The 72,089-nt window shown below is 41.0% G+C and overlaps 1 protein-coding gene across 2 annotated transcripts; it reads right to left on the bottom strand.

Moving 5' to 3' along the window:
• Window positions 1-27,329: 27,329 nt before the first annotated feature.
• Window positions 27,330-63,419, bottom strand: LOC132495311 (plasma membrane ascorbate-dependent reductase CYBRD1). 2 transcript variants are annotated; one of them, XM_060107121.1, is made up of 4 exons: window positions 63,124-63,419; window positions 47,605-47,813; window positions 31,711-31,865; window positions 27,330-30,994 (listed from the first exon to the last, which is right to left on the bottom strand). In XM_060107121.1, exons 1-4 carry the CDS (start codon window positions 63,314-63,316, stop codon window positions 30,694-30,696), a joined length of 858 nt encoding a protein of 285 aa, XP_059963104.1. In that variant the 5' UTR covers window positions 63,317-63,419; the 3' UTR covers window positions 27,330-30,693. The 2 variants fall into 2 exon arrangements, with proteins under 2 accessions (XP_059963104.1, XP_059963105.1); XM_060107122.1 differs by lacking the exon at window positions 47,605-47,813 and having other exon boundaries at window positions 30,786-30,994.
• Between the last annotated feature and the right edge of the window lie 8,670 nt (window positions 63,420-72,089).

The following is a 72,089-nucleotide window of genomic DNA, read 5'->3' as shown; positions in this document are numbered from 1 at the left end:
AGCAGTTTTGTTATAATGTAGTTGAATCTGTGCTTCCGGTTTTATGTTAAGAAATCCTTTGTTACCTCAAAGTGAGAAAGATACTGTTCTACATATTCTTCTGAAGTTTTAAAATCCTGTCTTTAAGGCCTTAAGAATTGATTTCTGTGTACAGTTGTGAGATAGGAGTTCACTTACCTTTTCCCCTCGCATGGTTAATCAATTAACACTTATTGAATAGTCTGTATCCCTCCTCCTAATCTACAATGCCATAGATAAGTTTTCCTTATATTCATCTGTTCATGGGATTATTTTGGACTCTGTTTTGGTCCTTTGATCTATCTCAGAATTTATAACATATTCTTAGTTTTTAATGACTTAATAATAACAAGTCTTAGTATCTGGTAGTAAGACCATTGCTTCTCCTGGTTCTTCTCCAGGATTGTTTTGGCTATTCTTGGCTCTTTGCTTTCCTGTATCTTAGAAGCAGCTTGTCAAGTTCCATGAATAGAATGTCATTAAATCTATAGGTCATTTTAGCAAAATATTGCTTACATCCTCTTTAATGTCCTTTACTGACATTTTATGATTTTTTTTCCATAAAGGACTTGTACATCTCTTGTTAGAGCTATTCCAAGTTGCCTTATATATTTTGCTGCCATTATAATTAGCATCTTTCTTTTAATTGTGTCTTCTATATATTTATTGCTAAAGGGTAGATTTGCAATTATATTTTGTCTGTTGATCTTACAGTGGCCTGAAAACCTCTTTTTCCAGTTCTTGTCTGGTTTTAGTGTCAAGGTTGTGCTAGTCTCAGTTAATGAGCTGGACGCTATTCCCCCCCTTTTTTTTTTCTGTTCTGCAAGATTTCATGTATGATTGGAACCATCTCGAATATTTGGCTGTTCTTGCCTTTAGAAATAACTAGGCTTAGCATTTTCTTTGTTGCAAAATTTGTTACTACTAATTAAATTTCTTTAATGGTAATAGCAGAGTTTCCTATCTGGTGGGCCATGTAAGCAAACTGATGTGTTCTGAATGGGCTTCAGGGTTTTTAAACCCTCAGCCCTGACGAGGCCAAGGCAGATAGGTGAGAAGTGGACATGGGCTGCAGGAGCCCCTGGACCAATTGCCTCTGGTCATGAGCATCCTCATCCCTCTACCCCACTGTACCTTTGATGTATATCACTGAAGTTTTCTGATTTCTCCATAAAGATCTTGCACATGTTTTGTTGGATTTATTCCAAGGTGTCTTATAATTTGTTGCCATTACAATTAGCATCTTTCTTTTAATTGTGTTTTCTAATTATTTGTTGCTAAAATATAGATGTGCAATTTTATTTTGTCGACTGATCTTATTTATGGCAACCTTACTAAACTTTCTTATTAATACTCACAATTTTTCTATATAATAGCTTTTGCGTGTATGCCACTATGGGAAAAAGGTTGGTAAGCATTGCCTCAGAGAAAGTTTAGCCTTGGTTTCTTCATCTATAAAATGGGATTGAAAAAGCATCTGCTTGGGCTTCCCTGGTGGCGCAGTGGTTGCGAGTCCGCCTGTCGATGCAGGGGACACGGGTTCATGCCCCGGTCTGGGAGGATCCCACGTGCCGCGGAGCGGCTGGGCCCGTGAGCCATGGCCACTGAGCCTGCGCGTCCGGAGCCTGTGCTCCACAACGGGAGAGGCCACAGCAGTGAGAGGCCCGCGTACCGCAAAAAAAAAAAAGAAAAGAAAAAGTGTATGCTTTATAAGATTGTTATGAGGATTAAATGAGTTAATCCAAGTTAGGCAACAGAACAGTACCTGGTAAACAGTACGTGTTTAATTATTCTTCCTTTACTTAAGACTACATGTTCCCCTCCTGCCAGGTTCATCCTGATACCTTAGGCTTTCAGCAGTAGTTTTGACCTTTTTTGCATCTTATTCCCACTTTTAGAACCTGAGAGCAGCTTTGGATCCTTACCCCAGGAAAATGCAAAAATACATAATTTTGCATATAATTTGAGGAAGGTCAAGATCCCCTTATCTTTGTGCTTAGATCTTCCCCTGCCTCCAAAAGATTTATAGAACCAGGTTGAGAATCCTGCTATAGAACAATCTTCCTGGATTCCTAGAGGAATTTAAACTGTTCTAGTGGGATACCCTGTGGATTGGGGATTAATTTACTTCACTCCTAGTTCTGGTTGTGACATTGTGACCCCATCTGATAAACGGGATTCAGTCCTGCTCCTCTGACCTGCAGCTTAGCTTTGGTAATCAGGGCCAGGTCTTACTTTCCTTCTCGAGCCTGTGTCTTGGCAGACAGCTCAGAACCCCTGACATTCCTGAGATAGGGGCCATGTCCTGTAAATGTTAAGTGTCTAGGGCAGGGTTTCTCCGCATTGGTACTATTGACATTTATGCTGGATGATTTTCTATTGTGTGTGTCTGTGTGTAGGGGCTGCTCTATGCATTGTAGAATGTTTAGCAGCATCTCTGGCTTCTGCTCATTAGATGCCATTAGCATCTCCCAATTATAACAATTAAAGATGTCTCCAGACATTGCCACATATTCCTTGGAGAGACAAAATCGCCTCCAGTTGAGAATCACTATTCTAGGGCCTGAAGTCCTGTCCTTAAACTTCTGCCTGTTGCCTGGAGTCCTGCTATCTGCTGACAGACTTCCCAAATACCAACTACAAGCCGAGTTCTCCAAATACAGCTTGCTCCTGGATTTCCCAATGCCATGTTCTGCCTTCCTGTAAAGAGGCCACTGTAATTCTTGCAGCATCTTGCTGGCGCCAACAGCTTGCCTGGACTACCAATTGTTTTGTTTCAAGATACAGTTTTCTCTGGCTTGAGTGAATGGCTCTCCACCCATCGCACCTGCTAGCTTTCCCTCAGGGATGGGGTGGGGTTGATTTCAGTCTTTGGATCCAGTTGAGATCCAGTTAGTTCTTCTAAGAGGGGCTGTGTCATGAGATATGGCAGTGAGAATGTGTTTGTTTTCCTTAGAAAAGTAATCTTCGCAGTGGTTTTATGTGAGAGAGCCTATCCTTTTACTATGTAAGTGGTGGTAGGGTTTTCTGAAGGCGATAAATTGCCCCATTCTACCGTGCAACAAGTCAGCTGGGAATGAGCAGTAGAACAACAGAATTGCAGCCTTAATAGAGGCCAGCAGCACAAAGGTGGTGAGCTTAATAACACAGCCTTACAGAGGGTGAGAAAGATTGATTGATTGACTGAAAGCTTAGAGCAGAGAACAGAATGAGAGAAAGAACATTGTGTAATGCTTTTCAAAGAGAACTTATCTAAGAACCACAGGAGAGAGAGAGAGTAGAGAAAGAAAGTACAGAACAAATCGTACCTTGCAGCACCCTAAACCTGCCCTAGTTCATTACAGTGGGGCAGGGGGCGCTGGGAGGGCCCAGAGCCTGAAAGATGCACTCCACGGGCTGACACTGACATTGACATTGGGAGAAAATCTATTCAGGCAGGTAAGAAATGGTATCCAATGGCTTTAACATGTTAGAAGTTTATTTCTCTCTCATGTGGAAGTATAGTGGCTTTCCTTTGCAAAGTAATCAAGGGCCCAGGTTTTTCCCTCTTGTTGCTCTATCATCTTTCGGATGTTGCCCTCATCTTTGTAACCAAGATGGTTCGTTCCCCCACCTGTATTCCTGCTAGGAGAAAGAGGGAAAGAAGGGAAGACACACCCCTTCCTCTTAAAGGCTTAACCCAGAAGTTGCATACATTACTTTGGCTCACATCCCATTGGCCAGAACTTAGTCATATGGCCACACCATATGGCCACACCTAGCTGTGAAGGAAGCTAGAAATTCTGGAAGGCCATGTGTCCAGAATCAGGGCTTCTCCCTGAGAAATTTCTCTACCACCATTAGCCTGGGTGCTTCTTGGCCTCAGTCTTTCCTCCAAATTCAATTTTCCAAATGCCCGAAGAATCTGTCTGGCAGATCCACCCTTGGAAGACAAAAGATGGAAAGGAAAAAGATGGAGTCCTCTTGAACAAAAAGGGGTTGCTAAGCACTTAGATTTTGTTTAACTCCTAAAAGAATGGCGACTATAAGTGTAATGCCAGCAGGCAGGTAAAGTGACCTCATCTTGTGCTAGGGCCCCACTTCTAACAGAAGAGTTGCTGGCTAGTAATTGTTGCGAAGTTCCAGAGAAGCCTGAGGCAATGACGTGGGCTCTTGGAAGGCGAGAGGCACCTGCTTGTTGAATTGGGATCTGAAATACACCCAGTGTTCTAAGGCAATCATCCCCAGTAATGCTCATCTTCCAAAGGAGTGAAATTTAATTTGTGGATGCCAGCACATTTCTGAGACTGAAAGAATTAGAAACCTAGAAGGGAAATGTGTCTTTGGCCACACTGGAAAAAACACTTCATTATACTGACAGCCTCTGGATTATGCGGAATGTGGTCTCTTGGCTGGAAAATCTCAGCAGTCTAGTCTTCAATGTCAAGAGGGCCAGAGGTCTGTGGTTACAGGACACCACAGGATTGTAAGGCAGTGAAGGCAGAAATGGAGATTAGGAAAGAACTATTTATATAAAAGATATTCTGATTGATGTATGTTATTTTATAAGATTATCTTTTTTTACATTTAAATAAACTTTTTTAGAACAGTTTTAGATTTACAGAAAAACTGAAAAGATAGAGTTCCCATACATATCTTACATTTTTATTTTATTTTATTTTCAGAGATAAAGGAATTTATTACAGCACAGCAGGAAGCAAGAACATCTGCATATTTGTCTTATATTTTTACATGAAGGCTTTTTTATTCTGCAACATTTTAATAAGGAAATTAAGGACAAGAGTTGGTCAGTAGCAGAAAGTCAAAAAAGGTAACATTTTCTTTATTCTGCCACTCCCTGAACATGAGATTTTTTTACCAAATCACTTATCATCTTTGAGCCTCAGCTTTGTCACTTATAAACAGAAATAAAACTAATGTTTCATAGAGTTGCTATGGTGACAACACAATAAAGTACATGTGAAATGTCTGTATATGGACCTATTGTAAACTCTGAAACACTGATCAAGTCGTAGTTCTAATAATTATTCTGCAGCACCCTATGATATTTTAAGTGACTGAATACAGTATGTGAGCTGACATGCAGGGGGTTAATGTAGTTAATTAGCTTGTCATAGTATGGGCAGCTGACTCAAGGACGGGTTGCTAAACTGATGTTGGAAAAAAGCTAAAATCATTAAACAATTGAATTTCCACTTGTAAGAACAAGTGGAAATTTTTCACTATGAAAATATGTATCATAAAATTTTAGATGACCTAATAATCATTTTCCCCAAATAAAACATTTAATATGATTGACGAAGGATGTGAAGAAGAAATAGTTCTTAAGTGTCTCGGATTTACTGTCCCCACCTCCTAGGATAAGGAGCAGAAAAAATGGACAGGATTTGTATCTGGAGGGGTTGTATGAACCAGAGAGGAAATGAGGGGTTTCCTAACTTGCTGAGGTACTTGAGCATGTTTGTAATATCCATAGATTTTTATCAACGGTTATCTCTGAGTGATGGGATTTAGGGGTAATTTTTTTTCTACTTTTTAACTTGTCCAAATTTCTTACAATGAACATGCATTGTTCTTTTGTAATAAAAGTTGTTTAAATGCTAAGTGTTGTCAGTGTTCAAAGTAGATGTTGAGGACTTCCCTGGTGGCCCAGTGGTTAAGAATCCACCTGCCAATACAGGGAACATGGGTTCAATCCCTGGTCTGGGAAGATCCCACATGCCACGGAGCAACTAAGCCTGTGCACTACAACTACTGAGCCTGCGCTCTAGAGCCTGTGAGCCACAACTGCTGAGCCCACGCACCACAACTACTGAAGCCCACGCACCTAGAACCCATGCTCCACAACAAGAGAAGCCACCACAATGAGAAGCCTCTACACCGCAGCAAAGAGTAGCCCCTGCTCGCCACAACCAGAGAAAGCCCGAGCGCAGCAACGAAGACCCAACACAGCCATAAATAAATTAATTAAAAGAAAAAAAAGTAGATGGTAGCTTAGTTCACCTTGTTAAAACAAAAACTGTGAAGCATTTGCTTAATTTTTTCTGGTTAAAAAAAAAAGTCATGGTTCCTGGAAAATCCCATCAACCATGAAGCATGTTCTTTACACTTCATGTTTCCAAGCCACCCATGAAGGTGGAAAGATTCCTATAATGAGTGGACAAAAGGGTATGCTGCCTTAGTCACTCTTGGGATCCATTGTATGTCATCAGTCCCAGCTATAAGACCTTGAATTTTCTCTTTCATATAATGACTAACATTGAAAGAAAAGCTGCCTAATAGTCACCTGGAAATTAGAGCACTAAAAATCATGAACAAAGAATTTTTTCTTTCAAAAGCAAGGTCCAAGAACTGGCTTGAATCAACACATTACAGTATTGAAAGTAGATACTCACTTCAACCCTACCCTTTATTTGTGAAGTCATCATGTTTTAGGTAACTGGGAAAGAGGAGACACAGGTGTCCTCAGTAGTGGGGAATGTAACCTTTGTCTTTGCTCTTCAAGTGTGGTCCACTGACCAGCCGCAGCATCACCTGGGAGCCTGTCTGACAATCAGAATCTCGGCCTCCACTCCAGATCTGCATACTGACAGGCTCTGCATTTGCCAGGTGATTCGTAGGCACATTAAACCTTGAGAACCACTGATGTGTTGAATGTCTGGCTAATTTTGAGCTGCCCTGACAGTATTGGCTAAGAGAGAGATCCAGCTGTTCTGGAGGCACTTGTAGCATGTGGAGATAGGTCACTGGCGTCAGCACTTCCAAGAAGCTCATCTTCGCTGATTCATCGGAAAGCCTGCCCAAACTGGTCAGGAGTAAAGATGAAAGGTGGGGTAATTATTCAAAGAAATTATCAGGGCACTATGCAAAAAAACATGTTATAGGAATTCGTTGCAATATTTTTTATAACAATAGAATAATTGAAAAGAATCTAATGTTAAACAACAAGAGATTAAAGAAATTATGGCTGCAAAGTAGCCATTAAAAACCATGTCACAGGGCTTCCCTGGTGGCGCAGTGGTTGAGAATCTGCCTGCCAATGCAGGGGACACGGGTTCGAGCCCTGGTCTGGGAAGATCCCACATACCGCGGAGCAACTAGCCCCGTGAGCCACAGTTACTGAGCCTGCGCGTCTGGAGCCTGTGCTCTGCAACAAGAAAGGCTGCGATAGTCAGAGGCCTGCACACCGTGATGAGGAGTGGCCCCCACTTGCCGCAACTAGAGAAAGCCCTCGCACAGAAACGAAGAGTCAACACAGCCATAAATAAATAAATAAATAAATAAATAAATAAATTTAAAAAACCACGTCACAGAAGAAAGTTTACTGGCATGGGAAAATGTCCGCATTGTATTCCTGAGTGAACAAAGCTGGCTACAAAACATGGCCTGATACCATTGTTATGTTTTAAACACACATATACGCACAAGGAAAAAGAACTGCAAGGACATGTGTTAACAGTGGTTACAGATTTAGAGTGATTTTTTGTTTTATTTTCACTGTACTTTTCACATTTTCTGCATCAAAGCAATTTTTATTTTGTACAAACAGAAAGAGTGTTATAACCAAAAAAAAGTGATCAAGACACAACCCTGGGGCCTCCCTGGTGGCGCAAGTGGTTGAGGGTCCGCCTGCCGATGCGGGGGATGCGGGTTCGTGCCCCGGTCTGGGAGGATCCCATGTGCCGCGAAGCGGCTGGGCCCGTGGGCCGTGGCCGCTGAGCCTGCGCGTCCGGAGCCTGCGCGTCCGGAGCCTGTGCTCCGCGACGGGGGAGGTCGCGGCAGTGGGGGGCCCGCATACTGCAAAAAAAAAAAAAAAAAAAAAAAGACACAACCCTGTATTTCTGGCCGTAAGTGGTAGAAATTTTTATCAAATAGAAACTCATTTCTACTATGAATCAATTATAGCCAATATTCAAAATGACACTGACTCTTGCACTAGAGCCATGGGTCTCAATCCTGGCTACATGTTATTATCACCTGGGGAGCTTCAACCAACCAGCCAACCAAACAACAGTACAAAAACAAGGTCTGGTTCCCCGCCCCCCTGCAAAAAACCCTGGGCACTGGGAATTTTAAAAAGCTTCTCAGAGTTGAGAACCACTGCTAAGTACGGATGGAAGGATATTAATAGTCAGTTCATTCCTGAAAACGATTCCTACATTGTCTGTTTTAGTTATAAAACCCAATGGTTATATATTTTGGGTTGTTTATGAAAGTACAGTTTTTAAAGTCCTCCCACCATCATTTAGTTTTATTTATTTATTTTTTTGGCCATGCGCACAGCTGGAGGGACCTTATTTCCCTGACCAGGGCTTGAACCCGGGCCCCAGCAGTGAGAGTGCTGGGTCCTATAACCACTGGACTGCCGGGAAGTTCCTCCACCATCATTTTATTTAACAATATTTAACAAACAGTTATTGAGCATCTAGACTATTTGTTCCCTGTGAGTCTCACAATAACCCAGGAGGTCAGTAGAAGAGGTATTAAGTCCATTACACAGAGGGGATAGCTCAGATCCCACAGTTCCTTTGGGAAAGGGCTCAAATCTGTGTTCCCAGAAGCAAAGCCAGTGTCCTTCCTGTCATCCCATTGCTCCTAGTGTTCCACATTTATGTTCAGTTTAGAGAAGGCACTTTTCTTTTTTTTTTATTAATTAATTAATTTTTGCCGTGTTGGGTCTTCGTTTCTGTTCAAGGGCTTTCTCTACTTGCGGTGAGCGGGGGCCACTCTTCATTGCGGTGCGCGGGCCTCTCACTATTGTGGCCTCTCTTGTTGCGGAGCACAGGCTCCAGATGAGCAGGCTCAGTAGTTGTGGCTCACGGGCCCAGTTGCTCCATGGCATGTGGGATCTTCCCAGACCAGGGCTCGAACCCATGTCCCCTGCATTGGCAGGCGGACTCTCAACCACTGCGCCACCAGGGAAGCCCGAGAAGGCACTTTTCTAGTTCATTCGTTCTTTTTCTTTATACATCTTAAGCATACTTAGAATGTTTATAACTGAGGGATGTGCAAGAGTCTTCCTTTACACTGCTTTGAAAATTAGGCAGTGTCAGCTCAGAAATTTCTGAGGACCACTCTTAAAATCACCATTTTGTTGCCAGAGCTGGCACCAGATCCTTGCTCAAAACTCACCAATCCCCACCTTTAACAGGAGTTAATATAAATCTTTAAATCACAGAGTCTGAAGATAAGAAAGGAAGCTATAGGAAGAGAAAAACAAAAACCAGATGGAAGCAGCTGGAACCAAGATGGCAACGAATCTGACCTCCAACAGACCTTGAGTCTCATTATTTGCTGATTTTACTACATTAGCATATTAAATGACACACTTACTGGCGACCATAACTGGAAGTCAAGGACCAAAAAAAGGATAAAAAGAGGGTGTCACCCCACTCCCTCAGAAAGCCCTGTCCCTTTCCTGGAAAACTAATGCATATGCCTCCCCATCATCAGCCTCACTTCTCCCTCTGTCTTCACTCTTTAAAATCAAATCCCTCTCCCCAGGTGGGTGAGACTACTAAATTCCCACTTCTCCATTCTCTGGCCTATGAATAAAGCTTGTGATGCTTTAATCTCGGCTTTGGTTTCATTTTTGGCTGCACCAACCCTAACAGAAAAAGAACCTTCCCCACCAAAGCAGAGGGCCATGGCTGGACTAGCGTCTGAGCTTCATTTGTTAACACTTTGGGGCTTAGGTGCTAAGGGGTTCAGAGCTTCCGTATCTGGCAATGTAAGACTAAGAAAGCTAGAGACTTGGTGTGACATTTCCTAGCTGAATCTGGATTTTAGCAATAGTGTCCTACAAGAAGAGGCCACTGGAACCCGCTGTAATTTACCTGCTGTCAAATGACTCTGCCCTTTGTAAAATGCAAATTGTTTGAAAGACTCTTTCTCTGAATATTTTAGCTGTTGACTTCCACTGTACCTTCACAATATAAATGTATGTCTTATTATGTGAAATTATTCACATGACTGGTACACTTTGGGAAATAGGCGTGGTTTTAAAATAGTAAAGCATTTCACCAAGTATATTGAGAAAAAGAAAAAAAAGGAAAGAAAACAAGGTGAGGCTGTTTATACTAGATGTCAAACTATTGTTTATGTTACTTGTGATTAAACCTGAATAATTTTTAATGGGAAATGGTCACAATGCTTTTCTAAATCCCAGCGCTAAAAGAAACAACCAAATCTGACAAACTACAACCGCCCTGTTGGTGGTGAGGTCGTCAATGGCGGCCTTGGCTGGCTGACAGCCGTGCAGTTGCTGCCACCTCGTGGACAGTCCAGATAGCACAGCCAGGGAGGCGGCCTCAGCCACCCAAGGGAGCAAGGGCTCCACAGCCCAGCTAGTGGGTGACACTTGGATAATGCTTCAGCTGAGCTCACTTATTACCTTGGAAGACAAAGGGCCTGTGTGGTTTATTATGGATTTGTGGTGTTTATTAATCCACAACACTATTGCTTTTGATAGACAACCTAAGATTAAGGCCAATAAAGGACTCGGAATGTGGACTCAATAATTTTGTTGGCTTGAGAACAAAGAAGAAAGTCAGTAAATAGTACCTGGATCCTCCAATAATTACTCCATCTTATAAATTACTGTTTTCTCTTATTCCAGCCCACAGTCTGTCATTCTAGAAAGTATGATATATTAATTTTTAGCTAAACAATATCCACAGGGAGTAATCAGAGTCGACACTGTACAGGTGTTTTTCCAGTGAAAAAGGTTACTATTGGAATTATTTATAAACGACATGAGAACACTGAATATTAACGAAGTGATTTTCATCTGTCTATTAAGTATCTGAAGATACATATGCACCAAATCAAGTCCTGGCTGACATTTGAAAGGTCATGTGTTATCCAAGAAAGAAGCCCCCGCCTTCAAGGTGCCATCATCGACTTTCCTTCTTGTCGTTTTTCCTTTTCCTTTTAAATTTTATTTAAAATTTAATTATTATTAAATAGTTAAGTCCTACACAACAACATAAAAATATGAAATTGATCATGCCTGACTGCAATACCCAGCTTAAGAAACACGATGTTATCAGCACAGGTGAAGCCCTCCGTGAAACTCCATTGTGTCCCCTTCCTTCCCATCACTTCACACCTTCCACTCCCCTAAATTTGGTGTTTGTCATTCCCATTTGCTTCTTTATGGCTTTGTCAATATATATGTATCTGTAAGTATTATAAAGCATCAGTTTTCATGTTTTAAAAACTTCATTTAAGTGTTTTTTTCCCTGTAACTTGAATCTGTTTTCCTTCAATGTTATGGTTTGTGAGATTCATCCATTGCATTACTTTCCTACGGCTACCATAACAAATTACCACAAATTTGGTGTCTTAAAATAACAGAAATTTATTCTCTCACAGTTCTGAGAGCTAGAAGCTATAATCAAGGTGTCCTCAGGGTTGTCCTCCCTCTGGGGTCTAAGGGAGAATCCGTTCCCTGACTCTTCCAGCGTCTAGTGGCTCCAGACGTTTCTTGGTTTGTGGCTACATAACTCCAGCCTCTGTTTCCACCTTCACATGTCCTTGTGCTCTCTGTCTGTGTCATTGGATTTAGGGTGCACCCTTGTAATTCAGGATGATTTTCTCTCAGAATCATTACTTAATCTGCAAAGACCCCAGGTATTATATGGTGGAGGCAGACTCCACCATATGCATTTTTTTTTTACAAGTGTTTCCTACCCAATTAACTCATCTGATTTTTTTGGGGGGGGCTGCATTGGGTTTTTATTGCAGTGCACGGGCTTCTCACTGCGGTGGCTTCTCTTGTTGCAGAGCCCAGCTCTAAGCCCACGGGCTTCAGTAGTTGTGGCCTGCGGGGTCTAGAGCGCAGGCTCAGTAGTTGTGGTGCACGGGCTTAGTTGCCCCGGGGCATGTGGGATCTTCCCGGACCAGGGATCGAACCTGTGTCCCCTGCATTGGCAGGCGGATTCTTAACCACTGCACCACCAGGGAAGCCCCCACCATATGCATTTTGACAGGCTCCCCTGATCATTGGATTACACGCCTCTAAGCTCAGATGGCTGGGACTGCCAGTTATTTAAATACAGGGCATCTCATGTGGCACTGGTTCTAATGCTTAGCCCACATAGATTAAAGTCGTACTGAGGTTACAGGTGGAAGAAATGGCACACTAACTGGGGAGGTAAGAAATCTGGGTTCTGGAGTCAATCCTCTATTGACCCCCAAACTCTAAGGGACGAGAAGCCATTTTGTCCCTGTTCCTCTTCCTAACCATTTACCTGATTTAACTGGCAGGGAGGTTGAGAAGAAATAACCACTGACTGACTCCCTGGGTTTGGGCTGGGAGTGCACAGTGGGATTTTTGAAAATACTTTTTAAAAAAATTATTATTACTGAAATAAATAATCTTATGGAAATTTGGAAAATGGAAGGAAAAATGACTTTTAAGCCTACTAACCTAATCCATCTATTTCTCATCTGCACATTTTTACAGTTGCAATCATTTGACTCTAGTTTTATAACCTATAATAACATATCATCATTTACTTTGTTGCTATATAATCTTCATAAATGATTTTTTTTAAGACAAGTATTTTCATCTCCATTTTACAGTTGCAGAAACTGATGCTCAGGAGACTGACTTACTAAAGGTCTCACAATTAGTAGGTGATAAAGCTGAGGACCATAAAGAAATTGTAGTTTATAATGCCTAAAATCTTGTAACTGTTGCAAGGTTGTATTTACATATGTGGATATTTCTAGTAACCATTTATACATCAACATCCCATTATCTCTTGCCACATGACAAACCACCCCAAAACTTAATGCCTTAAAACAATGATTGCATTTATTTTTCTCGTGAATTTGTAATTTGGGCAGGGCTTGGCAGGGACAGTTTGTCTTTGCTTCCCAGGGCATATCTAGGGTGGCTTGAGACTGGTGGCTGGGACCATCTGCAAACTCACTTACTCACAGGTTGCCAGGTGATGCTGGCTGGGAGCCAGGACAGCAGCTGGGCTGTGGCCAGAACACCTCCACACAGCCCTTCCCTGTGGCTGCTTGGCCGCCTACCACAGTGGTGGCTGGATTCCAAAGGCAAACATGCCAAGAGAAAAGAAACAAGGCAAAAGCTGCCTCTTCTTTTGTGATCATCTGGGAAGTCACAGGATTGCTTCTGCCACGTTCTGTTTGTTAGAAGCAAGTCACTGAGGCCAGCCACTTCCAAGGGAATGGGAATTAGGCTGCATCTTTTGTTGGCAAGAATATCAAAGAATTTGTGGACATGTTTTAAGACCTCACAATCTGCCCATTGAACATGAATTATTTCCATTTCCCCCTACATGTAAGATATACTCACTCGCCTCTCTCTAGATCCCTAAAACATTGTACCTACAGTAGCATCAGGCTTGAGGTCCATGATCTGGACACGTAAATCAGGGCCAGGGGTGGCTGAGGCTCCTTGGGTCCTGTCCCCTGTGTGCAGCTTCTCCCAATCTGAAGACCTGTGAATCAAGAGACAAGCCATCTGCCCACCACACTCAATACACGATGACATGTCTAGCTATAGACACTTTTGTTCAAAAAAGAGAAAAATGGGAAGCACACGGCAGCCCCTGGTTCACAGCTGTTCTGAAATCCACCTGAGTGTGTGTTGCCAGTTCCCTGATTAGGACACGGTCTTCCTTCCTGAAGTTGTTCACCATCGCTGGACTCGATTCCACCCTTTGAGTCATTTTTCCTTTTCCACTAAAAGTAGTCCATTTTTGCAGCCAAGTAGTTCTCTTAGACTGCTTTGTGCCCTTTGGGAATTCAAAGGCCTGAATGTCCCTCTTGGTCTAAGCTGATTATAATTCTTAAAAAAAAAAAAATTTTTTTTGTAGGCATCTTATGAATCAATTTATAACCAACTCTATTTGGCAAAAGCCACACCCACAAATCTTATTTAGCCCTTCTCTACCTCAGTGTCTCCAAAGCTGCTATCTGAGAACATCCTGATGGTTTGCAGGTCTTCTGTATGCTTGAAAGGGTCAATGAAGCAACACCTTAAAACTTCCTGAGGTCTTAACAAAGAGTTTTATAGTCACACCCCTGACTTCACCTTTGGGCCGTGTTTCGTGATAGGACTCTGGATTTCATCTTCACTTGGAAGCCATGTATTTTGCCATATGAAGAGGTGAGGAAGGAGAAACGGTTATTTCAAACCTAGCAATTCCTGCCTGCTATATATTTAACAGTTCTTTCTTTAGTTTCTCTCTCTTCTTGCATTCTACTGTAGTCAGTAAGAATAACCAGGCAGCAATGCAATGCTCTTCCTGAAAATCTCCTTAGATAGGTCATTTGCGTAATTTGGTATATTTTTAGTAAAAGGCGAAAGACTTACGCGTTCTGAAGAGGAACCAGAGTATTGGTATATTTTTTATCTTCCATGTTACCATAGGTGACACTGTTGCTAACTTTCTACCACTATATGACAGCTCCCAATAACATTTCCTCACTTTCCTGTCACCCCTAACCAATAACATCTTCAAGAACCATGAGGGTTTCTTTAACAGTCCCTTGAAGACCCTCCCAAATTCTGCCTGCTGTCCAGTCCTGAAGTCGTTGCTGTATGTTTTCAATTCTCATCGTGATACCAAAATCTGTTCCCGTTATCTGTTGCTACATAACAAACCACCCCAAACCTTCATGGCTTAAAACAGTAATAACATTTACTTGCTCATTAATCTACAATTTTGGAAGAACTTAGAGAAGACAGCTGCTCTCTGCTGTACTCAGTGTCAGCTGGGCTGGCTACAGGACCGGGGGCTAGAATAACCTGAAAACTCACTACTCATTCACATGTCTGGTGGCTAATATTTGGCTGTCCGCTGGGAGCTCATCTCTAACTGTTTTTGGAATACCTACACTTGACCTACGTGTGACCTACACGTGAACTTTCCCTGCAACAGCTTGGCTTTGTCACTAAATGGTGAAGTGATTAGGCTCCAAGAGCAAGCATTCCAAGAGACAGAGCCAGGGGGAAATTTGTCTCCTCAGAAGTCACATAGTATTATTTCTGCCACATTCCATTCTTTAGACGTGAGTCACTGAGTCGGGCCCATGTGTAAGGGGAGGGGAATTGGACTCCAACTTTTGATGGGAACAGTGTCAAAGAACTTGAGGACTTGTTTTAAAACCACCAATAAAAAGGTATTCTTAGCTCCATTTTACTGATGTAGAAGCTATAATTCAGAGAGACTGACTTGCTGAAGGTCTTACAGTTAGTAAGTGATAAAGTTTGGAACCATAGAGTGTACTTTCCATATTGAATTACATAATATGTAATGTACAATCTGTGAAGCATTATAATGCTACAACGTTTTACTTAGGAAAGCAGAGCTGTAGATGTCTGAAGGAGAGGGAGGCAAGGGCCAGAAGCTTTCTAGTAGGCCTTTGCACACATAAAATACTCCAATAATGTTAGAAAATACACAGAGCACTAGTCCGTGCATGTAATATCTGCAAAAATCCTCAAATGGCACATTTCTGGATTCATATGATCTCAATTATTAATTGAGTGAACATTAAGATGATCTCAGTTGAGCTTTTTCTAGCTTCTTAACACAAGGACGAGAACCCATCGGCCATATGGGTTATTAATCAAGGAACTTGATCATTTCCTGTGTGTAACGAAACAGGAATTTATTTTGCTGTTAATGTTCTTTTAATGAATCAAACTGTCATAATGGCCAGAAACATCTTCAGTCCTGACGTCAGAGCACCTAACTAGGTTCTACATTTCTATCAACCACGGTCTAGTTTGACATACAGTACATTGGCTCCATATTTAGCTAAGATAACTGAGCACAGGGGAGCCCTTTAACGTAACATAACATTGGGCTTTTTGGATTCTCATAAAGAGGGAATATGCTCACCAACTTTTGCCCAAAGTTATTTTTGGTCTCAAAGTGAAAGTCTTATTAGTGGTCAGTTTTCCTTGCTGAATGCCTCGTATTTCTTTCTCTCAGATGGCCTTTATTCATGTCTGTGTGTTTGCATTTGAACGTGAGTGCATGTCCTTACGTGAGCATATTCCAACTAGTTTGTTTCTCAGTTGTTAATTACTGATAGGCCTTTGAATTTTCTTGGCAAGCACCTTATTGTGCAATGAGGAAAAACAATCAAGTGATGATATATTAAAACCAAAATAAAGTGCCGTGTCTAGCAATGTAACTAAGTATCCTCTGAGAAGTATAAAAACAACTTTCCCTGACCTATTATGTCCTTTATGATCATGGTTAGTCTGTGTAGTTTTTCTGGAACAAAACACCAGTTCCTACTGATTTTGGCACATGTTCCCTATATTGGTCAAAATCTATGATCTTACCCATTAGGTACATTATTTAATTTCCAAGGACAAAGATGTTTAGCTTAATCTCTCCCTCTCCTGCAGTAATTGCAAACACAATCAACATTGTTTGGTTCAGATTGTGGTTGCCTGAAAAGAATAATGTATTGTACTTCAAGGAAAATAAGGCATGTAGACAATCATGCTTAGGAATTTACCACCATGATCTGCAATTTTCCCCTTTGCTTTGGCTCAGGGTTTCTCCCTTCCCCCAGGCTGTTCTGAGCCACGTGGGTTTGGTTCTGGTCCATCTCCAACTCCTTCCTCCATTTATCCCTTACCACAGTCTTGCCTTTTCGTTACAAGGAGCTTCCTCTCCTTTCTAGAGTCCTCCATATCTAGATTACAAAGTTTACTCCACCCTTAAACCTTGAGAATTCTAGATAATTCTGTTGCAGAAAAATGGAAATGGTGGTGTAAATTAAATTGAGTGCAAGTCTGTAAAATAACATAGACTCACAGCATTCTAGCATGAGCCTAGGTCAGTGCCTGTGTACACAGGAGAGCCTCAATAAATAATTTTTTTAAATAACTTTATTTCTGGCTGTGTTGGGTCTTCGTTGCTGTGCACGGGCTTTCTGTAGTTGCGGCGAGCAGGGGCTACTCTTTGTTAGGGTGCACAGGCTTCTCATTGCGGTGGCTTCTCTTGTTGCAGAGCATGGGCTCTAGGTGTGCGGGCTTCAGTAGCTGTGGCACGTGGGCTTCAGTAGTTGTGGCATGCAGGCTCAGTAGTTGTGGCCCACAGGCTCTAGAGCGCAGGCTCAGTAGTTGTGGCGCACGGGCTTAGTAGCTCTGCGGCATGTGGGATCTTCCTGGACCAGGGCTCAAACCCATGTCTCCCACATTAGCAGGCGGATTCTTAACCACTGTGCCACCAGGGAAGCCCCAATAAATAATTACTGAGTGAATAAGAAGGGCCTGTTTTTGGAGAGGATAGAGATCAAGGAACTTTTTCTAGGCTACACTCCTGGACGATGACAGCATTCTTACCAGAATCCAGATCTTCCTGTTTTGTCCAGTTCTCACGCTTCTACACTGCCCAGATTCCAGTAATTTGCATTACCTTCAGAAACTTTCAACATTTATGCCTCTGGGGATCTGGGGGATCAACAGTGCTGCAAAGCACGAGGATCCTTGGGCCAGTCTGGTGTCTGACCAAGTTGGGCTTTTAGCAGATGCTTTGGTTCCTCTTTCCTTATTTTGATTTTAAAAATATTGTCTTTGATTTCTTATTAAATTAGACTAAACCAAGATTTGGATGATGTCAACCAGGCAGATGAATTTCTAATAAAACATAATTTTAAGTACTTGTAAATATTTATCTTAGTACAAAAGTAATGCATGTTAATTATAGGAAATACAGATAAAACAAAAAGAGGTAAATTTTAAATGCCCATTATCCTACTCTGACCCAAAGAATCATTATTAACTAATTAACTATTTGGTATATTATGCTTTCAGTTATGTATATATGCATATATACACACACACATATTTACAAATTGTTTCATATATTATTTTACTTAATAATATTTTTCCATACTGTTAAGTATTCACCTACAACACAATTTTTGACATCATTTTTTATAGCATAACATTGTATTTGTCCATTCTATTAGACATTGTTTCCAAAGACAAGAAATCTTTAAAGAAGATTTGCCATACAGATAGTCATGACAAGAATGATTCTCGGTCTCCACTTGCACCTGCTTCCAATCCAGTGCTCTGGAAATACGAGAGCGCAGTGGCCATGCACTGGGTTGCCTCTGGGAGCAAGGATCTAGCAGATTGCCAGAGGAAAACGACTCTCGACCACCAATGCTCTGGGCTCCTCTTCTCGTCCTCCTTGAAGGAGGACCAGAAATTTTCACAACCTGCAGATCTTGTGGGCAAGATTTCACAACTACTGAACCTTCACTCTAGAGCCCGTGAGCCACAACTACTGAGACCGTGTGCCACAACTACTAAAGCCTGTGCGCCTAGAGCTCATGCTCTGAAACAAGAGAAGCCACTGCAATGAGAAGCCCACGTACCGCAACGAAGAGAAGCCCTGGCTCACTGCAACTAGAGAAAGCCCGCGCGCAGCAACGAAGACCCAACAACGAAGACCCAACGCAGCCAAAAAAAAAAAAAAAAAAGAGGCCAGTGAGCCAGGAAGGGAAGCTTAATTCAGCCTGGGACCAGCCCCACAATCCCACTGTCCAGGCACAGAGGGAAGCAGCTTTCAGCAATTCTGCGGCCCCGCCCCAGTTTCTCTTTTCCCACCACCGGCCATCTGTCTTGCTATCTACTTCTCTTGGTGATTAACCCTTCATAAACATTCAACATTTATCTATCTATCTGGCCCTACCATAAGCCTGGGGGTGCAAATTTAAACTCTCTACACTTACAGAAATCAGGAAGGGAGAGCCAAAGAGCAACAGGTACAGTCTGATAAGAAGGGCTTGTGGCAGGAGCAGGGTTCTCTGAATGCTCTGAGGAGAAATGCTCCACCCAGACCAAGGGGTGGTGGGACCGGGAGCCAGAGAGGGGTTTTCCTAGGTGATGCCTGATTCGAGTTTTAGATGAGATGCTGAGTTTAGCAAGGCATAGAAGGTGGGGCAATGTTTGGTCTGTTTTACCAGCTCCCCACCATCTTGTAAGCTATTTCAGGGAGGTGCTTGGTCCTAAGCCTCGCAGGCAACCACTACTTAAAGCAGTTAATTTGCCATATCAATGTAGTATTGTAAACCAGAATAGAATTGCAGAGACTATTATGCTATACAATAGGACCTTAGGTACTGTGTGTACTTTACACACTAGTAACCAGTATTAGCTTCACAAGATCTTTTCCCCCCTTTTTTCCCTCTGCTTCCCTCTTCTACTTCACAAGCTTTTTTTTTCTGAAAAGAGATATGATTTCTGTACTAAGGAGGGAAATTAACTTATCCCAAAGACATCACCTGGGACAAGATCTATATGCTTTTCTCAAATGGATATTAGATGATATTATGCAATTAATTTACTTTTAGGAGATGCAAGCTGAAGTATCTATGGGTAAAGTCTTATGTTTGCAACTTACCTTAAGAACTATGGTGAGGAAGGAGACTGAGAGAGAAACAGAGAGAAAGCAAATGTGGGAAATGCAAAATGTAAATCATTATAGAGGATATATGTGTTTATTATACAAATTTTCAATTATGCTACAGTTTAAAATTAAAAAATAAAAAGTTGGGAAAATACAAATGGGTTGCTCACTTGGAACAAAGTACTGAATTGGTCAGTAGTAGATTCCTTTCAGAGTCCAGGTAAAAAACGCCTTTGCCTTCACATGGTGCATATCACCTCATGTACGTATCTCTGTACATATTTGTTTTGTCTGTATTCCCATCTCTAAGTGTCAAGCTACCAGAATACAATCTCATATTCAGAATTTTTCTCTTGTCCAGTGGCACAAACCTAGATGCTCAGACATTTTTAAGTGGTGAACACAATCACTTAATATTACCTTACAATTCTTCCCTTATAATGAAGGTTAAACTCATCTTAATTACAAGGTGTTTAAAGCAGGTATGTTTTCTACAGCATTTAATTAAGTGAGCATTAAATCTAAGTGGATGATAAGCAACGTCTGGATTTGGCAAGAAGTTGTAAGGGCACCTTGAATAAGGCTATCCTCTGATCAGCTTTTCCCAAAGCAAAGCAGTCATTCTGCAGCTGTTCCATTAAAACAAACAGACAAACAAACAAGATCTTTCTGGTCAAAATCAGTTAGTAAAATACTGCACATTATACTGTCTGTCTTGGAGATTCATATTATATATTAGCAATTAAAAGTGTTGCAAAGTTCTAGTTTCTAGTAACGGAGGAGTAGCTTCTATTGGATAAACGCTTCCACAGATAACAACTAAAAGTTCTGGAAAAAATATTTTTTTAAAACTACCTGAAGACATCGGAAAGCAATGAAAACCAGACAGAAATTGGAGTACAGCCTATGTTTGTAAAAAGGGAAAGGCACTAGATAAGTTTCCATTTTTAGCTTTTTTGCTGAGGGAAGGCCCTGGTCTCTGTAAAGCAAGGAGGCTGAAACTCAACAGAAAACTCTGTTTTACTTGGTTGAAGAACCAGAGGACAAAATTCAGTGTGACCAAAGGAGCTTGAAAGAAGGGGGAGGATCCTGGGAAGAATAGAGCCTATAAGGGAGAGCCTTAAATTCTGCACATAAACTCTACTCACATCTTTGGCTGCCCTTGAACTATATATGTGTGGGTAGATTCCAAGCAACTCATCTAAGCTAAAAGAATTGAGCAGAAACTTCAGCTGCTGCTTGCTGCAAGATAAGTAGTGTATAGTGTCAGTCTGACCAAGTTAACTGCCTATTAAAACAAAAGGTCAATACTCTTTAGAGGAATATAACAGAACCCAGAGTCTCTTCAACCATTCACAATGTCTAGGATACAATAAAAATTGGTAGACATACAAAGAAATACCTAAACGTGTCCATATTCAAGAGAAAAGGCAATCAATGGAAACTCATTTCAAAATGATCAAGACATTGGTATTAGTAAACAAAGATTATAAAGTGGATATTGTAGTTATGCTCAGGGATAGAAATGGAAACATGCTTGTAATAAATGGACAAAGAAATTCATGCCAATACACATCACAATCAAACTTCCAAAAACAAAAGACAAAGGAAAAATCTTGAAAGCAACAAGAGAGAAAACAACCTGACCTATAAGGGAAAAACAATTTAAATGACCACAGATTTCTGATCAGAAACCTTAGAGGCCAGAAAGGAATGGGGTAACATTTTCCAAGTGCTGAAAGAAAAAACTGTCAACCCAGAATTCAATATTCACTGGGAATATCCTTCAAGAATGAAGAGGAAATAAAGTCATTCTCAGACAAAGGAAAACTAAGAGAATGTGTTGCCAGCAGGCATACCCTAAAAGAATGGTTAAAGAGTGTTTTCTAAAAAGAAAGGAATATTGGAACATCAGGAAGGAAAGACTAACAATGGAGAGAGTAAATATATAGGGTAAATACAATAGATTTCCTCCTAATCTTGGGTCTTCTAAACTTTGTTTGATGGTTGAATCAAAAATTATAATACTGAGGGCTTCCCTGGTGGCACAGTGGTTAAGAATCCACCTGCGAATGCAGGGGACACGGGTACGAGCCCTGGTCCAGGAAGATCCCACATGCCACGGAGCAACTAAGCCCGTGCACCACAACTACTGAGCCTGTGCTCTAGAGCCCGCCGGCTCTAGACTAGTCTAGCCTGCGTGCCATGACTACTGAAGCCCATGCGCCTAGAGCCCGTGCTCTGCAACAAGAGAAGCCACCACAATGAAAAGCCTGCGCGCCACAATGAAGAGTAGCCCCCGTTCACCACAACTAGAGAAAGACCGTGCACAGCAACGAAGACCCAATGCAGCTAAAAATAAAATAAATAAATAAATAAATAAATATATTTAAAAAAATTATAATACTGTCTGATGTGATTCTCAATAGGTAGAGGAAATATTTAAAACAACCATAATAAAAATGGGTGGGGAGGGAAGGTAGAGAATATAAATGGTATGGGGGGAGAGGAAGTGGATGAGAAAATAAAAGAGTACCATGAGAGATCTTTGTGGTGTTGTAATAGTTCTGGATCTTGATTGTGGTGGTGATATCATGAATCTACACATGATAAAGTGGCATAGAACTATATACTCACATTGTTCCAATGCCAATTTTATATTATACTATAATTACATAAGATAATCATTGGGACAAACTGGGTCAAATACCTCTGTACTACATTTGAAACTTCCTGTGAGTCTATAATTATTTCAAAATTAAAATTTGGGGTTTTTTTTTTAGTAGAAGAGGGGATATAACATACAGAAATGTAAAATGACTTAAACTCTTATTTACTAAAAATGTATATAATTTTAAAAAATGAACAGAGCCTCAGTGACCTGAGAGCAATATCAAAAGCTCAAACACATTGTAAATGGAGTTCTAGAATGAGAAGAGGGAATGGGGCAGAAAAATATTTTAAGACACAATGGCTAAAAATTTCCCAAATTTGATAAAAGACGTAAATTTATAGATTCAAGAGGCTCAGTAAACGCAAAGCATAATTTTAAAAAAAAAGTACACCCAGGTATATCATAATTAAACTGCTGAAAAGCAAAGGTAAAAAGAAAATCTTGAAGCACTGAACTGATCTCCCCATGCTATGCGGCTGCTTCCCACTAGCTATCTAGTTTACATTTGGTAGTATGTGTAAGTCCATGCCACTCTCTCACTTCGTCCCAGCTTACCCTTCCCCCTCCCCATGTCCTCAAGTCCATTCTCTACATCTGTGTCTTTATTCCTGTCCTGCCCCTAGTTTCATCAGAACCATTTTTTTTTTTTTTAGATTCCATATATATGTGTTAGCATACAGTATTTGTTTTTCTCTTTCTGACTTACTTCACTCTGTATGACAGACTATAAGTGGCCAGGAACAAAAGACACATTACCTACAAGGAAACAATAATACAACTGATTATTGTCTTCGTTTGTTTGTTTGTTTTTGGCCATGCCTCCTGGCTTGTGGGATTTTAGTTCCGCCATCAGAGATCAAACCCGGGCCCCAGCAATGAGAGTGCCAAGTCCTGACCACTGGACCGCCAGGAAGTTCCCCTGACTACTGTCTTAACATTATAAATTATTGAGGCCAAAACACAGTACAATGACATCTTTAGGGTGCCAAAATGAAAAACCTGTCAACCCAGAATTCTACGTCGTGAATATATCCTTCAAAAATGAAAATTATATAGACTGTTTTTAGAAAAATGAAACCAAGGAAGAAATTATCATCAACAGACCTGCCCTAAAGAATTACCAAAGGAAGTTCTTCAGGATGAGGCTAAATGATGCCAGATGGAAACAGACTTCAGGAAGGGATGAAGAACACTGGAAAAGAAAATATGTGGGTAAGTTTTAAAAGGTTATTTTTTTACTTCTGCATTTCTTCCTTCTTTCTTTCTTTCTTTCTTTTTTTTATAAGAAGATTTTTAATTTGAAATATGGTCTGAGAAACATGAGTGTAGTATGTCTTCATTTCTTTAAAATACTTATGATTATATAAAGCAAAACTTTTAACACTATATTGTGGGTTTATAATATATCTAGCTGTAATACAGATGACGAGAGTGCAAAGTTGGTTCAATATTCATAAATTCATCAATGTATTTCACCATGTTAACAGAATTAAGGAGAAAAGTAATAAGATTATTTCAGTTGATGCAGAAAAATCATTTGATAATTTAACAATTTCACTCATGACTTTCAAAAAAAATTCAGCAAATTAAAGTTCATCAACTGTATGAAGGTCATACATGATATATTTAATGATAAAATATTGAATACTTTCCCTTTATGATAGTGAACAAACTAAGAATGTCCCCCACACCAATTTACTGATGTTTGCAACATTTTGAAATGTATAAAAATTTAAGATCGAGTATTTGATGAATAAAGGGATGGATACATAGAAATATGATAAAGCTAATAGAGCAATTGTTAATTATAGACTCTAAGTGGTAGGTATGTGAATGTTGTTCAGTCTGTAATTCTTCAACTTCTCTGTATGTTTGAAAATGTTGAACAACAAGGTCCTATTTTATAGCACATGGAACTATATTCAACATCCCGTGATATATATATGAATAACTGAATCACTTTGCTGTACACCAGATACTAACACAACATTGTAAATAAACTATACTTCAATTAAAAACAACAACAATAGGGCTTCCCTGGTGGCGCAGTGGTTGAGAGTCCGCCTGCTGATGCAGGGGACACGGGTTCGTTCCCCGGTTCAGGAGGATCCCACATGCCGCGGAGCAGCTGGGCCCGTGAGCCATGGCTGCTGAGCCTGCGCGTCCGGAGCCTGTGCTCCACAACGGGAGAGGCCACAACAGTGAGAGGCCCGCATACCGCAAAAAACAACAACAACAACAACAAAAACACAATAAATTTTGGCTTGCCTGCCCCTGCAAAAAAATGTTCATAATAAATGTTGAGGGAAAGTCTGCAAAGTCTTACATTAGAGAAATATGTTTGTCTGTTTAACTCTGTTTCCCAAACTTCTTTTTTCAACAGAACAAAATAAACAAAACCCCTAGGGAGAATGTAATAAGCCCTGCAGAACATACTCTGGAAAACACTTCCTATTTAAATTTAGTTTACACCCATTTAGATTTTTAAAATAAGAATGGTGTTTCACATCCATTGATCTGTAACAAACCACCCCAAAACATCGTGGCTTAAAATGAGGACAATTGTTATTTCTCATGATTTTGTGGGTTGACTGGAGCTCACCTGGGTAGTTCTGTTGATCTCACCTGGAATCTCTCATGCATCTGAGCTCATCTGAAGCTTGAACATCCAAGGTGACTTCTCACCCTCCAAGGTCTCTCTTTGGGTAGCCTTCAGGTGGTCTAGTCTAACCTTCCTCAATAGCATAATGGCTCAACTCCGAGAAAAGAAAACAGAAGTTGTGAGTTCAGTAAAAGTTTGTGGATCTTCACTCTAGTACCTACCATTAATTTGAGTTGGCCACCTCCCTAAGACTCCTCCACTGTCCACTTGTGTTTCCTGTCATCTACTATCAATTCTTCCTCTCTACCATCGGCATTGTCTCTTTACCACTTTGTTCTTGATTTCTCATCATTTCAGCCTGCCATGAAATATCATGGCCCTACCTCATGATCTAGACCAGGGACTGGCAAACTTTGGGCCTATGGGTCCAATATGACCTGCATAAATAAATAAAGCTTTTTTGTAAGTAAACACAAAATAAGTAATAAGTAAATAAAGCTTTATTGGAACACAGTCATATTCATTTACTATTGTCTGTGGTCCCTACTGGCTACAATGGCAGAGTAGTTGCAACAGAAACTGTGTGGTCTACAAAATCCCTCTGGCTCTTTATAGACTTTTTCCTGATCCCTTATGGCTCCTGTCTCTAGGCATTCATTTAGCTTTCATTCTCGCTGACTTATTTTTTTTTAAATAAATTTATTTTTTATTTTATTTATTTTTGGCTGCGTTGGGTCTTCGTTACTGTGCGCAGGATTTCTCTAGTTGCGGCAAGCGGGGGCTGCTCTTCTTTGCAGTGCGTGGGCTTCTCACTGCAGTGGCTTCTTTTGTTGTGAAGCATGGGCTCTAGGCATACGGGCTCAGTAGTTGTGGCTTGCTGGCTCTAGAGGGCAGGCTCAGTAGTTGTGGCGCACGGGCTTAGTTGCTCCGCAGCATGTGGGATCTTCCCAGACCAGGGCTCAAACCTGTGTCCCCTGCATTGGCAGGGGGATTCTTAACCACTGCGCCACCAGGGAAGCCCTCACTGACTTATTCTTGAAATATTTCCCAGTTCAAGTTCCTAGAAGAGAGAAAACCAAAATCTTCTGAAATGCTTATTCCTCAATCTGGAATGAAATGAAAGAGGACATTCTCATTTCATGCCAGGCCACTCCATAGTGTGTTGGCCAGCTACAGAGAGGCTGCATGTGGGCAACGTGTTCTGTCCCCGCCTCATCCAATTAGCTGTGACTGAGGAAATGCAGGTAATATGTAGTCAGTAAAATGGAGCTACCTGGAGGGGTCGGGGCATGGTGGGCACTATTACATGTCTAGCACAACTGCAAATTGAACTGAATGAACTAATATATGTAAAATTACATGACAATGTGCTTGAGCCATACATTTAAAAAGTGTCCAAAGTACTTGCCAATTAAGATCAATCTGAAATGAAAGAGTACCCCTGAAATTAATAATATAAATCAGTGACAAAATATGATGTAACTTATACAAATTCAATTCACACAATATCATGGCTCTATTGCATAACAGGACATATACTATTATGGTGCGATTATACCTACACATCATAAAATACCATTAACATTTCCCAGGTGGCAAAAAGTAGGTGAAAAAAAGACTAAATGAGGGACATCCCTGGTGGTCCAGTGGTTAAGAATCCACCTTCTAATGCAGGGGATGCAGGTTCCATCCCTGGTCTGGGAACTAAGATCCTACTTGCAACGGGGCAACTAAGCCCGCGTGCCGCAACTACTGAGCTCACGCGCTCTAGGGCCTGCAAGCCACAACTAGAGAGTTGCCCACACCACAATGAAAGATCCCACATGCCACAACTAAGACCCGATGCAGCCAAATAAATAAATAATTAATTATTTTAAAAAGACTAAATGAACAGTTAAATTAAGATTCGATGAGTATTGGCACTACTTAGATGCTAATTATCCTTTTTTATTTGGAAAAAAAATCCAACAATTCATCCATTATGAATTATGTATTTTCTCAAGGATATGTTACTATGAACACAGAGTCCTGTAATAACCAGCACTTTTAATAGGTTTTTTCCCAACTTAAAGTGCGTCTGCTTTGATTGCCTACATATTGGCTCCCTTCCACACTACAGAGTATAGTTCCAGCTCAGATTCTATATGGAGGACACCATGACAGTTTTGAAACAGTCCTCTGAACCTTCTAGCAATGTAAAAGGTATGGTACTCAGAGTACAATTTATAGAGAAATCTGACAGCATTTTCAATAAGCAAACTTTAAAAAAAAAATTTCCCCATTGAAAAACAAACAAAAAAACCTGGGAAAGAGACTTTCAGAGCAACGCCTACGGGGACTTCCCTGGCAGTCCAGTGGTTAAGACTCCATGCTTCCAATGCAGGGGTCATGGGTTCAATCCCTGGTCAGGGAACTAAGATCCCACATGCTGTGTGGCATGGACAAGAAAAAAAAAAAGGAACAATGCCTACAACTTCTTCAACTTCTTGTCTGGACAAAGTGTAACATACACAAATAGCTTCCAAAATAACTTTTATTACTATATAAAAACAAGTCAAGAAAAAATAGATACATTTTTTTCTACAAAATTATAAAATATTCAGGCTATTTAATATTTTTCCATAAATGTGTTAAGATAAAAGGGCAAACTTAAACATAGAAATATTTTCCACATAAAGTTTTCAGGTACCTTGTAGGGGATAAAGAATAGTTTTTCTTCTATACTTTCCTATGTGTAGCTCTAAGACATAGCAGTTACAGCTTTCTGTCAGAGTTACCTAAAAAAGGACATACAAAGATAAAAATTCCATCATGTTGCAATAAAATTAGCAAAAAACTTTATTTTGGGCTTTCAGATTTGGCAGTTGTAGTCAACCGGTATTGCACTGGAATTTCCAACTCAGCAGGGAAAACAGCCTAATTAAAAACAAGGCATCCTCTTACTTTTTTTCCTTTAGAAAAGCAGTCCCCAACCTTTTTGGCACCAGGGACCGGTTTTGTGGAAGACAATTTTTACATGGAAGTTGGGGGGCTGATGATTCAGGCGGTAATGCGAGCGATGGGGAGCGATGGGGAGCGGCAGATGACGCTTCGCTCGCTCACTCGCCTGCCACTCACCTCCTGCTGTGCAGCCCAGTTCCTAACAGGCTGTGGACTGGTACTGGTCCTCGGCCCAGGGGTTGGGGACCCCTGCTTTAGAAGACAGAAACCACTTGTCAGTATTCCTTAAAAAGTGCAATTACCTTCTTTGTCATTTGATCGTAAGCTCTGAGATGCTGTTTCCAACCCACACAGCTTAAATGAAACCACGAGAGGAAAGGGAAGAAGGTGCTTTGGAGGGTGGATTCAGTTTGACACAAGGAGCACAGGAAGCTGTACACTTTTGATAACATTAATTCAAAAAGTATATTCATCTGAGTTTCTCAATAAACCCTTTGAGACAAAAGGCTTTAGTGTTGATTCAGATGAATGTTAAGGCGTTTTTTTTCTGAAATTAGATTATGGGGTAAGCCAAGCCAGACTATCTCTGCAGGTGATATAAGCTATAATTATTTGGGAAGGTTTCAATCACTGTTTTAGAACTGATACCTAAGGCTTTCTTCTCCCCTGTTCTTTTTGTGGGCTTTTTAAAGAGAAATTCTGGGGGGAGATGCTTTAGGCAGGACACACCAGCTTTTGAAAGATAAAGGTACAATTATCATTAGAATAAAAAGCCCATTAAAAGAAGAGTCTCAAACAGAAGGTTTTCTAGATATATTTGACTATGCATTGTTTTCATAAAGGTTGACAAAGAAAGAAAAGAAGTTCCTATAATATCTGTAAGATTACCCTCACATTAGCCCACAAGAGGGATAAAATAAAGGGCTGAGATGAGGGGTATTCAGATACTTCTCAATGGAGCAGAATAGTATAGTGCCAAATCCATAATTAACTTTTAACTAATAACTCTTTCTTGGCCTATATGAAATGGAATGGCAGCTTCAATCCTTGGGGCCGTCACTATTCCCCTCCCCCTAAAAAGCCCTGGAATTTTGTGCACATCTATGTAATGAAATATCCATTCACCAAAATATGTTTGTGTGCGACAATGCAATTATTCCTTCCACTTAGCACCCTAATTGTAGCATGCTCTACTTATACTGAATTTATGTGTCTACCATGTGCCAGGCATTGGGCTGGGCACTAGGGATTCTTATGACACTATTGCCAATTTTGGAAATAGAATTAAGTAAGAAAACAGTGTTTTGGTGAGGGACTCTTGAATGGATATTGTGAAGCTTCAGGGATGTGACGGAGTATAGCTTGTACTCAGTCTATGGAAGTAATTACCAGTTACCCTAAAAGGAAATTCACTAAGCACCAAAAATGTTAAGTTTACTTGGCGTAAACTGTATGGTTTAAAATTGCAGGGAAACCAAAAATCAATCCCAAATGAAAAGCAACATTTCAGCATAGGTGCCACTCTAGGTTTTAATTTAAGTCAGCCCAGAGCCTAGACAGAGGTCTCATGCAGGAAAACTGTCATCTCTGAGTCTTAATTTGCTACGGAGAACCAAAGCACAAGATGTCCCCTAAAATTCCACCCAAATCAGGAGGGACCCTAGCTTTTGCCCCTGGGGAAGGGCAGACCATGAAGTCCATCTCTCCTATCTCCAAACCCAAAGCTGTTCAGCAGCGATATTCTTGCCTAAACCTTTCTTTGTTACCAAGACAGTTTTAAGATCAAAGGGGCATCAAGGTAAGCCATGGCTTGTTGGCCGTGGCAGGGTGCCCATGATGAATTTCCAGGTAAGGGTAGGCCTTTTTCCTTGGTTATTTGGGAAATCTCCTTGGAAACAGAGCCAGAAGGTAAATTTTAACAACTCTACTGCATTCCACCAAATGAGGTTTATCCACGGGTGGGTCAAAACAGGTATAAATTAGCATATAACAGAAAAAACAGCATAGTGAGGTGGTTAGGATCATGGACTGACCTGAGGTGCCAAACTGCCAGGTTTTGAATCTCAGTTTCACCACTTATGAGCTGTGTGACCTTGGGCAAGTTACTAACCTCTCCAAGCTTCAGATCTCTCATCTGTAAAATGGAGCTTTTAATGGTGCTTACCGCAAAAATTTTGTCTGGGGATTGAATTAGCTAAGATTTATAAAGTGCTTAGAATAGTGTCTGACACTTAGTAAGTTCCATGTTTAAAAAAACCAGAAACTTGGGGAAAAGTGCTCTTTAAGGTTTGTGGAGTAGTTTATACTGCTTAAGCATTCAGGCATATTCTCATCCTAATTAAGTTTAGAATTTGGATCATAAAGTATACCAAACCCAAGGAAGCCTTGGGATTAAGTCAGTTTCGGAAAAACTTCCAGGTCCGACCAGGCAAGATCTTCAGCTACCTACAGCCCTATCACTGCTCCAAAATGCCCTAATATAAACCCTGGTCTCCAGGGCCAATCTAAGGATAAACCAGCTGGGGAGGGAGCAAAGGGTAGGCACAGGGAAAAGGGAACCAGTTACTTTCCTAAATTTTTTTCTGTGCTCTAGTCATGACATCTGTGTAGCATTAACCCTGTCCCACATATTCATGATCTGATTCCAAAACTTTACAACTGGACTCCCAGAATTAACAGAAAATGACTGCATGAAAAGAGGCCAGGGAAGCTGCCAGTTTATCAAATTTACCAACCAATAGATACATTTTGATCATTTGTTCTATGCAAGGCACTGTGCTAAATGCTTTGGTCCTCAACAAGAACAAGGTAATATAACCACAATTTATACCTGCTGTTATTTACATTGATCATCTCCCTTCCAATTCAGGTAAGTTCATAGGCCTCAATCAATACAAATGCTTTCAAGAAATCCTACTTTATGATTAGAATAAATATTGAGTCTGTGGAGCTCAATCATCTTACTGCTAAATAAGAGAAGCTAAACTGTAGAACTAATGGAAGTTATATGGCTACATCTCTAGCCCATTTTACATGGTGGATCTCTGTCCAGCCTCATCAAGGGTGATGTTTCTTTTCCTTCCTGCTGCTTCACTGTTTAACTCTGAATCTGATTTGTCCATATTGCCAAAGTTCATTGCCATGGAACCTTCCATTCCCTCTGGAGCGCCTCCGTTTGGCTGAAGAAGGACAGAATTTGGTTCTTTAGGACGTTTCCATTGTGGTCTGGTGACTATCCAAAAAATGAGAGCCCCAAACACCAGAATCAGAAGGCCGAGGGTATTTGTGAAAACACCTTCTGGTGGGAATGTACTGTATGCAGGATTTTTCCTACAAAAAAAGGAGAGAGTGTGTCCAATTACAAATAGGGTGATACACCAAGGGGGAAAAGCTGGGGGGGGAGGGGGAGGATAAATTGGGAGATTGGGATTGACATATATATACTAATATGTATAAAATAGGTAACTAATAAGAAACTGCTGTATAAAAAAAATGAAATTAAATTTAAAAAAATTAGGGTGATACAGCAACATGCCAAACAGTCTTGAATTTATCTGCTCAAAATGCACACTAGTACAGCTTCAACGTAAATTCCCTTAAAGCTTGACATTAAGAAGAAATTTAAGATATGTTATAATTCACTCAATGGATTAGTATGAAATTGTTAAAAATCATAAGTATGAAAATAATACAGCATCTAAAACACCTGTATCACTTAAAATTTAAAAAATGATACAAAAATGTAGGTATATCATAATTACAGTTAACACAAAAACATACACATCAAAATGACTGAAAGGGCATGCATAACTTCAATAGTTGTTTTGTAAGAGTAGTACAATTTGTTGGACTGTTTGGTTTTTCTTCCAAGCATTATTAATGTTATATCACATGTATAATATAATACATTTTTTAAAATAAATATTTAAATTTTTTATTTTCAACATTTAAAAATTTTTGTTACATTTATATTATATTTGTCCAATGAAAAAGTATTTAACATTTTGTAGCTTAAGAATTGCAATTAGGAAAACTATGCAACTTACAGGGCAAAAATCAGTTTCTCCGTCACTCCCATAAGTACTGTTGCAATCACTGTTCCAAAGATGAGAAGTCCAGAATAAACATGTATGGGCATGAGAAGTGCTCGGAGAGAAAGTGGAGCCCAAGGAAGCAGAAAGACAAAAAAACCTAGGAGAAGCTAAACATCAAAAAGTACAAAAGTTATCAATTAATTGTAAGTTTTAACTAATTTTAAAATTATTATAGAAGCAATATGTACAAAATGAGAAAACATTTCATATAGAACCAAGGGCATAAAATGAAGTTTCCTCATTCCAGTTCCACTCACTCTCTCGAGTATCCTTCCAGACAATTTCTATGACTAAACAAGCGTGTGTGTGTGTGCACATGTGTGTTTAAAGAGAGAGTAAGTCAGACATAGAAAACAAACTTATGGTTACCAAAGGGATGAATTAGGAGGTTGGGATTAAAATATACACACTACTGTATAACAAGGACCTACTGTATAGCACAGGGAACTATACTCAATACCTTGTAATAACCTATAATGGAAAAGAATCTAAAAAAGAAATATATATGTGTGTGTATGTGTATATATATAGTGTGTGTGTGTGTATATATATATATATATATACATATATATATAAAAAACTGATCACCTTGCTGTATACCTGAAACTAACACATTGTAAATCAACTATATTTCAATAAAATTTTTAAAAAAAGAGAGTGAGAGAGAGGGACAATTTTTTAAAGTACAAGTGGGATTTTACTATACATATTTGTTCTGCATATTGCTTTTTTCCCTGATTAGTATATCTTGGAGATCTTTTCATATCGATGCATGTATCTAGTTTATTCTTTTTAATGGCTGACATTCTAAGACTGTAACAAATTATTCAGTTCCCTATTAATGGACATTTCTGTTTCTAGTTTTTTGCTATCATTAACAAGGCTACAGCGAACATTCTCATACTTACTTATTTGCTTTTTATCAATTTCCTTAAGGTTGCCAAGTAGGAAGGGAAGTAAAAGATTTTTAAGTCACTAAATCCAAATACAATAGAACACATTTATTCAGTTCAACCTAAAAAACTATGTGGAAAAAAACTGGCAATTTTGTTTTATGAGGAGGAAATGAGTTCTGCAGAAAATTCTCTCCATTTCCTTGATAATTAAATCCTTAGTGGGATACTTCTCTGCAGTGAAGACAACAAGATTATTACATAAACTAAAGTCTGTTAATGCTTTCACAGTTTTGTTTTGTTGCCCCAGACCCCTGCCCATTAAGAAATCTCTTTTCCAGAAAATAAAGATGACTCAGTGACCATCGAGTTACTGAGTTTAAAGGAGCTTTTTTTTCAGGTATCTCTTTGGTATCTACCACTCTAACAAAACAACTATGAGACTGAGGAGAAACACTAGCATCACTGTTCATTTTTCCTAGTTGATATCACAGGACTAACGGGGGACAGAGAGGAAGGAAGGCAGAAGGGGTGTGGTGCCCTAAAACACATTTAGAATCTGATTAAAGGCAACAGTAAAGAATGGAAAGTAACTGAAAATGCATGCAATAGGCTGGTTTGCATATTTTATTGCCCATTAATACCACAGATGCCTGAGTATATTAGAAATGGTTCAGAGAGTCCCCCTTGGTGGTTCAGTGTTCCTAATTCTCCTTCAGTGATCTTTAGTGATTCTTTTAGTATCAAAGGGTAAGCGTCCTGATGTACAGGTTGTGCTTTTTATACAAAAATGGGGCTCAGGTGAGTGACTGTCAAGGATTTAGCACAAATACATTTCTACGAGTAAGTCACCATATCTTTTCTGTGACTTACATGTAAATATATATATTTTTCCATATTCCTGTTATCCTGCCTCTTCTATTCCTAAGATTCTTATTGTTTTGAATGATTCTTACTGTTTTCTCTTATTTCTTTCAGGATTTATCATGTGTGTCTCTCGTAATCCCATAAAGCTTAATGATCTAAGTAGATGGGACACCAGAAATTTGCGTACAGGACCCCAGGACGATTTAACTTTCCTAAATCTTACTTTCCCCATGAAAACATTTTTTTTCAACAACAGAAAATTACTTTTAAAAGGAAAGGAAAAAATTACAGAACACTTAACTTTGATTAAAAGTGTTCCAAATTATGCAAATGTATAATTACTTATAAAAAGTTAAAATTTATATTAATCATTCTTTATTTCCTTTTAACCATCTTAGCCTTACTATCTTACAAGTAATAGGGCAACTTAAATCCTAGTGGACTGAATATTACAAAATCCTTAAGTACCTTTAAGTCAGTGTTTCTTGAAATGTTGTTCATAGAAGACCTGTATCAGAAACTCTTAAGGTGTTTATTTAAAGAGATCCCTGTGCCACATCCAAATCTGCTAAATCAGAATTTCTGGAAGTAGGGTTCAGGAATCTGCATTTTGGTGGAATGCCAGGGTGATTCTTGCTACATGTTGCAGTCTGAAGACCACTGCTTTTGATTCGCTCAAATTATTTCAGAGATATGGGTTAAGTGCATTCTGGAAAATCCCTAAAAGTGAAGGCAGTAGACTGTTACCTTCAGTCTACAAACACTTATTAAGTGCAAACGAAGTGTTCCAGAGTTTAGGAACCATCACCTATAGAAAACTGTTCTTCACCACTATGGAGTTCTTAGGAGAGCTAAAGAAAAGTAAAATCTTATTTAAAAAGTTATTATTTAGATATGAAAGTGAAGATGAAGTATGATTCTAATTATGCTTAAAATTTTTTCTTAACTATATATTCATGGGCATAATAAGAGCCTAAAGGAAATAAACCAAAATATAATGATATCTCTAGATTATGGCATTATCAGTGATTTGAGGATTTTTCTTTCCATTTTTCTGATTTTATAAAATTTTAAATAAATGTATATTACTTTTATAATTAGAAATAGACAATGAAAGTTTACTTTTAAAGTTCCTGTGTTAGATATCTGGGCTTTTCTCAGTTAATTATTATTGTCCTTTAAAGATACAAATGTATTTTACTATGCCAGTTTTATCTCACTTTATGAAACAGATGATTTTTTTTAAAAAAGATATGTGTAAACTTTTAGACATAATAAAAGCTTTTATTTGCAAAAGTCATTAATGAGACAAGGAAACATCTGCTTAGCTAGCTTTTGTATTAGGTATGATTTGCTTTTTTTTAAGGGCAGAGGTAGATTTAGTGAGAATCAAGTGATTTACAGATTATTATATGGATGCTCCTCCCAGCTCCTCTTCATTTTTCTGCTATTGTATACACAGCCAGCAGGGATTCAACCAACTGCTGATGGAAATTTTTTTTTTTTTTTTTTTTTTTTTTTTTTTTTTTTTGCGGTACACGGGCCTCTCACTGTTGTGGCCTCTCCCGTTGCGGAGCACAGGCTCCAGACGCGCAGGCTCAGTGGCCATGGCTCATGGGCCCAGCCGCTCCGCGGCATGTGGGATCTTCCCGGACCGGGGCACAAACCCGTGTCCCCCGCATCAGCAGGCAGACTCGCAACCACTGTGCCACCAGGGAAGCCCTGATGGAAAATATTTTTTTAAATTTCCAGAAAGTTCCAAAAAGCAAAATTTGAATTTGCCAGGCAATTTTTTACATTGTATTAGGTATTACAAGTAACCTAGAGATGATTTAAAGTATACAGGAGGCTATGCATGGGTTATATGCAAATACTACACCATTTTTAAAAAAATAAATTTATTTATTTATTTTTGGCTGCGTTGGGTCTTTGTTGCTGCGCATGGGCTTTCTCTAGTTGTGGCGAACGGGGGCTACTCTTTGTTGCGGTATGCAGGCTTCTCATTGTGGTGGCTTCTCTTGCTACAGAGCACAGGCTCTAGGTGCGTGGGCTTCAGTAGTTGTGGCACACGGTCTCTAGAGTGCAGGCTCAGCAGTTGTGGCGCATGGGCTTAGTTGCTCCACGGCATGTGGGATCTTCCTGGACCAGGGCTTGAACCCGTGTCCCCTGCACTGGCAGGTGGATTCTCAACCACTGTGCCACCAGGGAAGTCCCTACACCATTTTATATAAGGGACTTGAGCATCCACAGATTTTGGTATCCATGGGGGTCCTGGAACCAATCCCTCGTGGATACTGAAGGATAACTATATTCCTTCATTTAAAGCACATATTTCTGGGCCACATCCCTAGAGTTTCTGACTCAGTAGGTCTGGAGTGGAGCCTAAGAATCTATTTCTAACTCCCCTGGTAATGCTAATGCTGCTGTCCTAGGGACCCTCTTTGAGAAGCTCTGTCTTAGGTTATTTGCAAGTTGTGTTTTTCAAACATAATGGCACGTTTCTTCTAGGGGTAAAAACATCTAATCATAACCAACTAGAACATGTCCATAGTTTTTTGTAAAAAGAAATGACAGACATTCAAATTGAAGTCTCCTGTCAATATCCTACATTTTCTTGCTGCACTGTCTTTTATCAAGTCCACCTGGCAATACCCCAACCTGGCTCAGACATTTTCAGGACTATCCCCGTTATGCTAGGTCCCACTGGAGTAAATCACGCAGTCAAGGGGACTAGCATCGCTATAAGTTCCTGGTTATGATGCTCGTGGCTATAAGCACTTCAGTGCTGCTCAACGATCCTTCTACTGTATGATTTATCAACTGGTCCTCCATGTTCCTCCCATGCGCAAACCTCTGGCTCTCTTGTGTGCTTCCCCACTATTGGCAGATGATCCTACTACCACCTCGTGGGAAAACAGAGGCAACTTCAGAGAAGAGCCTCGTTTTTCTGCCACCAAACGAAACAAACCAAAAAACCATCCCAAGCGAACAATTCCTTTCCTTCTTCAGTTGCAATGGAGTTGGTGTCCTCCAATTTTCCAGCAGTCTACTGGAAACCTACTTCTTGAAGACATAGCTATAAATTATTGCATCTCTCCAGTAATCACTACCTTTCCTTCTCTATGGTGCTATCCAGTGAGCATTTTAACAGGCCCAAGGTTCTCACAACAAAATGAAGTAAAAAAGAAAGCACCCAAGCACCTGACTTGACTCTTGTCTCTGACCAGTTACCAACCTCTCTTTCTCTTCCCCTTCTTACCCAAACCTCTTCATTGAGTTGTCTCTATTTTCTCACTGTAAACAAAGGAGGAAAAAAGAGAATTGTGCTCAATACCCAATTCTACAAGGATTAACCTGCTGCAGTCACTGACCAACAGACAGAGGAAAGGAAGAGATAAACAGGATGCTCTGTTCATTGGACAAAGAGGCCCCTTAGATAGTTAGATGTACATCTCAAGAAGAATTCTAATGAGCTCAGACTCTTGCATCTTCCCATACATTAGAAAAACACTAAAGTCATAAACTTGAGATATCTGTTCTTTGGGACTAGCAGTAATCTTTTACCAAGATGTTACTTGACTGCATGTATTCCCAAGCCCCAAATCACATATATACTTACTGGCTTCTCTCCTACCTTTTTGGAGCAGTTCACTCAGAGCTACTGAGTGATTGTCTCCCACACTATAGTCCTCAGTAAGACCCTGAATAAAACTTAAACTCACAGCTCTTATGTTGTGCATTTTCTTTCAGTCAACATCACGTTCTATTTCCTGTTCAATGTACTGAAATCTGGCTTCTGCCCACCAAGGAAACTGCTCTCCAGGGTCATCAGTGGCTTCCAGATCACTAAATCCAATGGATAGTTTTTAGACCTTATTTTCCTTGACTTCTCAGTAGCATCTGGCATTCCTAAAGCCCTCTCCTCCCCCTCTAATGTTCCCTTTCTCATCCCACCCCCATCCCACTTTTTCAAGCCTGAAAGTGACTCTCTCATGCCCTGTATCACTGACTTTCCAAATCTCATTAATTCTACCTCCTAAATATCTTTAGGAACTATACACTTTGCTAACTGCTATTGCTACTCCTCCAGGCCACCATCATTTCTCATCAGAACCTTTGTAAACATCTTCAACCTAGTCTCCCTAAATTTACTCCTGTCCAGCCTCCAATTCATCTTCCATACCCCACTCCAGGCAGCTCAAACTCCTTCCTGTTTCTCAAATAAAGCAAATTTTTACCCATATACTATTCCATTCATAGAATACTCTCTCTCCTTTGACCACAGACCTCATGACTCCAGTTCTTGATCTGACTTCCTTTATTCTCTATACCATATGAGAGCTCTCCTAGAACACTCCATACCCATCCAATCTACCAAATACTCAATGACCTGTCTTCCCCTGTAAGCTTCATGAGGGCAGAGAGCATGTCTCTTTGGGCCCATGCGTGTCTTGTGGAACAATGTATGCCCCATAACCTAGACAGGTATCTGACGCATAACAGGTGTTTAACTCTGTTGAATAAATGGATGGATTTAGGAATAAAATTTCAGTGACATAAAATGCATATTCTCAACCATGAAGGTGTCTATGATCTATAGTTGAAATGAAAAATGCCATCTTCAGGTCATAAAGGAGCCTACCACAAAGACTTACACTTCTAATAACAACAGCTTATTTGTGTCATTCCAGTATGCTAAGCCCTAGGCTGGGCCTTTCCATGCATTATTTGTCTTTGGTTCTTATGATGTTGTGAAGGGTGTATGAAAATCTTAATTTCTAGGTGAGCAAACTAAGTCCAAAAAAGTTCAATAACATGTCCAAGGTCACAAATTACAAATGAATGAAACTGATTCAAACTGAGGTCTTCCTGAGTCCAAGTCCTGTGTTCTTAAATACTACCAGCTCTCTGGATCTGAGCAAGGAAGAAGCCAGGGACCACATTTTCTCCTACTAAACAAAAGTCAGAAAGTTGTGACATGACATTTCTGAGAAGCCTAGTTAGCACACAAATAAAACAACCAGAGATAAGAATCTGAATATTTCAGAGGGCAAAAGAGAATCTTGAAACAATTAAAAATGTTTTCAATTCACCCAAGTTTAATATTAGAAGATCTAATGATGTGATTGATTACATTAACAAATTAAAGAGGAAAAACCATATTCATCTTAACATACACAAAAAATACTCAATAAAATTCTACATCCATTCATGGTTTTGAAAGAAAAGCAAAATGGTTTCACAAACTGGAATTAGAGGAAATGTGAAGCATCTGCACTGAATAGTGAAATATTAAAAGTATTCTCTTTAAAATAAGAACAACTCAAAGATTTTTATCTCTACCTCTATTCTATACCTTGTAAATACTTCTATATACTTCAATACTTCTATACTCTTCAATTCCACTGGCTAGGATGCAGAGGAAAAGACATAACTATAAAACTGGCAGTGCAGATAAGTGGCAAAGATAGGGAGGATTCAATAAATGGTGCCAGGGAAAGAGTTTATCAATATGGAAAAAAATGAAGTTAGATAACAATATCACATCATGAACTAAGTTACTTCTAAATGAATTACGTACTTAAATATCAAAGATAAAACTTTAATATTCTTAGAAAACATAAGAGAAATTAAAATTTCCAATAATATTACTGTAATGTAACCTCTTGGCTATTTGTAGGCTTTTCTCTTAGATCAATTGTTCTCAAATATCAGTGTGCCTCTGAATCACCTGGAGGGCCTACGAAAGCACATACAGCTGGGCTCGCCCCCGTCCCCCACCAGTCCAGACTTTCTGATCCAGGAGGTCTGGAGTAGAACCTGAGAATCTCGTTTGTTTTGACCTCAGGGTAGGGAAGGATTTCGTACACAAGGCATCAAAACAAAAAATAATAACCTTAAAGGAAAAGATGATTAATTCATCTCATTAAAATTGAGAATTCCTATTTGTCAAAAAGTACTAACAGGGCTTCCCTGGTGGCGCAGTGGTTGGGAGTCCGCCTGCCGATGCAGGGGACACGGGTTCGGGCTCTGGTCCGGGAAGATCCCACATGCCGTGGGGTGGCTGGGCCCGTGAGCCATGGCCCCTGAGCCTGCGCTCCACAATGGGAGAGGCCACAGCGGTGAGAAGCCCACGTACCGAAAAAAAAAAAAAAAAAGTACTAACAAAAGAGAAAATACAAGTTTCAAAAGCTTGAAGATATATGCAATACATATAAATGAAAAGGAATTTGACACAGAATACCTATAAATCTTTAAGAAAAAGGAAAACAAACTCATGTTTGAAATGGACAAAAGACGTGAACAGGTATTTTTTTAGAGGTGAACCATAAGTAATCAGTGAATTAAACAATAAAACCACAAGAAGACACCCTTTTATACCCACTAGTTTGGCAATATTTAAAAAGTTTGAAGAGGATGCATGTTGGCAAGGATGTGCCATATGGGAACTCTTATTTGCTGCTGGCAGGAACATACTTGGGTCATCCACTTTGGCAAACAAGTTGATGTTACTCTTTTAGACTGAGTATATAACTGCGCACCTAAGTATACTGCCAGAGAAACCTTTGCATATGAGGACCAAGAGATGTATATATGAATGTTCAGTGCGCACCTAAGTATACTGCCAGAGAAACCTTTGCATATGAGGACCAAGAGATGTATATATGAATGTTCAGTGCAGCATTGTTTGTAACAGAAAACAATTGAAAATTGCCCAAATGTCTAATAGCAGGAGAATAGATAAGTAAATGTATGGCTTATTTATACAGTGGAATACAAAAGTAAAAATGAAGGGCTTCCCTGGTGGCACAGTAGTTAAGAATCCGCCTGCCAATGCAGGGGACATGGGTTCGAGCCCTGGTCCAGGAAGATCCCACATGCCACAGAGCAAATAAGCCCGTGTGCCACCACTACTGATCGCAGGTGCTGCAACTACTGAAGCCTGCGTGCCTAGAGCCCGTGCTCCACAACAAGAGAAGCCACCGCAATGAGAAGCCTGTGCACCGCGACAAAGAGTAGCCCCCGCTCGCCGAGCACAGCAACGAAGAACCAAAGCAGCCAAAAATAAATTAATTTTAAAAAAAAATTCTTTGAGGAAAAAAAAAGTAAAAATGAATAAACTACACCTAGAGGAATCAATATAGTTGAATCAGTAGAAAGAAAAAAAAGTTGTAATTGAATACATTTGATACTGCTTTTTAAAAAGTAAAAAATAAAAACTAAACATATTGTTTGGGAATTTAGAGTATGTGGTAAAATTATAAAGAAAAACAGGAATGAGAAAAAAACTTCTGGAGAATGGTTACCTCCAGGGGTTGGGATAGGTAGAAAGATGTGGGATCAAGTTGGGGGTGAGGAGGTGTTATGTGTTTTCTAAATTAAGTTGGATGGTGGAATCATGAGAGTTAACTTTATTATGATTCATAACTTCTACATACACACAATGGTTTGTTTTTTTTTTTTAATCCCCAGGAGGCTAGATATCACAAGTAGAAAAAATACCTACAACTTAAAATGCTTTGCAACTCGTAGACAAACACGAGGAAGGGTGAAGACTTTTCAGCTTGTATTGGTTGTATTGCTTTGTTGCTAGCCCCCTTTCTTTTCTCCTTTTTTAAAAAAAATATTATTTATCTATTTATTTTGGCTGCATTGGGCCTTTGTTGCTGTGCACGGGCTTTCTCTAGTTGTGGTGAGCAGGGGCTACTCTTCGCTGTGGTGAGTGAGCTTCTCATTGCGGTGGCTTCTCTTGTTGCAGAGCACGGGCTCTAGGCATGTGGGCCTCAGTAATTGTGGCACGTGGGCTCAGTAGGGTAGGCTCTAGAGCGCAGGCTCAGTAGTTGTGGTGCACGGGCTTAGTTGCTCCCCAGCATGTGCGATCTTTCTGGACCAGGGATGGAACCCATGTCCCCTGCATTGGCAGGCAGATTCTTAACCACTGAGCCACCAGGGAAGTCCCTGATTTCACTCTTGAACAGTAGACATAGTTACATTCTTTGTAACAGCTGTATAATATTCAACATGGATTTACCACAAATTATTTAGCCATTCCGTTGTTGATGGACATTTAGGTTGCTTCCCGTTTCCTGCAAACATTGCCGCACTAAAAATCCTTCTTAGAGTTCCTTTTGTGACAGTATTTTATTTCCACTCTCCCCAAATGTGGGATCACTAGATTAAAGAGTAAGTGTGTATATATATATATATATATATATATATATATATACTTTAAATTTTTATAGTAGTATGGTTGATTTACAATGTTGTGTAAGAGTAAGTGTATATATATATATATATATATATATTTTTTTTTTTTTTTTTTTTTTTTTTTTTTTGCGGTACGCGGGCCTCCCACTGTTGTGGCCTCTCCCGTTGTGGAGCACAGGCTCCGGATGCGCAGGCTCAGCGGCCATGGCTCACGGGCCCAGCCGCACCGCGGCATGTGGGATCCTCCCGGACCGGGGCACGAACCCGTGTCCCCTGCATCGGCAGGCGGACTCTCAACCACTGTGGCACCAGGGAAGCCCGAGTAAGTATATTTTTTAAAAAAATAACAGATATTAACAAACTACGTCCCTAATTCGGTGGCAATTCACTTTCCCACCAGCAGGGCAAAAGTGCACCCTTACCTCACATCTATGACAGCAATGGATATCACTATTGTTGTTCTGTCAGTCTCATGGGAGAAAATGTTACTTTATTGTTGTTTTAACTTACATTTCCCTAACTTCTTAGTGAGGTTGGACATTTTATCATATGCTCATTGGTGATTTAATTCTTCTTTGAACTGCCTGTTCAACTCTTTTGTTCATTGTTCTATTAGGTTGACTTTTATTATTAATTTTTAGAAGTTGTTTTGTATATTAAACACATTAACCCTTAACACATGACATGATTATTCCCCATATCTCCTTGTGCAGTTCCTGCTGACTTGAATATCTTTTGTCACATATACAGTCAGCCCTCCATATCCATGGGCTCAGCATACATAAATTCCACCAACCACAGATCAAAAATATTCAAAAAAAACAAATTCCAGAAAGTTCCAAAAAGCAAAATTTGAATTGGCCGCGGACCAGCAACTATTTATATAGGATTTACATTGTATTTACAGAGCATTTACATTGTATTAGGTATTGTAAGTAATCTAGAGATGATTTAAAGTATACAGGAGGATGTGTGCAGGTTACATGCAAATACTACACCATTTTATATAAGAAACTTGAGCATCCTCAGATTTTGGTGTCCAAGGGTGTCCTGGAAACAATCCCCCAAAGATGAGAGATGATTATAATTTTTAAAAAATTTTATGTAGTCATAAATGTCTTTCTTTTCCTTTATGGTTTCTAGACTTCTTGTCAACCTTATGGCCTCCCCTACCTCAACATTATACAGATCATATGCTTCTTAATTTTCTTTTGCTCTTTTCACTGATTTTGGATTTTTTATACTCATACCTTTAATCTACTGTATCTGGAATTTTTTTTCTTTTATGTGATGTACAGAGTCTTTTTGTTTGTTTGGTTTCTTCCAAATGGATAGCCAATTATGAAGGTAACATTGATTAAATAAGCATTCTTTCCCTGGTAAATTGAAATACCATAGTGTCATAGAAAAAGTTCTTGTACACACTTGGGCTGTTTCTGTCCTCTCTGTTCTTGCCATGGATATATTTTGTTTATTCCTGTGTGAATACCTTGTTTTGAATAAAGCAGGTCTCCCTTCACTTCTTCAAAATTTTCTTGGTTATCCTTGGATACTTGTTCTTCTGCATAAAGTTTAAAACTCCCATTGGGTTTAAAATTAGAATTATATTAACTATAAATATTAGTTGAAGAGGGAAGGATGTTTCTATATTAATTTTTCTCTTTCAGTAACATGGTATCCTTCTATTCATACCATGTTTTCTGTTTTTCAATAAGATTTTATAGTATTCTACTATAAGATTTACAGGATTCTACTTCTTATTCTAAATGGTTATCTCTAGTATGGGCAAAAGTTATTAGATTCTGCATGGCTATCTTATATCCAGATACCTTTCCAAATTCTCTCATTATTTTAGCCATCTCTTGTGTTTCTAGACATGTATTATATGATCTGCAAACAGGAAAAAAGTCACAAATTTTCTATTATTTATACAGATTTTTTTCATTATCTTATGCATTAGCTAAAGCCTCTAAAACAAAGTTGAATGACAGAGGTACCAAGCATCAATAACTTATTTATTTAATGGAAATGTCTTCAGTATTTCACAGTTTAAGGTGATGTTTGCTGTTTGATATTGATAAAGGTGTTTAACATGAGAGCTGCCACCTTAGATGTGAAGTATGTAGTGCACAATGGGGTAACATCTAAGAGGAGTTTGTTTTCTCCCAGTGTTCTGGATCAGTTTAAAGTATCTGTTCCTTGTAGGTCAAAGGTATAAAACAATCTGGACCTGATGTCTTTTTTAGTGATAGATTTCAAATGATCTTACCAGTTGCTTATAATGTTATTGGTCTGTTTAGGTTTTCTAGTTCCTCTTGGGTCAAATTTGGTAGTTTATATTTGGCAAGAAGACAATCCTTTTTTCTTTAAGATTTTTAAGAATATTACCATATATTAATAATTTAATAAATTTAATAAACTGTCCTAATTTTAAAATATTATTTATATCTATGACTATATTTCTTTCTTATTCTTAATGTTGTATATTGTGTTTTTTCTCAATCAGATTTGCAGTGGTTTATCTATTTTATTCTCCTTGTTTTAAAGAACCAGCTTTTCATTTTATTTGTAATTTCTTCTATTTTAAATTTATGGTTGTGATAGGCTAAATCATGCCGCCTCCCAAAGATGTCCACAACTTAATCCCTGCAAGCTATGAATATGTTATGTTACATGGCAAAAGATGCTTTGCTGATGTAATTAAGGTTATGGATTTTCTGATTGGGAGAAAACCCTGGATTATCTGGGCAGCCCAATCTAATTACATGAACCCTTTCAAAAACAGAGAACTTTGGCTGGAGGAAGAAGAGATGAGGAGGAGAAAGAAGGAGAAGTCAGAGAGATTCCAAGCCAGTGAGACAGAGGGGGCCATGTGCAAGGAACAGAGAGAGGAGCTAAGGACAACCCTCAGCCGACAGCCAGTGAGAGTATGGGGACCTCAGTCTTACAACCGCAAGGAACTAGATTTTGCCAACAACCTAAATTAGCTTGGGAGCTGATTCTACCCCAGAGTCTTTCCATAAGAGCCCAGGCCAGCTAACACCTTGATTTTGACCTTGTGAGACCCTGAGCAGAGAAACCAGCCAAGCCAATCTGGACTTCTGATGTAGAGAGACTGTGAGGTAATATATTTGGGTTGTTTTAAGCCACTACGTTTGTGGTAAATTGTTATGGCAACAATAGAAAACTAATACAACTGTTCATGGATTTTGTTGTTGTTGTTGTTGTTTACTTTTCCTTGTATATTTTGCTGTTCTCTTTTAGTTTCTTTTTTTTCTCCTGGTTTTATTGAGATATAGTTGACCTTCAGTTTCTTAAGTGAATACTCCATTTACGTATTTTAAGTTTTTCTTTCAATAAATAAAGGCATTTAAGCCTGTATTCCTCTGAGAACCATTTTATCTAAGACCCATATATTTTTCAATAAATATTCTTTTTTTTTGCTAATCCCTAGATATTTCTTAATCTTATATATTAAGATATAGAGCACAGTATAAATTGATTTTTAGAAATTCCAGATTAAAAGGTATATCTAATATAGGAAACTTTCTTTTTTAGCTTTAAAAGCTTTTATTGTTATACAGAAATGCATGTGTATTTAGAAGATACAAAAAGTGAAAAGAAAAATAATCAACTGGAATCCAGGCACCTAGAGATCATTTCTGTTAACATTCTGATGCATATCTTTCCAGATGTTCAGAGAATGCCTTGGCATATAACTAACGCACTAAAGGCATTTTATCTAATCCATTTTAACTACTGTACTCAGAACCATAGAAACCTCTCACAGGCAAGCTACATAAAGTTTTGGGTAGTCTCCATTCTGCTCCTCAGAAATATGGCCGTCCACTGAGGATGATCAAACACGGGCTGAGTGATGGTGGGGATGTTGTAGAAACATCAGGACCATGTGGGGAGAGCTCAGGATTGGAAAGACCAGCGCCTGAGTCTCAGCTCTGCCACCTGCTGTGTAACCTGTGCGTCCTCAGCATCTGTAAAGACTATCGCACTTGAAGGACTATGTGAGATAAGCAGAATGCCTCACGCTGTGCTCTGGCTCTAATATCCTGCATTCTGGTGTGGCACAGAGGAGGTGAGGCAAAGTGAGGGGAACAAACCGCTGAAAGCAGAACAGAAAGCTAGGAAAGTCCCAAAGAGATGCTAGTAGACCAAGGGGGTCCCCAAAGCAACTGGCAGCACCTCAATGGCCCCTGCTCTTGCCATCCTACTCTCTGAAGGGAGAGGGTCCACCAGCTGGCAGCAGAGTAGGACGCTGTCTCCCAGATGAGAACACTGAGGGAAAATCAACTTTGAGGGCAGGCGATCTGGGCTAGGCTCAGTCACCCAATTTGAGATATTTTCCTTGTTCCTTCTTGATCAGTAAGATCATGTTTGATACATGGTTCTCCCTATGCTCCCCTTCTGCCTGGCACCTTCCAATCCGCCAATCCCTACCTCCAGGCATGCTAATGCAAACTTAAATTATTAATAGTGTCCATATAGATATCAACTTTTACTTACTTAAAATTCAAAAAGGCTTAAGGCTTTAAAAACCTTACTTTAAGAGGCAGAAAAATGACAAATACATGTCTGCTAAGAGATCCTTTTTTAAAGAGGTCATACATTCATATATTCTAAAATATGCCTTGAGGTTTTATGAACTCACTCCAGTTTCTTCTCCTATATCCACAGAAAAGTAAGTTCACAATGATGTCCCAATCAGGAGTTGGATATATGTACTAAGGAAGGGAAGTGAATTGACATAGTTTGTCAAAAAAATTGACAAAGATTTTTCAACAAAATGGTTAACACCAAAAACACTAAAAATTAACCTTTACTTTTGTGATCTAGAACAGCCAAATTCCTATCTCACTCCATTAACTTACATTTAAATATAGTGCTCTTAAGAGTATGTGTTTCTTGGGGACTTCCCTGGTGGTCCAGTGGTTAAGACTCGTGCTCCCAATGCAGGGGGCCTGGGTTCAATCCCTAGTCAGGGAACTAGATCCCTCATGCCGCAACTAAGAGACCGCATGCGGCAACAAAGACCTGGTACAGCCAAATAAATAAATACTTAAAAAAAAGAGTATGTGCTTTTAGTAAATGAAGACATTTAATAAATGAAATGAAAATAAAATAATCACTGAGCCTTCAAAATCTAACAAAGACGTAAAAATTCACCTCTTTACTCATAAAGTTAAACCTAGAAAATAGAAGTGACAGAGAATGTTAGAAAGAAATCTATAGCTCTTGCCTATGCTAGTTTATGCAGCACATGGAATTTAAAGTCCAAACAATGGCAGCCTAGATATTATGAGATGGCAATTTCTCTACATACATATGTCCATATTTAAACCCTTACATTCAAGCTCAAAACTGAATTCTGCAGTTCTGGTGCCCCCTCAGGGGGAAATACTTATTTATAATGGAAACAAATGGAACAGTGACTAGTGGGAATGAGATGATTTCCAAGAAACTATGAATGAATGGAAAACATCGAAAGTATCTGAATTGTTTTACTTTTTATATCTTGTTTAGAAATACACTGAGAGGGCTTCCCTGGTGGCGCAGTGGTTGAGAGTCTGCCTGCCAATGCAGGGGACGTGGGTTCGAGCCCTGGTCTGGGAAGATCCCACATGCCGCCGAGCAACTAGGCCCGTGAGCCACAACTACTGAGCCTGCGTGTCTGGAGCCTGTGCTCCACAACAAGAGAGGCCGCGATAGTGAGAGGCCCATGCACCGCGATGAAGAGTGGCCCCTGCTTGCCACAACTAGAGAAAGCCCTCGCACAGAAACAAAGACCCAACACAGCCAAAAGTAAATAAATAAATAAATAAATATTTTAAAAAATTAAAAAGAAATACACTGAGATACTGACCTGTAAGATGTAGAGAATGACAGCTGTCAGTCCAACCCAGCTGTGCAGACTATACATATTTGGGATGTTCCTGGCATTGTGGAAATCAACAACAGCCACCAGAGAAATAATTGCAAGAATGGCAGCAACAGCGTTTAACCCTGCATGGATGGATTTCATCAGGAGCTTGCTGCATTTCCAGGTCCATGGCAGTCTGTATACGATGATGGCTAAAAAGAGACCAAAGTGGACAGAATGTAGTGGTGCTGTTTGTTTAATCAACACAAGATGAACAGTTCGACACAGTGAACACTCCCTTTTGTGAAACCCTTTTCTCATGGCTTCTGCTTCCCGCCTCTTCCCTGCCTCTCAGTGGTTCCTTCTTGGACTCTTTGCTGGCATCTTCTTTACTCCCAACTTATGAACGAACCTTGCTGCCTCTCAGGCCCAGTCCTAGGATTTTTTTCCTCTCTCTGCTCTTTCTCTGCGTGATCTCATTCAATCTTTCATTAAAATGCTACCTGCATGGTAGGGACTCCAAAATTCTCATCTCCAGCCCAGAACTTTCTTCTGAGCTCCACACCCACATAATCCAATGGCTTCTTGACATCTCCACATAGATGCTTCTCAAATATTTTAAAATCAACATGTCCAAAATGAAATTCTTAATCTTATGATCTGGTTTCTTCATATAAGTGTCTTAATTTGACAAGAAAAAGACAGACTAAACAATAGAAAAATATGCGCAAAGATTTAAATAGACAAAGTATATCCAAGAGTATATCTAAGTATTTCACAAAAGAGTATATCCAAGTGACTAATAAACATAATAAAGATATCAACTTCATTGGTCAACAGAGAAATGAGACTACCTCTGCCACATATCTGAATGGCTAAATATGGAAAATACTGAGTATTGGAGAAGTTGTAAAACAATCAGAACGCTCATGTTCTGCTGATAAGAGCTTAAATGAGAACAAACACTTTGGAAAACTAGCAGCATCTACTTAAGCAAAACATATGCATACTTTATGATCTAGTAATTCTACTCCTGGGAATATGCCCCAAAGAAGTATGTACATAAGTTCACCAAAAGACAAGTACTAGAATATTATTACAGCACTATTCATTGTAGCCAAAACCTGGGAACTTCCCAAGGTCCATCATTAAGAGATTGAATAAATAAATTGTGATATATTCACACCATGGAATAATATACAGCAAAGAGGATGAATGAACTAAATCTAGAACTTCACCCAATGATATGGACCAACCTATAATGTCAATGCCAAGAAACCAGACATAAACAAGTATATACTGTATGATTCAACTGATATGAAAGAAAAGTCAAGATATTGGTTGCCCTTGTGAGGAAGGGGTATAGCAACTGGAAAGGAACGCACGAGGGATTTCTGGGCTCCTGCTAATAATCTGATTTTCAAATTAGGTGTTGGTTAGATAGGTAATCACTGAGGGAAGATTCATTAACCTATATATTTATATGTATACTTTTCTGCATGTAGATTAAACTTTAACAAAAAGATACTTAAAAAGCTTTTTTTTTTAATGTCCTGGCTTAAGCAATAGGTTATATACCCACCTTACCCAGCATGCAATTAATTTTTGTTCTGAAGACAATATCCTGCCCCAACCCACCCTCATTCCACTCCTTCAGTCCATGTCAGGGAAAATTTAGATATCTGGAAATATATGGCGGATTGAAAATGTTTAAAGAATACTTCCTTGGAAAATGGATTCTATTATATCAGCAGTGAATCATGTATATTTCTTAATTCCAGAAAAGAAGCAGACACTGCTGCTGCCTTTTCCCTTCAAAGACATTTATAATTTGAATATATGAAACTTAATTGGATCATAAAAATGTAAAAGATTATCTTGTCCATTTTCAGGCAGAAACACAAAAAACCTACAAAGATAGATGTGAATTCAGCCTCTTTAGAGCTTTCAGCACAAGATGTCAATCTTCCTATTATTTGGTTCCATTCCAACACTTGACAGGCCTCACCATTAGGACAGTATTCCTTTTATGTAATATAAATTCTGAAGGACTACCACTTACTAATTTTAGTGCATATATGGCTATCTTATAAATGTTGATTGATTATATTTCTTTAAGGATATGTAAACTTTGTAGACAATCATGTCTATATTCAACAAATTTTTTCAAACCATTTAATACAACACCTTAAAAGGTACACTTTGTTTTTTTGGCTGTGCTGCACATCTTGCGGGATCCTAGTTCCTCAACCAGGGATTGAACCCTGGGCCTTGCCAGTGAAAGTGCCTGAGTCCCAACCACTGCCATGGCCTGGGTTCAATCATTGGTCCGGGAACTGAGATCCTGTAAGCCCTGCCGCATGGCCAAAATAATTAATTAATTAATTAATTAATTAAAAATAAAAGCTAGTTCAAGGCCTCTTCTCATCCCTACTTCATCCTCTTTGAAGGCAAAAATGTGTCTTGCTGTTTCTCCTTGTATCCCCAGAGCCTAGGACAGCCCTGGGCTCAAAATATGTATGCAGCTCCATTAGTATTTTTTTTTAACTTATTTTGAGATACTGTGGATTTACATACAGTTGTAACAAATAATACAGAGAGATCCCATATACTCTTCACACAGTTTCCCCCAGTGGTAACATCTTACATAACTACAGTATAGTATTACATCCGGGAAACTGACGTCAGTATAATCCACTAAACTTTTTCGAATTTCAGTAGTTTTATTTGTGTGTGTATGACCCTTAAGTTTTTTTTGGTTTTTTGTTTGTTTGTTTGTTTTGCGGTACGCGGGCCTCTCACTGCTGCGGCCTCTCCCGTTGCGGAGCACAGGCTCCAGACACACAGGCCCAGCGGCCATGGTTCACAGGCCCAGCCGCACCGCAGCACGTGGGACCCTCCCAGACTGGGGCACAAACCCGTGTCCCCCGCATCGGCAGGCGGACTCTCAACCACTGCGCCACCAGGGAAGCCCTAGTATTTTTTAAATAAATAAATGTAAAGCACTTTCTGCAGACTGATCAAAGTCCAGAAATCAAATTGATATCAACTCTAACACTGTGGTTTCCCCTCCTCATGCTTTTTCTCCTCTGATGACTCAGCGGCACACTCTATATGATCTAATGGGTTTTTTGGTTTTGGTTTGTTTTTTGCATTTTAAATTATTTTTATACTTAAAATTATATCATGAACATTTCACATATCATTAAATTATCCTCGAAAACATGAATTTAAGGACTGTATAATATTCTCATACATATTGGATTTTCTAGATAATAATCAATTGTATGTTGACATACAATTGACATATAGATTATTTCCAATATTTACTAACTTCAACGAAAAGTTGAAGTAAAATAAATTTCACTGTCATAATTATATGATTCTTTAGTTTTTAAGGAAAGCAAATGCCTCTTTACCCAAAGACTTACTAACCTTTTATCTACACAATCAAGTTTTTTGCAATCAATCTGTGATCAGGCAGCAGTAAAATAAAAATCTACAAAATATTAAAACCTAATAACGTGGGGCTTCCCTGGTGGTGCGGTGGTTAAGAATCTGCCTACCAATGCCAGGGACACAGGTTTGAGCCCTGGTCCAGGAAGATCCCACATGCTGCAGAGCAACTAAGCCCGTGCGCCACAACTACTGAGCCTGAGCTCTAGAGCCTGCGAGCCACAACTACTGAGCCTGCGAGCCACAACTACTGAAGCCAGCGCGCCTAAAGCCCATGCTCCGCAACAAGAGAAGCCACCGCAATGAGAAGCCCATGCTCTGCAACGAAGAGTAGCCCCCACTCTCCACAGAGAAAAGCCCATGCACAGCAACGAAGACACAACGCAGCCAAAAATAAATAAATAAAATAAAGAAATTTATTAAAAAAAAAAACCCAAAAACCTAGTAACGCATTTCCCTTTTTCCTGGTTTAGCCTCATTTATTACACACACACACACACACACACACACACACACACATACACACACACACACCTGAGCTCTTGCAAGGTAGTAGGCACCATGCTAAGTGCTTTACATGTTTACATTATAATCCTCAACTCAACTGTGTGAGGAAGGTATGGTTATTATTACCATTACACAGAGCAGGAAGCAGAGGTACAGAGATGTGAAGTATTTTGCTCAATATCATTTAGTGTTTTTAAATTAATATCACTGTTGTTATCATCATCATGGTCACCACCATTATATCCTCCAGGCACCACCCCAGGGGAAGGAAGCTTAGATGAGGGAACTTGAACATCCACATGCAAAAAGGAAATACTCAGGATGTTTGCTCAAATAGCAAATTATAAGCAATAAATCACAACAGCTTTTCCTTCCCAATCTGGGTCATATTGTATCAAAAACTTCCAAAATCAAAACTAACCTCGGGGGCTTCCCTTGTGGCGCAGTGGTTGGGAGTCTGCCTGCTGATGCAGGGGACACGGGTTCGAGTCCCGGTCCGGGAAGATCCCACATGGCGCGGAGCGGCTGGGCCCGTGAGCTATGGCTGCTGAGCCTGTGCGTCCGGAGCCTGTGCTCCACAATGGAAGAGGCCACAACAGTGAGAGGCCCGTGTACCGAAAAAAAAAAAAAAACTAACCTCGGATGTCAGAAATCAAGAATAGTTATCATGACTGAGGAGAGTTACAGGGGTTACCAAGGGGATTCTGGAATGCCTGGAATGTTGTTTCATGACGGGTACATGAGTGTGTTCATGTGATGAAAACATGTCACTTATGATTTAGGTACTTTTCTGCATGTACGTGTTTCTTCAATTAAAAGTACCTTAAAAAGGTTGCCCAAAATTCATAGACAACTATGCTCCTAATGAAGAATTTTCACTCTTCTCAATACTATGGGCACCACAGAGAAATGTGTCAAATTTTCCAAAAAACTGAAGTCTACCCTCTTTGAGTGTCAAAACTTGACTTTTAAACTTTCCACATTTACTCAAATGTTCTTCAAATTGGTTGCACACTAGCTTTCCTTCTCTAGCAGTAGCATGAGTGGAACACAATTTAATCTTTTATTGATGGTTTGGGGGTTATCAACAAAACACACTGTCCTATTACTTACTATAAGAGAAAGCCCCTAGGAACTTCTGAAGCAGGAGAGGTACTTGCCTCTGACCCAAACGGGCCCAGACAATTACGTTTCTCTTTTAGTCCCTGGGTCTAGTGTAGAATTTTTCTATCTCCTCTTTTAGTTTCTTGCTCAGGTAAGGGTGCCTGCCTCCAACCTCTCCCCTCCATCAGCCTGCATTATCTATTATTCCTACCAGTTTTAAGTTCTATTTAAGTTTATAAACTTTTATGATGGCAAAAATCTTAACATCTGTTAAATCTGGGTGATGAGTACATGGGGATCTGTTATAGTATTTTCTGTATGTTTGAAAGAGTTCATAATACTTTTAAAGTTAGAACAATATTTCTGTAAGCTTGCAAACCCAATAGCCAATTAGTCTCAACTGCTAAGTAGGCAGCCTGTGGAAATCTCAGCAGCTCTCATAGGAGTGAGGCGTGGAGTTTTCAGCACCTATCCTGGCAACAGAGAAGTTTCAAAATGCTCTCTGGATAGATGGAGGATAACTGCAAAATGCTGCATTTGCATAAGGTGTTTACATGCTTTTTAAAATGCGTAAGTAACCAAAATACGGTGGACTTCAGGAGAAAGGGCAACCTTAGCAAATCAACCACATTTCTTAAACAAGTAGCTCTTCTCAACAGTAGTATAAACTGCCTGGAGAGTGGAATTTAAATATTTCTTGCTTCTTTGGCTTGGCACTTACATAAACACCATTCCTGAGGTTCAGTGAGAAGGAAGAAAAAGGTCTCATAAGCCCATGAGGAGGGAAAATGCTATCAAACAGCTACTTGTGACTGAAACAAGGGTTTTTCTGTAAGAGGCCCTAGTTGGCAAAACCATTTTCGCCCAGAAAATGAGGGGAAACATGAACACAGATAATGTGAAAAATACATTTTAAATCTTTCTAAAAGAAAAATTATTGGTGGTGGAACATGCTATTGTGATAAACTTGGAAGGAAGGAAGGAAGGAAGGAAGGAAGGGAGGGAGGGAGGAAGGGAGGGAGGAAGGGAGGGAGGGAAGGAGGGAGGGAGGGAGGGAAGGAGGGAGGAAAGGGAAAAGAAATCAATACCTGTGTACAATTATTCTTTCAACAATGAAGGGAAAAATGAAGTAACTTGAATTGAATTTAATTATTAGAAAATTTCTCAGTTCCTAGCAGCATAATCAACTCAGAAATATGTGAAATATATATTCTCCAAGATGTAATCTCTGGTTTGAAACCAGCTTTCCATCCATATACCATTACAAAACTATCCACATATACAAATTTGTCTCATAGCAGGCAATGCAAATTTAGAATCTGTCAAAGTGAATGTGGGGAGAAGGGCACTTGGAGGGAGAGAAATGTCCCCAAACATAGAAAACAATTTGACTCCAGTTCTTCTGTGTTTAAATCTTGTGATTTACGAAGGTAGGAGTACGTCAGTCTTGTTCACTGTCAGATCCCAGCATTTAGCACAGAGACTAGCACATAGTAGGAATTCAGTAAGTATGTGCTGAATATACAAATCTTGATAAAGTATAGTAATTTATTAGTTCCCAGAAAATGAGCAGATCCTCTTTTAAAACGCATCAATCAGGCTTCCCTGGTGGCACAGTGGTTGAGAGTCCGCCTGCCGATGCAGGGGACACGGGTTCGTGCCCCGGTCCGGGAAGATCCCACATGGCGCGGAGCGGCTGGGCCCGTGAGCTATGGCCGCTGAGCCTGTGCGTCCGGAGCCTGTGCTCCGCAATGGAAGAGGCCACAACAGTGAGAGGCCCGTGTACCGAAAACAAACAAACAAACAAAACGCACAAATGAAAACCTCAACTGCTGACCCAAGTGTTAGTTCATATAAAACCAAATGGTTGGGCTTACCTAGTGGGGCAGTGGCTAAGATTCCTCCTGCCAATGCAAGGGACACGGGTTCGAGCCCTGGTCTGGGAAGATCCCACATGCCGTGGAGCAACTAAGCCCGCGCACCACAATTACTGAGCCTGCGCTCTAGAGCCCCTGAGCCACAACTACTAAAGCCCACGCACCTACAGCCCATGTTCTGCAACGAGAAGCCACCGCGATGAGAAGCCCGTGCACCGCAGCTGAAGAGTAGCCCCTGTTCACGGCAACTAGTGAAAGCCTGCGGGCGGCAAGGAAGAACCAATGCAGCCAAAAATAAATAAATAAATAAAATAATTTTTTAAAAAAAATCAATGAAATTGAATACGGAAAAACAATAGAGGAAAAATCAATGAAAGAAAAAAAACTTAAAAAAAAAAAAAGAATCTGCCTGCCAATTCAGGGGACACGGGTTCGACCCCTGGTCTGGGAAGATCCCACATGCCACAGAGCAACTAAGCACGTGCGCCACAACTACTGAGCCTGCGCTCTAGAGCCCACGTGCCACAACTACTGAGCCTGCGTGCCACAATTACTGAGCCCGCATGCCACAACTACTGAGCCCATGCACCACAACAACTGAAGCCCATGCACCTAGAACCCATGCTACTCAACAAAAGAAGCCACCACGATAGAAGCCCGCACACTGCAACGAAGAGCAGCCCCCACTCGCAGCAACTAGAGAAAGCCTGCGCGCAGCAACGAAGACCCCACGCAGCCAAAAATAAATAAATAAAAATAAATTTATATTTTAAAAAATGGTCCTTTCAAATAAGTAAAAAGTATTCTGCACTCGGCCCCACCTAATAGCTTTAGGTAAGCTTTAAATGAACCCCAAAATAAAATAAGAGTAAGTTATTGAGACTGAAGTACACTGAAATTTTAAGACACTTATAAATTCTACTTAAATATGGTGTGCCCATTACACTTTTCTTAACACTTTGAATAACGTATTACTTTGACCTCCTTGGTAGAATGTTCTGAGCACGACTGTCAAGATTTACAACTTATTTCCCTGTGCACCTAAGAATTCACCTGACTCAGTCCAAAGGACCTCAAGTTTAAATGTAAAAGCAGAGAATCCTCTTTAAATACACTTCTTGAAAAGATTCCTGCAGTGCCTACCAAAGAGAATCTGAGCTCTGAAACATGCCTGTGCTCTCAGACTGTCTCACAGCATGAATACCATGAAACTGAAAACCTTTGGAGAATCCAAATGAAAGAAGCAATCTGGATGATTTAGAAGATTTGTTTTAGCAACTTGGCACTAGAAGCATCTCTTTGAAGTGACTAAAACCCTAACAAAGGCACCTACTTGGTATGAAATAGTGTATGAGAAGAGAAAAATTCAATTAATTGGCTAGACGTTTACAAATACCCAGAAACACCAGCTATATTTTCTTATGCCTCATATCAATATTATGACATTAGAACTAATATTGGCTCTGATATCATTGGTGGTCTAACCCTGGTTAGGCATTTGATCTCTAAAATTAGGAGTTGAACTACAAGTCCTAGACAGCTTTAAATATTTAGGGCTCAGGTTTTCTAAAAGAAAACCATAACTCGCCTCTAACAAACTCAAATGAGAACAACTTGTAGATAGAGCTGCATCTTACTCATTTGTTTTACACTGTCTGGCATACAGTAAGTGCTTAATAAATGCATGCTAATTAAATAAATAGGATAATATATGAAGAAATCAAATGAATAAATGAATGAACAGACTTAGAAAAGTACAGCTGGGACTTCCCTGGTGGAGCAGTGGTTAAGAATCCGCCTGCCAATGCAGGGGACATGAGTTCAAGCCCTGGTCCGGGAAGATCCCACATGCTGCAGAGCAATGAAGCCTGTGAGCCACAACTACTGAACCCGCGTGCCACAACTACTGAGCCGCGTGCCACAACTACTGAAGCCCACGCGCCTAGAGCCCATGCTCCACAACAAGAGAAGCACCGCAATGAAGAGTAGCCACTGCTCGCCGCAACTAGAGAAAGCCCGCGCCCAGCAACAAAGACCCAACACAGCCAAAAGTAAATAAATAAATAAATAAATAAAAGAAAGAAAAGTACAGCTGAACTCTGCAGTCATTTCAAAGCCTGTTTTGATCTTTTAAGAAAGTTTCTATAGGAAGAAAAACAGTTAAAACAAAGATTTCTGGTTTATCTTTCTTAAAAGGGAAGATTGTTACTCTTCAAGGGAAAAGTTTAAAACCCCACCAAGTCAAGATAGAAAACTCTAGAAGTCACTGGAAGATATATACTGGATTTGGTCCACAGATGTGTTTTGTTTGATCAGCACGATTTGGGGGTTATATTTTGGTTTTGTGGCTTGTTTACTTTTAGACTGAACCAGTTTTTTAAAATCTAGATTCTCCTGGATAATGAGAAACTCTGGTCACTGTGGGCATCCCTACATAGCCACAATCTGCTGGAGCTAAGAGGTTCCTATTTTGCCAGGAGTAGGCAATCTCCGATTCCCTACCTATACCCTGCTGAACGAGGATCTGACCTTTGGTCAAATGCGCTAGTAAACAGAGAGGTTTCTCACCAATGTTATTAGGCAACATTGCTTATAATAAAATTGGCCTCTGGTTGGTAAACTGTGTCCAGACTGGGAAGGACAACAACAAGTCTGTAAAAACCTGATGAAAATACCATACTTTGGGCTTCCCAGAGTGCAGTGGTAACTGTTATATCCTGTATTGGTTTCCTAGGGCTACCATAACAAAGTACCCAAAACTGAGTGACTTAAAACAACAGAAATGTATTCTCTCACAATTCTGGAGGCCAGAAGTCTAAAATCAAGGTATTGGCAAGACTGGTTCCTTCAGGAGGCTCTAAGTGAGAATCCATTCCATACCTCTCTCCTCGCTTCTGGTAGCTGCCAGCAATACTTGGTATTCCTTGACTTGTAGACAGATCACTCCAATCTCTGCCTCCATCTTCACATGGCCTCCCCTCTGTGTGTCTGTGCCTCAAATCTCCTTCTCTTTTCTCTTATAAGGACATCAGTTATTGGACTTAGGGTCCATCCTGAATCCAGGCTGATCTCATCTTGAGATGTTAATTACATCTGCAAAGACGCTACGGCCCTATTCACAGGTCACTGAGATTAGGACTTGAACATATCTTTTGGGAGCCACTGTTCAACTCACTATATATCTTTTTCAGGGATAAGAAAACCAGGTCCATAGAGTATTTGCAAGAGATACACAACTAAGCTTGTGCACCACAACTACTGAGCCTGTGCTCTAGAGCCCGTGAGCCACAACTACTGAGCCCACATGCCTCAACTACTGAAGCCCGCACACCTAGAGCCTGTGCTCTGCAACAAGAGAAGCCACCGCAATGAAAATCCCGTGCACCGCAATGAGGAGTGGCCCCTGCTCACCACAACTAGAGAAAGCCTGCGCGCAGCAACGAAGGCCCAACGCAGCCAAAAATTAATTAATTAATTAATCTTTTTAAAAAGATGACAGAAATTATAACACACTGAAAATAATCCAATGGGGGAGAAACTTGATGCACAAGGTAAAGGGGAGAATTGATGGAGTGAGGATGCACAGGTGGTAGTTAGGCAGTAACATTCTAATGAGCTTGAGGCCTTTAGAGTAGAGATGCGCTTCCAATATAACATGATGCCCATTCTCCCCTGAGGCTGACTAAAGCAGTGCTTCCAAACCGGCTGTAAACAGCAGAATCACTGAGGGGAAGGGAGGGCACTTTTTCTTTGGATGCTACTATTATCACCACAAATGAGTGGCTGTAAAATTGCATTTTGTTACCAACAATTGACAATGGTACTGAAATAATCATTCATTCATTCAACAACTATTTATTGGCCTACTTTGTGCCAGTTCCAGGTGTTATTCTAGATGCTGGGGATACAACAGTGAGCAAAATAATCATGTCTAAAACATTTTTATTAGATGTATTACAAAGAGATCTGCATGTACTTATTTATAACAAAAAAAATGTGCTTGGGGTTGTCTTGAATTGTGTCTTTATGCTTTGCAAAAACCCTTGTTTCTTTATGAATGATAGGTTTAATTATCTATGTCGTCCCAAAGGCTGGTTTTGGAGTAGGTATTTGGGGCACTTTCTCCATTCTATTCTTTGCCAGGTTTTATGCCAAGAGCCTTTCCAAATATATTTAAGTGGTCTTGGAATTTGGTCACTTTTAGATACATTAATAGGATATCCCATTTGCCTTTTAAGAACTACCCTTAATTTCTTTTTGTTATTCTTTTAAATGTGACTTCAATGAAGTTATATTCTCTCACAAAACCAACTTGAGATCATTATACTATTGAATTTCTCTTCCTTTAGTTTATACAGTCAAAAGAGTTCTACATGTGGAAAAGTAAGGAGTATAGAATTGCTGAGACTTCTTTGCACTAAATTTATATACTTGAATTTTCTACCTTTTACTAAAGAACACATTCCACCTTGCTGAACCTTTTAAAAGATCAACAGCCACTTTGAGAGCATTTATTTGTTTCAGTCTTTTCTGTGGCCTTTTCAAGTTTTGTTTCTCTGATTTCCTGGCAGTATACTTATTTCATGGGAAACAGTCCTTTCAGAGAGCACCAAGCTCTTCTAAAGTTCTCTTTGAAACTTCCTCATTCATGTTTGCTGGATTTCCTACTAGTTTAAAATTTTATTTCAGTTTTAACTATCCTGTAGTCTCTTATACTTTATTTTATTTATTTATTTTTTTGCGGTACGCGGGCCTCTCACTGTTGTGGCCTCTCCCGTTGCGGAGCACAGGCTCCGGACGCGTAGACTCAGCGGCCATGGCTCACGGGCCCAGCCGCTCCGCGGCATGTGGGATCTTCCCGGACCGGGGCATGAACCCATGTCTCCTGCATCGGCAGGCGGACTCTCAACCACTGCACCACCAGGGAAGCCCTCTTATACTTTATTTTAGAACACATATATTTTCCAAAAGACACACAGATATTTATTTCGTAACTTCTATGTTACCCTTGCTTTCTTCAGAGCTTACTTCTTAAAGGTGTTTCAAAGGACACATACTTATTCTCACATAGTCTTAAATATCGTTTACTGTTTGCATTTGTAAAGCATTTTATGCTTAGAGTAATAACTGTACTTTGGCCTTCCCTTCTCATTGCTGAACATTTGTGTATCACAGAACTCAATTACATCACGTTCACTATTAGAGATCTGAAATAACATAGCCTAAAAATTTGCTCCCTGAATCAATTATACACAGTAAAAAAGCTTTTATAACATGGGTAGTCTGTAACATGTGTGTTTCCCCCGGCCTATAAAGTCAACTATTTACTCCTAGTCCTTCTACTGGAGGCTTCCTACTGCTGGATGTGAGGACATGCAGGTGGGCCAAGACTTGCAAGAACTCATGAGTGCTATGCATGTGCCTATATGTATGAGAAAGCTTACGTTCATGTCAATTAAATGTGTCACCTACATAGAGAACAGACTTCTGGTTGCCAAGGGGGAGGGGAGGTGGGGGAGGGACAGATTGGGAGTTTGGGGTTAGCAGACGCTAACTATTACATATAGAATGGATAAACAAGAAGGTCCTATTGTATATAGCACAGGGAACTATATTCAATATCCTGTGATCAACCATAATGGAAAAGAATATGAAGAAGAATGTATACATGTATTCGTGAATCACTTTGCTGTACAGCAGAAATTAACACAACATTGTAAATCAACTATACTTCAATAAAGTAAATTTTAAAAATAAGTGTGTCATCTGATTAAAGTGCTTTTCATACCTGGAATCCAAATAGTAAACAGGATGGGTAATGTTGACAGGACAAACATTCCAAAACTAATACAAATACAGGAGTTAAGCTTAAATAAAAGCAGCAGATGAAAATTTCCAAAATATCCATGTACACATTTTTGCCCCAAAGTGAATATAAACAGATTAAGAAAAGTCCAAAGTTTAGACAAATTATAAATTATTTTAGGAAAACTGTAATGGACTCTAACATGAACAAAGAGTTTCAAAGTGTATTTTACATGAAGCTTTTTGCTTCTCAAAAAGAATATCTTACAGAAAATAAGCGTATTGCCATAAAAGCAGAGAAATGAACCTTGAAAATAAAGCCCCTGAAAACACACTACTTCTGTGTAGTAGTGCTACACAGAAGTAGCACCTGCTCTGTGCCTCAGTTTACTCTTATATATCTGTGAAATAGTGCACTTAGTGGGCACACAGAAGGCACTCAATAAATGTTAGACCGTCTCCTCTTTAGAAGTCAAGAAACGGGCTTCCCTGGTGGCGCAGTGGTTGAGAGTCCGCCTGCCGATGCAGGGGACGCGGGTTCGTGCCCCGGTCTGGGAAGATCCCACGTGCCGCGGAGCGGCTGGGCCCGTGAGCCATGGCCGCTGAGCCTGCGCGTCCGGAGCCTGTGCTCCGCAACCGGAGAGGCCACAACCGTGGGAGGCCCGCGTACCGCAAAAAAAAAAAAAAAAAAAAAAGAAGTCAAGAAACAAGCATTATCACCTGTGTTTCCCTTACCCTCCATGGTGAGGAGATGATATTCTAGCCCCTCCGGAAAGTTTCTTAGTATTAGAAGCTGCTCTGAGGAGTTGGTTTGAAGAGATAAAGAGACTGTTCCTACTGCTGTGAGCAAACGAAAGGTGTTGACAGCTCTGGCCAAACTTAAGGGCTCCACCGCAAAGGAAAGAGTGCTTCTGCCAACAGCGAATTTGGAACTTGAGTATGTTTTTCTCATTTTAGTTTAGTGGCAAAATATGCAACGAATAACTTAGCCAGCCAGTGGTACTCACACCCGGGTGCCATCTCATACCAGGGTAGCCTCAGAACCGCAGCTGGGCCTTGGCAACAGCTTCCAGTACCTCCCAGAGTGGGAGGGTGCCAGCCACGCCAGCCACACTGGCCAAGGCTGCTGCCCACGTTTTAAATGGAAACAAAAATCTTTTCTTTAGGAAGGAGGTAGGCGCTTTTTTGTTCTCTTCTTTGTTTGTGGAAAGTTAAATACTAGTGGAGAAAAGGCAGCTTGCTCAGAGGCAAGGCTAGAGGTTTCGGCTGGTGGGCACCTCTTTACCAAGTCCTTTCCACTCCTCTCCATTACTTTCTACGACGTAACTCCAGTCCACTACTTTCTGCCTTGTTCTAAATACTTTCTCTGCCAAGGCCTTGACTTCACTTTTTGGAAAGTGGTTACAAATAAATGGCGCTTGCACCACTGGCTAGAGGTTCCTCCAGCTCAACAGCAGCTGAAGGAAAGGAAGCTGTCAGGACATTGTGAGCAGCACTAGACAAAGAAAACAAAACCGGACACTGACGGAGAGAGGAGGTAAGGGGGGAAATGGGTGAAGGTGGTCAAAAGGTACAACCTTCCAGTTATAAGTCCTGGGGATGTAAGGTACAGAATGATGGTGGCAGTTAATAATACTATACTGTAGATTTGAACATTGCTAAAGAGACTAGATCTTAAAAGTTCTCATCCCAAAGCGGGAAAAACTTGTAACTACGTGAGGTGATGGATGTTAATTAGACATTTCCACGTATAATCATGTTATACACCTGAAACTAATATGTCAGTTATATCTCAAAAACAAGAACAAAAACTGCCATCAGCTGAGCGCTCCCTCCGTGCCAGCCTCATCCCACAGGCTGCAGGCCGAGGCAGCAAACCCCAAAGATGTTCCAAGCAGAAGCATCTCTCCCAGCCCAGCAGCCGCGGGGCCCCCTCGGGCATCTCTGGCCCCGCATTCCGGGCTAGCGCCCAACAGGAAGCCCCGCAGGGGAACTTTCTCTGGGCAGCAGCCACAAAAACAAGTCGGGCTCAAGACTGTCCAATAACCAGGCAGGGCAGCGAAACACCCTTCAGAGTCTTAGCAGCTTCTCTGCTCGACTGCGTTTAACGCTCTATGAGTGAAACCAGAGCTGATGCTTCCTTCACTCACCCCGACTAACCGCTGACGGGCCCCTTCGCTCAGGGCTGAGGCTGAGACAAGAAGAGGCAAATTCTCGCCCCTCCATTCCCACCGCCAACCCCCCGCCCACGTTGCCTTCCTCTCCTAACCCGCAGCCTTGAAGCAAGTTCAACGAAAGGCGTCGCCTAAAGAGATCTCCGCGCCTGTGATGGCGCAGGCTCGGTCCACAGGGGGCGATTTTCGGGGGCTCGTGGGCTGCCGGGCCGCACCACGCTCCCGCATCTCTCCTCCGCTCCCGCGTTTGGTGTCGTCTGGTGTCGCGTCGCAACCACTCGCAGCAAAGAGTTAATAACCAAGCCGGGCCAGAGCGCCCGGCCAGCCCCCCGCGCCGCGTCAGTGCCCAGCCGACCCCGCCACGCGTCTCACCGCGAACCCCGGCCCCGCGCGCTCCGCCCCGGCGCTCGCCCAAGTCTGCCCGGCCCGCGGCCCCCGGGCCTCGGAGCCCGCCCACCTCCCTCCAGCGCCGCGCCCCGTCGACTCCGCTCCCGGGCCGCCGCGCGCTGCTCCCTCACCCCCTCCCTCGCCCAACCCCACTCGGTTGGAACTCGGTCGGGAACTCCCGGCCCCCGCCTCCTCCCAGGAGATGCCAGTACCGATGCCCTGGATGAAGACGAAGCCGGTGACCACGAGCACAGGGTGCCAGTTAAACTCGAGCGCGGTCCCGTCCCAGCCGAGCCCCTCCCGGTAGTGGAGGACCCAAATGAGGGTGAAGATCACAGACAGGAAGCCGACGAGCAGCGCCGACACCAGCAGTCCCAGGAAGCCCCTGTAGCCCTCCATGGCCATCAGCGCCCCATACTCCGCGCGGTGGTAGCCACACACAGGAACTCCGCGAAGTGGCGGCGGCAGCCTCTGGATACTGGCACAGCAGCGGGACGCGGCGTCGACTTCTAGGAGCTGTCTCCGCCCGGGGGAGGGGCTTTCTCGCGTGCCTGTCTGGGAGGCGGGGCCTCCAGGGGGCGGGCAGCTGGCCGGTGCTCAGAGACTAGCCCCACCCTCGGGCTCTGGTGGCCGCCCAGAGATCTCGCTGCGGGGTGGCCGCCCCCGGCCCGGCGTCCATGCTTGCGGAGAGCTCGAGTAACCGATCCGGTTACTTGTTGAGAGCGAGAGTCCTGAGGGTTCCATACCCTCCACTTTCTTTTAACTCTTCCCGTGTCTCTTTCCTTATATGAGGGGAGGCAGTGGTGCGCACTCTCGGTTAACAGGAGAGAGGGGTCTGTTGGGTGGCTTTGTGTGTGTGATTTTGACTAACGAAGCCTCATGAGCCTCAGTTCTAGAGGACTGGCTGTCTTTGATGCCAAGGAGGCAACTGTGGGACTGTGTGGACCTGGCCTTACCTAGCAAGGAAACTACTGGCAGTGTGCGCTTAAGAGAGAAAAGGCAGATACCTCCTGGACCCTGGACTTGTGCATATGTGATAAAAATGGATCTTAAAAGTGCTACCTGCGCCAACCTATTTGCACTAAAGCCCCACCTTGGTGGAGCGAAGCTCACTCACACCCTGCCTTCCTTCCAACATTAAGTTTACCCTTCTCCACTGGACAAGAAAAGTGTCAGTGTTATCAACTGCTGTTAAAGAAAGTGGGGCTCGGGCTGTTAGGGCTCCTAGAATGCACTTGGGAACGTTCACTTCTAGCTCTCTCCTGTAGCTCGCCTCCAAGGACTGGTTTACCAAACTGTCATCTTGCCATTCTGAAAGGCCTTAGGATATGCAGGAGGTGTATGGGAGTGATATTCAATGGAAAAGACAGGTTTTAGGCAAGGAAGTAGGAGTGTCAAGCACTGGTAGTGGGGCAAGATTGAGGTCTAAGAGTAAGGGGATGCAGACTTCACTGATGTCACTATTTTTCCCTTGTTGGTAAAAAGAAAGGGAGAAAAAGAAAGAGAGTAAACAAGTGGAAAAGAAGGACCTCTACCCACAGTATAAGGCTTTCTACAGTCTGGCCCTGATGTCCATGGCTTCTCTCCCATCTCCTCACCACTCCCTATCCCTGTCCCTGCCTCTAAAATTGTCCAACCCCATCTCCACCAAGAAACCTTCCCTGAGTCTGCCTAGGCCCCTATTTTACACTTCTACCCACCTCCCCATCCAGTGCCTCTCTGCATCACTTATCAAGATGTGATATAACCGTCTGTTCCTGTGACTGTCTCCACTCCCCAGACAGCCTCCCTGAGAGTAGTAACTGTCTAATTTATCATTTTATTCTTCCTTGAAATATAGTAGCCATTCGGTAAATGTTGGGAGAAGAATGGGACTGAGTGTGTCAGTCGGGGTGCTGGCAGGAAACAGATGGCTCATTCCAGTTGGGCAATTTTATAACGAACAGGGCTACTTACAAAGTTGCGGGCAGGGTGTGGGAAACCACAAGGGTTTTGCAGCACCCAGGCCTGAATGGGAGAAGATTACTGAAATCCAGAGAGAGAAAGAGAGACAGAGAGAGAGAGAGAGAGAACAGTGTAAACAGGGCAGGCTGACTGAGGCTATGGCCTTGAGTTGAGGGATGCAGTCAGCCAGCAGGGACCCCACAGGGAGGAAGAATGGGAGGCAGCATGAATATTCCAGCCTTACTCTCTTCCCCTCCAATCTCCTGCCTGGTCCCAAATGGCTGAAGCTAATCTGAAACCCAGAGGGAAGATGATGTAGCCCATATAGGTCAGCCTCCAGGACACAGCAGAGTGGAGAAGGGTGAGAATAGATCCATAGGAATAAACAGGAATAAACTATCACTGAATCTTCCAGTTTTATTTTTTCAGACCTTTTGGGTTCCTGAGTGCTACAAAGATTCCCTGTTTACTTTTATGCTGTTTCTCTTCCTCTTCGACCTTTAACTAGTAATCCTTTAACAACAATATCATTGTGTCCCTATTCTTCTCCCTAAAAGTATCTAGTTCTTGTCCCCAGGTAACTTCCTCACCCCCTTAGCCCAACACCTTCACTCCACTCTCGAGTTGATTTTACTCTGCAGCAGCAGCAAAGAAGAATCTGTGGGATTCCAGACTCCATTTAACAAAACACCTCAGGAGAATGAAAACATGGCCAAATAGTACGGATGATGTTGAATCATCTTGAAGTTACCAGCTAAACGGAGAAAAATTTCAACTTTTAAGTTGTCCTTTAAGGACCTAACTTTGATAAAACTTGTCACTTGAAAGAGGAAACTTTTTAATAAAGTTTGTTGTGGCTTGGTATTAACAACTTTTAAAAACAGATTTGTTATATAAGTTTCCCTCAGGGGGTGGTAAACAATTTGCCACCAAAGTACTTACTCAGATACTTTGTGAAGTACTTTGTAAAGTTTACAAAGTTACTTTACTCAAGTACTTTTTACATCAATGCTATCAAAGGGCTGCCTGATGTGTGGGGATGGGGTGGGGCACTGAACAAGATAGCCTTCCGAAAAACCTATGATTCTAGAAACATGTATATATTGGCACAGATTTTTATTGTCCCTGACAGACACAAAATGCAGAGTGAGGAGAGTTGTGAAGGGCCAGGGAGAGAAAATTTAAACCCCACTCATCAAGAGATCAGGAACCAGGGGCCCTGTTTGCCATTTATCTGCTGATCTTCCACGAGGCAGTGTTGCATTTCTTTGGCGCGTACAGAAGTCCAGTATTCTAATGTAAAGTCTAATAAGTTGTACTTAGTGGTTTGCTGTCTGGAGTAAGTGGACCTTTTTTTTTTTTGCGGTACGTGGGCCTCTCACTGCTGTGGCCTCTCCTGTTGAGGAGCACAGGCTCCAGACGCGCAGGCTCAGCGGCCATGGCTCACGCGCGCAGCCGCTCCACGGCATGTGGGATCTTCCCGGACCGGGGCACGAACCCGTGTCCCCTGCATCGGCAGGCAGACTCTCCACCACAGCGCCACCAGGGAAGCCCAAGTGGACCATTTTTTACACATTCAAATGTTGACTTTGTGTGGGTTACACTGTTTGCCCCTCCACTCTCTACCCTTCTTGGTCTTGCCCTGTCCCCTGACAGACTCCTAGTCCTCTGGCTTCCAATTGACTTTGGTCAGTGGGTGGTGCTGGAAGATCAGAGAGCACGAAGAAAGAGGAGTCATCGACCTAGTTATCCCACCATGTCCCCTTGCCAGACCATGGATTGTTTTTGTTTTTGTTTTTGTTTTTCGGTACGCAGGCCTCTCACTGTTGTGGCCTCTTCCGTTGCGGAGCACAGGCTCCGGACGCGCAGGCTCAGCAGCCATGGCTCACGGGCCCAGCCGCTCCGCGGCATGTGGGATCTTCCCAGACTGGGGCACGAACCCATGTCCCCCGCATCGGCAGGCGGACTCCCAACCACTGCGTCACCAGGGAAGCCCTGCCAGACCATGGTTTTTACAGTGGTTGTGTTCCTCTTTTGGAGGAACACATGGGGACTTTTGAGTGTCCCCTCTTCCCCAGCTACAGCTCTCCCTGGGACCAGTAACACCATGCCCGCTCCCTTCTACAGGCTTGTGCGTGGTATCGGCTGCCGGCTCGTGCTTGTCCCTGGTCCTCACCATTCCTTGTGGGGTTCGTAACCCAGACAGAAGAGTCTGTTTCCACCCCTGTAAATAGTCCCCTTATTAAACTCTCTTGAATGAAAGACTTTGTGCAAACCAGCTGTTTCCTGCAGGACCGTGACAGAGACAAGTGGAAAAATACTCTTGCCTAATACTACTGTTTCCCCAGCCTTGTCTGTGCCTTCTTAGGACATACTATGAAAGGAGGAATATATGAAGCAAGAAAAAAATCACAAGCAGGAGAAGTGAGCTCACACATCTTCCTCCCTTCTCTTCTACTAGACCAGAGATTTGGGGATCAGAAAGCTGTCTCAGATGACTAAGATAAAGTGACTCCCAGCTCACGCCGTGACTCATGCTGTAATCCAAGCCCAGGCAGTGCTCAAAGGCTCCTTAGGGAAAGAAAACAAGGGTTACAGTTTTGAAAAGAACACAAATCCACGTTAATGGGAGGAATATTCTTTCCTCCTGTGTTGTCTTCAGGGCAAAAACCAAATGTCTGCTTTGCTGAGGTGTTTCTCCTCCGAGGGAACTGCTGAGGAGATTGGCCCCCCGCTCTGGCGGTGGAGCCCGCCTCTACCACTTCCCTCACCTGAGGCTCCCAGAGTCCAGCTGCCCTAGGAGGGCAGCAAGGAAAGATTTCATCTGTATCTGGCACAGCCTGAGGAGCCCCAGTGCGGGAAGAGGCAGGAAGTAACTCTCCTCCAGACTTTACCAGACTAGGGACACCATCCCCTGCCCCATCACTACAGGGCCAGGTGCCAGCCAACTGAGGACACCCCTACAAGCAGAGTCCGCCAACATTATTCAAACTATCCAATGGTAAGTTTGTTCCACCTGCTTGTCTTGCTTCGTTCATTCTTTCCCTTGAAAAGCACAACAAAAACTCCTGCCCGCAGTTCCCTTCTCTGCCTGCTCATCTTGTTGTGGTGCTTCCCTGTGTGGCCCTGTGTGGCCCTGCATGGTGGGTTGTGCCTCTTGCTCCTAGGGCACTGTGAATACAAGAAAATAACTTCTTCCTTCATGGCAATCATTTTTGTGTCTGTGTGTCCTACTACACTTGCTCAAAACAAATCCCAGCACATTTTTAGAACACAGGCCTTGGAAGAACAGCAACAAATAAGACCAAATCCTCACCCTGAAGGAGTTTATGTTTTAACCTTGGCTTTATAAATTTGCATGGGGAGGAGGGCTCTAGAATAAACAGAACCTAGGTGGGATCAAGTCCCTTTCCTTTCTTCTTCACCTGGTTATTTCCTGCTAACCTATGGAATAAAGGTGGTAGATGAAAATTGGGGAATTGAGGAATTTATCCTATTTCTCTTCTGTCTGGATGAATGCCTCAGCTAAATGCCACTCCTAATGTCTGGGCTGAGGAAATAGGGCCATTGTAATTTTATCTTGCCAGATGATTAGGGAGATGCAAGATGATTAGGAAGAGATAACAATCTCTTTCCTGTTTCACCAAACTCCAACGGGGTGACGATGGAAGCGATTTCAAACATTAAGTGGGGACTTCCCTGGTGGTGCAGTAGTTAAGAATCTGCCTGCCAATGCGGGGGACACGGGTTCGATCTCTGGTCCAGGCAAATCTCACATGCCGCAGAGCAACCAAGCCCACACGCCACAACTACTGAGCCCATGTGCTGCGACTACTGAAGCCTGTGTACCCAGAGCCTGGGCTCCACAACAGGAGAAGCCACCACAATGAGAAGCCTGTGCACTGCAACGAAGAGTAGCCCCCGCTTGCCACAACTAGAGAAAGCCTGCGCACAGCAACGAAGACACAATGCAGCCAAAAAATAAATTAAATTTAAAAAAATAATCAAAGGGTCAGGAAGATCTTACAAAGCAGTGTAGTGTGGAAGGAACAGAAGCAATGCCTTGGTCTAACCTACGCCCCCTCCCCTGACATGGGGAAGAAGCTCTATCAAGCTGGGCCTTTCCTTGGGCACCTCTCAAGGTGCTCTCCACACCCACCCTGCTCTCCTTCCTCTTCTCCTGGATCTAATAAAAGGAGCCGAGTGGGGGGATAGACTCCAAAGTGGTCAGTCTGCACAAAAAGGCATGCTGGCAGGCAAATTATCTCCAGGAATTAGTTAACCCTGGGAGGGGTGGTTTCCAGTCCACAAGGCCCCAAATGCTAGAGCATTAAGAATACAGAAAAGATGCTCAACATTGCTAATTATTAGAGAAATGAAAATCAAAACTACAGTGAGGTACCACCACACACTGATCAGAATGGTCATTATTAAAAACTCTACGAAGAACAAATGCTGGAGAGGGTGTGGAGAAAAGGGAACCCTCCTACACTGTTGGTGGAAATGTAAGTTGGTGCAGCCACTATGGAAAACAGTACGGAGGTTCCTCGGAAAACTAAAAATAGAAGTACCATATGATTCAGCAGTCCCACTCCTGGGCATATATCCAGACAAAACTATAATTCGAAAAGATACATGCACCACTATGTTCATAGAGGCACTATTCACAATAGCCAAGACACGGAAACAATCTAAATGTCCTTCGACAGATGAATGGATAAAGAAGATATGGTACATATATACAATGGAATACTACTCAGCCATAAAAAGGAAAGAAATAATGCCATTTGCAGCAACATGGATGCAACTAGAGATTATCAAACGAAGTGAAGTAACTCAGAAAGAGAAAGACAAATACCATATAATATCACTTATATGTGGAATCTAAAATATGACACAAATGAACCTATTTATGAAACAGAAACAGACTCACAGACATAGAGAACAGACTTGCAGTTGCCAAGGGGGAGGAGGGATGGACTGGGAGTTTAGGGTTAGTAGATGCAAAGTATTACATATAGAATGGATAAACAACAAGGTCCTACTGTATAGCACAGGGAACTATATTCAATATCCTGGGATAAACCATAATGGAAAAGAACATAAAGAAGAATGTATATATATGTATAACTGAGTCACTTTGCTGTACAGTAGAAATTAGCACAACTATACTTCAATTAAAAATTTAATTGAATAAAAGAATACAGAAAAGAATACAAACTTCCAGTTATAAGATAAATAAGTACTAGGGCTACAATGTACAACATGATAAATATAATTAACACCACTGTATGTTATATATGAAAGTTGAGAGTAAATCCTGAGTTCTCATCACACGCAAAAAATTTTTTTTCTATTTATTTAATTTTAGGTCTATATGAGATGAGGGATGTTCACTAGACTTGTGTTAATCATTTTACGATGTATGTAAGTCAAATCATGATGCTGTACACCTTAAACTTATACAGTGCTGTATGTCAATTATATCTAAATAAAACTGGAAGGAAAAAAAGAATATGGAAAGGAAGAAAATATAGTTGATACAGTCTAGAACAATCATTGACAGAGAAAAGGCGTTTAAAAACACACTCCTGGGGCTTCCCTGGTGGCGCAGTAGTTGAGAGTCCGCCTGCCGATGCAAGGGACATGGGTTCGTGCCCCGGTCCGGGAAGATTCCACATGCCACGGAGCGGCTGGGCCCGTGAGCCATGGCCGCTGAGCCTGCGCGTCCGGAGCCTGTGCTCCGCAACGGGAGAGGCCACAACAGTAAGAGGCCCGCGTACCGCAAAAAAAAAAAACACTCCAGGAATGACTGACAGACTGACAAGGTTAGAATACAGAGCCTAAAATCAAGTCAGAGAATTAGCAAAGGAAAGAATGCTCTGGAACACTTTTCTTGTGACCAAGCTTTCTTCCACATAAATCAAATTTTACAAGCACATTGGACTATTTGGATGGGACTTTATAGTACGTGAAGAACTGGGTTATACTATTATTAACGAGTAGCCAAAAACATTGTTTACTTTTGGAGAACTTTTATGGGATGCTTCCTTGTTTGGCTGTGTAATAATAGGAATAAGTGCTCTAATTACAGTCTTCTCTGTCACTGATGCATTTTTTTAAAGGGTGTTCACAGACGGAGTGTCTCAGAAATATATTTCCAGCATTTTGGCTCACAGATGTCAGGATTTTATTAAAGTATGAAGGAATCGTGTCCAAAAAAGAACTCTGAAAGCAGACCAGAGAGGTTTTCTTAATTGGCCAAATATTTCACTAAACAAATTTTATCTGCAAACAGCTTAGACAGACCTCACAGAATCTTGGGAAACCTTGATTATAATTTCTGGTAGCAGGTAAAGCTCTTTTTTAAAGAGAAAACCCAAATGGTATAAGTCCAAATTTTACTTTTGTACCAAAATAAATTTAGCATGGCTTCTGTCATTTATATGTTGCTCCAAGCCTAGAGCCTTGAGATTCCAGTCAACACGAAGCAGTTTGGAATAAGTGAACATACATTGTTCCAGGATTTCAATCTGCTGTGTAATCAGACAATTTACACGGGCCCAAAACTGGGAGGCAGTTTGCTGATCTGTGACAGGACAGCTTCAGACTAGTCTGGGGTTCTTAACATGATGTCTACGGATAAAACCTGAATGGGAGAAAAATTGCACCTTTATTTTCATTAACTTTGTAACTGAAATTTAGCAATTTCTATAATTATGAATGCAGACAACAAGCTCCACTACTATTCGCAGTGGCTGTAATTTTGTCACCAACAGAAATCACTGATATTCTCATGTCCCATGGAGAGCTGTTGCAGGTATCTCAACTTTCCATTTGTGCTCAGCACCTCTTCAGAGTAACAACAGTTATTAAGCCTGCAGCTAGATCTTGTAATGCAACAAGAATGAAGCACATATACCATCGTATCACAAATTGTTCTTTTTTTTAATTTTGATAACTCCTCTTCCAGTGTAGCTGGTTTCCTTTGTAATCCCATGTTTTAAAAAAGATTGAGAAGGCCAGTAGTGACTATGGATACTGTAAGGAAGAATCTTCAAATTATTTAGTATAAACCTAATCCTTTTTTATTTTTCAATATTTCCCCATTATTTTGAACACATAGAACTAGAACTCCTAATAAAGATAAAATGATGTGCAAATTACTTTTTAAAAATTGAAGTATAGTTGATTTACATTGTTGTATTAATTTCTGCTGTACAGCAAAGTGATT

This window comes from Mesoplodon densirostris, chromosome 8, assembly GCF_025265405.1.
Source record: "Mesoplodon densirostris isolate mMesDen1 chromosome 8, mMesDen1 primary haplotype, whole genome shotgun sequence".
Taxonomy (NCBI): domain Eukaryota; kingdom Metazoa; phylum Chordata; class Mammalia; order Artiodactyla; family Ziphiidae; genus Mesoplodon; species Mesoplodon densirostris.
The sequence above is the reverse complement of the archived record's forward strand: the minus strand, read 5'-3'. Positions and strand labels throughout refer to the sequence as shown.

Coding starts and splice junctions, on each gene's coding strand:
- LOC132495311 (XM_060107121.1), bottom strand. CDS start 63,316: ATGGCCATGGAGGGCTACAGGGGCTTCCTGGGACTGCTGGTGTCGGCG. Junction 47,814..63,123: donor CGTCTTCATCCAGGGCATCG/GTACTGGCATCT, acceptor GTCTCTTTTTAG/CCATCATCGTATACAGACTG. Junction 31,866..47,604: donor TCATTCTCTACATCTTACAG/GTCAGTATCTCA, acceptor TTTGATGTTTAG/CTTCTCCTAGGTTTTTTTGT.